This window comes from Ambystoma mexicanum, chromosome 14, assembly GCF_040938575.1.
Source record: "Ambystoma mexicanum isolate Mex_15411 chromosome 14, UKY_AmexF1_1, whole genome shotgun sequence".
Classification (NCBI taxonomy): Eukaryota; Metazoa; Chordata; class Amphibia; order Caudata; family Ambystomatidae; genus Ambystoma; species Ambystoma mexicanum.
Window position 1 is genome coordinate 459,954,769 of NC_090940.1, and position 72,089 is coordinate 460,026,857.

The following is a 72,089-nucleotide window of genomic DNA, read 5'->3' on the forward strand; positions in this document are numbered from 1 at the left end:
GCAAGGCAGAGGCGTGCGGGGCACCTCGGTGACAATAGTTCTGGACCGCAAAGATTGTGGAGACGGAGGCCCAGCAAGGGCGTCGAGTTGTTCGAGTCTTTGTGGTCTTCGGGTGGCGGGAAACCCACCGGCAGGTTTCTCCTCGGCGCGTTGGTCGTCCTTGAGTTGAGGGCCACTCTAAATTGGCAGCGAATGTTATACTGCAACGGGGGGTGGCACTCACCCCCCCACCTCAAATGGAGGGCCCCACCTCATGCAACCCTCCCTGGGGGCAGATATCTGCTCCTAGGAAGGGGCATCTGACCCCAGGGAGGGATGCATGAGGTGGGGCTCCCCTCTCTGACGCCAGGGAGGGATGCATGAGGTGGGGCCCACCATTTGGGGTGGGGGGGAGAGGGCCATCCCCCATTACAGTAGAACATTTGCCAGCAATGTAGGGTGCCCCTCAGCACCCCCTAAAAAGCAGCCTACAATTTTGTATTATTTTCTTTGTTTACCCAACTTCGCTTGGCGCAGATGGCCACATTAGTGTGCCAATCTGCCCCCAGGGTGCCCAAACCCTACTGCTCCATCTATTGGGGGGCCTGTCCCACCATTTGTGGTGGCCCTCTCCTCACCCACTCCGAACAGAGGGGGGGCACATCATGCAGTCCTTCCTAGGAGGCTCAGGGAGGGCTGCATGAGGTGTCTCCCCCAGCCATTTGGGGTGGGGGGAGATGGCCACCACAAAAGGTGGGGCAGGACCCCCAATAGATGGGGCAGTAGGGTTTTGCCACCCTGGGGCCAGATTGGCACACTAATGTGGCCATCTGCGCCAAGCGAAGTTGGGTAAACAAAAAAAAGAATACAAAATCGTAGGGTGCTTTTTAGGGGGGGGGCTGAGGGGCACCCTAAATTGGCAGCGAATGTTGTACTGCAATGGGGGGTGGCACTCTCCTCCCACCCCAAATGGAGGTCCCCACCTCATGCATCCCTCCCTGGCGTCAGATAGGGGAGGCCCTACCTCATGCATCCCTCCCTGGGGTCAGATGCCCCTTCCTAGGAGCAGATATCTGCCCCAGGGAGGGTTGCATGAGGTGTGGCCCTCCATTTGGGGTGGGGGGGGTGAGTGCCACCCCCTGTTGGAGTACAACATTCGCTGCCAATTTAGGGTGCTGCTCAGCCCCCCTAAAATGCAGCCTACGATTTTGGATTTTTTGTTTTTGTTTACCCAAGTTCGCTTGGCGCAGATGGCCACATTAGTGTGCCAATCTGCCCCCAGGGTGCCCAAACCCTACTGCCCCATCTATTGGGGGTCCTGCCTCACCTTTTGTGGTGGCCCTCTCCTCACTCACACCAAACGGAGGGGGGCACATCATGCAGTCCTTCCTAGGAGGCTCAGGGAGGGCTGCATGAGGTGTCCCCCCTCAGCCATTTAGGGGCACCCTAAATTGGCAGCGAATGTTGTACTGCAACGGGGGGTGGCACTCTCCCCCCCACCCCAAATGGAGGTCCCCACCTCATGCATCCCTCCCTGGCATCAGATAGGGGAGGCCCTGTAAAGACTGGTAGGGGGTGTCTGTACTTCCGCTCTCTATATGGTAGAGGAGAGGCACAGCGGACCCCAGCCAAGATTCTCTATGTGGTAGCAATGGACGAGCAATCAAGGCCTAGCTTCTCAGGAGGTGATGCGGGCTGGTTCTTAAGTACAGTGTAGTCCCCGAACCCCCACAAAGGAATGTCCACACACTGTATTACTGAAAACACAGTCTTTATATAATTAATATTCAAAGGTATGTACACGATCACAATAACGCACTTTGTACTTTGAAGTCAATAATGATAAATATGTACACGTCTAGAGTGGTACCACTAATGTTATCAAATCTCATTAAAGTGCATCAACTGTACGGTTAAAATGTCTCACAGATCAATAACGAGTAAACCAGCAATAGAGAGAGGAAGGAACGTAAGATGGTTGAAACAATAGGCAGAATGCTGGCTACGTTACCTAGGCACAGTTCTGTGTGGAGATCCCCCCCACCTGGGCAACCTGTAAATAAAGATATATAGCACAAGCCCAGTCCATAAAATGTTTGATAGTCTTACTACTTCCTATTAAGGTTTTACCCCCCTAATATACCTGGTGGAGTAGAGTTCTCCGACGATGCGCCGACCGATCCTTCTTGAGTGCCTCCCTTTCAGACGGGAGCCACGGATCGTCGAGAGGTGTTGGGGAACTTGGCGTTCGGTGTCAGGGAATCGATGGCCCTTCTTGAGTGCCCTCCCTTTAAGGCGGGAGTCACGGGTCGTCGAACGTCCGACGGTGAACAGGGTGAACTACGGCAAAGAAGTGGCAGCTTCGTTCCTAGCGGTGCTCGTCAACGACAGAGCGTTGGCGTCCTGCAAGGAAGAGGCGTGCGGGGCACCTCGGTGACGATAGTTCTGGACCGCAAAGAGATGATGAAGAACTGTGGCCCAGCAAGGGTGTCGAGTCGTCGGCATCTCTGTGGTCAGTAGGTGGCGGGAAACCCACCGGTGGATGCTCCTCGGCGCGTCGACGGTCAGGCCTTCTCCAGCGGGAGACAAGCGGATGACGATGCAGAGGAGAGCGTCCAATGATCAATGAAAGTTCTTAGGCAAACGGGAGCACGGCGGCTCCCGTCGGCGACGGCGGTCGTCGACAGTGGCGGACAACAGTCCAGGGGCTTCTCCTTGGAGTTCCGCAGCAGTCCCCGTATCGGGTCGGCAGCCTGTCGAAGGTCTGTCTACCAGGGAGCGTTGGCAAAGATCAGCTGTGCACAATGGTCCCTCGTAGCTCGGGAAGAGGGCGCCTTACCAGGTCCTCTCTGGGTCAGTCCTTGGAGGCGATGCAGCTTTCGGATTGTGAAGGAGAGCAACAGCAATTCTTCTCGTCCAGCAGGGCTTCAAGGTCAAGCTTCAGTTAATCCAGTTACTCGTCGTAGTGGACTTCAGCTTCTGAACACGATTCCTAGCAGTGAGAGGTCCCCAGATATACTGTTGATATCCCATTCATTCCGCTGGGTCACACTCAAGCATCCAATCACGACTATGGGCATTCATGCAGGCAGGCAGCCAATCAGGCACACGAGGTATTCAGGCCATCCACTTCTCTCCAGACACTCACAACAAGTTATGTGTATTGGGACAAGTACCAAGCCATTCAACACTCCAAGCTGCATTCATACTGGTTTCGGGCAGGGTTGGCTCAGTCATTCTGTCAACCACCAGATACTAGACACCCACAACACAGAATGCATATTCGTCACACACTCTATTCACCCAGGTCCCACCCACAGGAGGTACCCACAACATACATCACCGGGAAGGCTCCAGCTAGTCTGACCGGGCCTTCGCAACAACACCATATATGGCACTTACACCCAACAGCCAGTCAGGGGGAAGGGACAGAGTCTGGGCTTCCCAGGACTTTGGGAAAACAAGGTAATGGGTAATCGAAAGCAAGAGGCCACCGGGGCCATCTTGTTTTCCATCAGGAATCAACTGATCCCAATGGCAGGGCCGGGGTATCATAAAAATGGAGGATACTCCGCGCACCTGTCAAATTCAGCATGGAGCTGCCACCAGCCCATACCCTGCTCTGTGTGCCACCCACAGGTGCCCAAAAACATACACAAGGGGCACAGGGTTGTACCCCCAGCCATGGGTGCCATAAGGGTATCCCACAGGTCCATTCACCAAACCAAAAGAAAGAGAGCTGCACCGCCAGGAGTCCCACATGAACTCCTGCGCGGAAAACACGACAGAACACACGATGAAAAGCAGTAAAGGACAAGGATACGGAGGCCCTGTCCCTCTGATGCATTTTCAGCATCACAGTCGCCCCCCCCAGGATGAGATGGAGGGTGCCTAATCTCCCACGGGATAGACACCCTCATCCAGACGGTCAACATACCTTCTGGAAAGGCCATCTGCATTATCGTGACTCTTCCCTGGTCTGTGCTCTATGGTGAAGTCTAGCCCTTGCAGGCTAATGGACCACCTGAGCAGTTTCGGGTTCTCACCCTTCATCTGCATAAGCCACTTTAGGGGCTTATGATCTGTTTGGACCTTGAAGGTAGACCCCGTAAGGTAGGGCCTAAAACACCTAAGGCTCCAAACTATACTAAAACACTCCTTTTCAACAGTAGCCCACCTAAGTTCTCTACCCTTGAGTTGTCTACTGATGAATATGATAGGATGTTCTCTCCCTTTGTCATCTAACTGGGACAAGACAGCTCCAATTCCGGTGTCGCAGGCATCCGTCTGGACGATAAAGGGTCGGCTGTAATCGGGCGCACACAACACAGGTGCCCGACACAGACTTTCTTTCAAGCAATTAAAGACCCTCTGACAGTCTGCAGTCCAATTGACCTTCCTAGGCTCCTTGGGTGAAGTCAGAGCTGTCAGTGGTGCAGCTATGGTTCCATAGTCCGCCATGAAATTGCGATAGTACCCAGTGAGACCCAAAAAGGCTCTCACCTGGGTTTGAGTAGTGGGAGTCTCCCAGTCCTGTACATCCTGTACCTTACTGGGGAGAGGTTGGATTTGACCCCCTCCTACCTCATGACCAAGATACGTGACTTTCCCCTGAGCTATCTGGCACTTGGTGGCCTTGATAGTGAGGTTAGTCCTTTTTAAGGCCTGCAACACTCTACCCAGATGTGTCAAGTGCTCTTCCCAAGTGGCACTGTAGACGGCAATGTCGTCTAAATAAGCCACACAAAAGGCTTCCAGCCCACTGAGAGCATGATTGACCAATCTCTGGAAGGTGGCAGGGGCATTCTTTAACCCAAAAGGCATGACCCTAAAATGGTAGACTCCCTCTAGGGTGGAGAACGCCGTCTTTTCCTTGGCATGGTCCGTCAGAGCTATTTGCCAATAGCCTGAGGTGAGGTCAAAGGTGCTCACAAATTTGGCAGCACCTATGGTGTCTACGAGCTCATCAGCCCGGAGCAATGGGTGCGCGTCAGTTTTGGTGACGGCATTGACTCCTCGATAGTCCACACAGAACCTCCAATCCTTGGTACCGGCCTGGGAACTTGCCTTGGGGACAAGGACCACTGGACTGGACCAGGGACTGGTTGAGGGTTCAATAACACCCGGATCCAACATCTTGGCAACCTCAGCCTGGATGTGGTTCTTAACCGTATCTGACATTCGGTAGCTCCTGCTCTTGACAGGTACGCTGTCACCAGTGTCAATCTCGTGCTTACACCATGGTGTAAGGCCTGGCGTCAGCGAAAACAGAGAGGCATACTGCTGGAGCAAAGTCTTGCAGGCCCTCTGCTGCTCGGTTGTCAAATCTGGAGAGAGCTGCACTCCCTCCACTGAGCCATCCTGAGGGTTGCTATGCAGCAAATCAGGAAGGGGCTCACTCTCATCCTCTTCTTGTTCTGAAGCCAGCAAGAGACATGAGACTTCTGCTCGCCTGTGGAACGGCTTGAGCCTATTAACATGGAATACCTGAGGGGCTACCCCTGGGATTCCCATGTCAACCAGATAATTGACCTCGCCCATCTTGGAGACTATCCGGTAGGGCCCAGTCCATTTATCTTCCAATGCCCGAGGCTTGGTAGGCTCCATCACGAGGACCTCCTGTCCCGGAGTCCACTCCACTTGCGATGCTTTAAGGTCATGCCAGTATTTGTTCAATTCCTGGCTGGCCTTGAGATTCGCCGTTGCTTGTCCCATCATCTGTGTCATCCTCCGTCTGAGGCCTAACACATAGTCCCCCACTTGCTTGGCGGGACCGGGAGGGGTGGCTTCCAAGCCTTCTCTGATCAAGGCGAGGGGCCTCCTCACGGGATGTCCAAAGAGCAACTCAAAGGGGCTGAAACCAACACCCTCTTGAGGTACCTCTCTGTAAGCAAACAGCAGGCATGGCAAGAGGAGATCCCATTTCCTCCTTAGGGGCTCTTCCAAAGCACCTAGCATGCCCTTGAGAGTTTTATTAAATCTCTCATCCAGACCATTGGTCTGGTGGTGGTAAGAAGTGGAGAACTTGTAGGTTACCCCGCACTCTTTCCACATGGTTTTCATGTAACTAGACATGAAGTTGGATCCTCTGTCAGAGACAACCTCCTTGGGGAATCCAACGCGGGTGAAAATGCCCAGGAGGGCCCGGGCAACCACCTTGGCAGTAACAGTCCGAAGGGGTAAAGCCTCAGGGTACCTGGTGGCATGATCTACCAAAACCAGGATGAACCGATGTCCACCTGACGTGGGAGGGTCAAGGGGACCGACGATGTCGATGCCCACCCTCTCAAACGGTGTGCCAACCACTGGCAATGGCTGCAGTGGGGCAATGACACTGCCTCCAGTCTTGCCAGACAACTGACAAGTTGGGCAGGTCCTGCAGTCGGACTCCACTTCTACTCCCATCCGAGGCCAGTAGAAAGGGGCCGAGAGCCTCTGCTTAGTCTTCTTGGTAACAAGATGACCAGCCAAGGGCACCTCATGCGCCAACTGCAGTAGGAAGGTCCTGTAAACCTGGGGTACCACCAACCTCTTGAGGGCACCAGGTTCAGGCTTAGTGGGCTCACTAACAAGGAGCTCACCCTCCCAATAAATCCGGAAAGTCCTAGGCACTTTGCCTTGTGCCTGGGACAGGGCCTGTTTCCTCAGACCCTCGAGAGAGGGACACTCTCTCTGTCCTTTACAGAAGTCCTCCCGGGAGGGTCCCCCTTCAGCTAACAAGCATTGAAGATCGGGATGATCCTACGAGGTTGAGAACCTCTCCCATAGGAGAGTCTTCTGGCTCTTCTCTCACAGGAGTTGAGATGGGGTTTACCACTGGACCCAGCCCGCCCGGAGCATGGATCCCAATGGGTGCTGTAGGAACAGCAGGAAGAGAAGGGGCTCCCTCCACAGAGGTGGCCTTCTTGCTCTTCCTTCGTCGTGCCTTAGGCCGTGCCTTCGGCTCGGGTACCTGACTCACAGCCAGACCCGGTGTCACCTATGACCTAGTGACCGCAGCAGCAGTCATGGGAAGACCATCCGTGATCAATCCCAACTCGACTAGATTGTTACCTAACAGAATGTTAGCAGGGACGTTGTCCTGAACCAGGACAGGAAGCTTTGCTGTCTTGTCTCCAATTACGAGTGTGACTCGGGCTACAGGCGATAATTTGGGAGGCCCACCAGCTAATCTGGTGGTTCTCAGAGGAGCATCTACATAGTCCTCTGGCTTGAGCAGGGTCCTGTCCACCACTGTCATGCTTGCCCCAGTGTCTCTCAAACCAGTAGATGGCTGGCCATTCAGGAGAACACTTCTCAAAAATCTACGGGTGTTCTGTGGGATAGTCGCCAGTACTTATGCGTACTGGTCCCAGGCCCCAAGGGACACTAAGGAAATCTCTACGGGAGCACCAAAAGTGATCCCGGTAGAGGAGGGGAGGGCCGTGGCCTCCACCTCAGACATGGGGTAAGGGTAGTTCAGGCTGACAGCCTGTACTCCGAGTGCCTTACCTTTACACTTGGAGTCACCCCTTTTGTGATCCAGAGCCCCACAGTCCCAACAAGTGCCGGGAGTGTGGGGTGCGGTACTGGAACCACCGGGAGCCTGCTTTGCAGCAGGTGGACCACTACTCTTATTCCCACCCACAGATGACTTATCCCCACTAGATTTTTGGGTCTTAGGAGAGGAGGGTTTAGGTTTATTCAACTGTGACTGCTTTTGGGACTCCTCAGCTTTCTGAGAGGCCCCCTTTTCTTTGTCCTTGTCCTTCCCACTGGAGTCCTTAGAGGACACCCGGTGGGAGATCCACTTGTCAGCCAACCTAGCCAGCTTAAAGGTATCCAAAATGTTCTGGTCAGCAACATACTGACGCAGCTCAGGTGAACAGGCTTCAGAAAAATGCTCAAAAAACAACAGGTGGAACAATTCGACAAAAGTTTTCACCTTGTAACCGTCAATCCACCCCATCATATTCATGTGCGCAGCACTTACCCAGTCGACCCAAGACACATTCTCTCTTTTCTTAAAATCCCTGAACCTTTTAAGGTATTGGGTAGGTGTCTTGCCAAACTTGGCAATCAAAGCAGATTTCATACACTCATACTGACCCTGTTCTTCCACACTCAGCTTCAGAATACAGTCATATACAGTTTGAGGCACTCTGCTTAGCAAACACTTAGCCCAATCTCTTTTGTCAACATCATGAATTGCACAAGCCATTTCAAACGCTTCAATCCATTGGAGGATATCAGAACCCTCCGAAAACACACCAACCAAATCCTTCATAAATTTAGTTGCTGGGGACCTGACACTCTCACTGGGTTTCGCTGAAGTCTCCACTCAAGCTTTCTTTAGCTGGATTCTCTGACATTCAGTGTCCTTGTCTTTGAGTTCAAGATCCCTATTCTTGAGTTCAAGATCCCTATTCTTGTGCTCCACTTGTTGCGCCAGCTCCTCTTTCTTAAGCTCAGCATCTATTTCCAACTTGCGATATTCAAAGGCCAATTTCATCCTTAATAACTCAAGTTCCAAGGTATTGCTGGGGTTCGGAACAGAGGCAGCAGGAATGGCGGCATTCCCAGAAACAGATTCAGTAGAAACCACAGGGGCAGAGTCCTCATTGGTTGCATTCCCCCCCTCATCAAAAGATTCACCATCGGTCTGGTAGTCCACCAGGGCAGCTATCAACTCAGCCCTAGACTTATCCACAAAGTCTAATTCCCTGGCTTCACAAGCACTCTGGAGAGCCTCTAAGCTCATCCGAGTCAATTTACCATTTGCAATAGACTCCATTGCTTGTAATGCAGTTATTTTGTACACACCCAAACCTTAATCGAATAAAGTGCAGATATTTTGTAAGTGGCACGGTTATACACTGATTCTTAAAACCATAATCATCCCACCGCTGCCACCAGTGTAAATACTGGTAGGGGGTGTCTGTACTTCCGCTATCTATATGGTAGAGGAAAGGCACAGCGGACCACAGCCAAGATTCTCTATGTGGTAGCAATGGACGAGCAATCAAGGCCTAGCTTCTCAGGAGGTGATGCGGGCTGGTTCTTAAGTACAGTGTAGTCCCCGAACCCCCACAAAGGAATGTCCACACACTGTATTACTGAAAACACAGTCTTTATATAATTAATTAATATTTGGCTGTGACCACAGGATATGGTCCAGGTGCGAAGGATTTTTTTGGAAGAAAATTCTCCAAATACCCCAAAGTACGCCGACTGCTTGTGTCCTATACGAAGTAGGAATTTCCACCCTGAATGCAAGGATCACATGGAACAAGCTACTGCTCTTGAGGAGAACTTATGAAGAAGCAAACTTACCACCATTCAAAATCCTGATGGGAAATGAGACAGAGAAAAGAATATAGGCCCTAAGAGACTGGAAATATCAATGTTGTCAGATCCTAAAACAACTGGGGACAGATGAGCTAACACTATGGAACAATCCAGAGTATGTAAAAAGAAAATTGCTTGATCTCGACTGGATTAAAATTGGGGAGAGAAGAGCTTCTCAAAAATCCATGCTAAACCAGCCAGAAGCAGCAAAAAAACGGAATATACCCCAGAAATATCTGGTTCTATCTCCATGTAAGCGCCTTAGAAGATACTATTTGAAGTTCCCTCTGAACATCTTAGAAACAAAAGAAATTCTGAGGAACAGGCGTTTCATTCCAAGGGGAAATGTCCTATGCCGATTCTGTGGGAAGGAAGAAGAAAATCTAAAACATCTCATCCTAAATTGTTTTGAACTAAATGGTCAACGTGAAAATTGCCTGGGGAAGGTGAGGACAAACTACCAGACGCTTTCTGTAGAGGAATGGTGGAAACAACTACACTTGACTGAAAGCAACTCAGTGTGGATTGCGTTGACGAAATTCTTAGTGCAAATACAGAACTGTTTAGAAATGAGTCCAGTGGTCGCGAAAATAGAGTCCTATATGTATACAAGTGAGGAGAACAAATTTGCAGACGAGACCAGCAATTAAGAATAAAGAAAGGAGTGTCGCCAATGAGAACTAACATAAGACAGTATTTAAGAAGTTGACCAAAATAGTGCTAGAGAGGAAAATATGAAAAGACGAAATATGCATTGTTTTGTATGTGTTTTAATTAAAACGTTTTTCAAAAGTTTGTATAAACTAAATGAAAATAAAAAAAAATAATAATCATTAATATTCAAAGGTATGTACACGATCACAACAATGCACTTTGTACTTGGAAGTCAATAATGATAAATATATACACGTCTAGAGTGGTACCACTAATGTTATCAAATCTCATTAAAGTGTATCAACTGTACAGTTAAAATGTCACACAGATCAATAACGAGTAAACCAGCAATAGAGAGAGGAAGGAACGTAAGATGGTTGAAACAATAGGCAGAATGCTGTCCCCGTTACCTAGGCACAGTTCTGTGTGGAAATCCCTCCACATGGGCAACCTGTAAATAAAGATATATAGCACAAGCCCAGTCCATATAATGTTCGATAGTCTTACTTCTTCCTATTAAGGTTTTACCCCCCCAATGTACCTGGTGGAGTAGAGTTCTCCAACAATGCGCCGACCGATCCTTCTTGAGTGCCTCCCTTTCAGGCGGGAGCCACGGATCGTCGAGAGGTGTCAGGGAACTTGGCGTTCGGTGTCGGGGAATCGACGGCCCTTCTTGCGTGCCCTCCCTTTAAGGCGGGAGTCACGGGTCGTCGAACATCTGACGGTGAACAGGGTGAACTACGGCAAAGAAGTGGCAGCTTTGTTCCTAGCGGTGCTCGTCAACGACAGAGCGTTGGCGTCCTGCAAGGAAGAGGCGTGCGGGGCACCTCGGTGACGATAGTTCTGGACCGCAAAGAGATGATGAAGAACTGTTGCCCAGCAAGGGCGTCGAGTCGTCGGCGTCACTGCGGTCTGTTGTTGGCGGGAAACCCACCGGTGGATGCTCCTCGGCGCGTCGACGGTCAGGCCTTCTCCAGCGGGAGACAAGCGGATGACGATGCAGACGAGAGTGTCCGATGATCAATGAAAGTTCTTAGGCAAACGGGAGCACGGCGGCTCCGGTCGGTGACGGCGGTCATCGACAGTGGCGGACAACAGTCTGGGGGCTTCTCCTTGGAGTTCCGCAGCAGTCCGGGTCAGCGCCTGTCGAAGGTCTGTCTACCAGGGAGCGTTGGCAAAGATCAGCTGTGCACGATGGTCCCTCGTAGCTCGGGAAGAGGGCGCCTTACCAGGACCTCTCTGGGTCAGTCCTTGGAGGCACAGCAGCTTTCGGATTGTGAAGGAGAGCAACAGCAATTCTTCTTGTCCAGCAGGGCTTCAAGGTCAAGTGTCAGTTAATCCAGTTACTCGTCGTAGTGGACTTCAGCTTCTGAACACGATTCCTAGCAGTGAGAGGTCCCCAGATATACTGTTGATCTCCCATTCATTCCGCTGGGTCACACTCAAGCATCCAATCACGACTACGGCATTCATGCAGGCAGGCAGCCAATTAGGCACGCAAGGTATTCAGGCCATCCACTTCTCTCCAGACACTCACAACAAGTTATGTGTATTGGGACAAGTACCGAGCCATTCAACACTCCAAACTGCATTCATACCGGTTTCGGGCAGGGTTGTCTCAGTCATTGTGTCAAGCACCAGATACTAGACACCCACAACACAGAATGCATATTCGTCACACACTCTATTCACCCAGGTCCCACCCACAGGAGGTACCCACAACATACATCACCGGGAAGGCTCCAGCTAGTCTGACCGGGCCTTTGCAACAACACCATATATGGCACTTCCACCCAACAGCCAGTCAGGGGGAAGGGACAGAGTCAGGGCTTCCCAGGACTTTGGGAAAACAAGGTAATGGGTAATAGAAAGCAAGAGGCCACCGGGGCCATCTTGTTTTCCATCAGGAATCAACTGATCCCAATGGCAGGGCCGGGGTATCCCAAAATGGAGGATACTCCGCGCACCTGTCAAATTCAGCATGGAGCTGCCACCTGCTCTGTGGGCCACCCACCGGTGCCCAAAAACATACACTAGGGGCACAGGGTTGTACCCTCACCCATGGGTTCCATAAGGGTATCCCACAGGTCCGTTCACCAAACCAAAAGAAAGAGAGCTGCACCGCCAGGAGTCCCACATGAACTCCTGTGCGGAAAACACGACAGAACACACGATGAAAAGCAGTAAAGGACAAGGATACGGAGGCCCTGTCCCTCCGATGCATTTCCAGCATCACAGGCCCCACCTCATGCATCCCTCCCTGGGGTCAGATGCACCTTCCTATTAGCCGATATCTGCCCCCAGGGAGGGTTACAAGGGGTGCCCCTTTCTACTTTGGTTGGGGGGAGGGCCACCCCCCTTTGAATCAGTAAAAAATCCATGGTGGCTAGTGGCCCCTCACTCCCTCCCCAACCCCACCCCTACCCTCACCCCCTTTTCCCATCATTTTTTTTTTTTTTATATTCCCTGGGGGCAGATGATCAGCCATCTGCCCCCAGGGTTCATGTGCATGTGCCCCCATGCTTTGGGGGCTGGAGGGAGGAGAGGGCTGATTACTTGAAGCAGCCCCCCTCCCCCTCACGTCACAAACGTTTCCCTGGTGGTCCAGTGGTTGCTGGTTACGGATCAGCACTCTGCGCTGATCCGTGACCAGCAATGCTTCATATAAGTGATGTCCTTGGAAAGGGGAGAACCTCCCCTTTCCAGGGACACCACTTTTTCCTCTGTTCCTGGTGGCCCAGTGGGCCCCAGGGCCCCAAACCCCCTCCCACCTCCCCCATCCATCGAATTTTTATTTTTTATTTTTATTTTCACCCCTGGGGGCAGTGATCATCTGCCCCCAGGGGTCTCTGGCGATGTGGCCCCATGCTTTGGGGCCATGGGGGAAGGGGGACGCTTACCTAGTAAGCAGCCCTCCCTCCCCCCACGTCACAAACGGATCTCCATTTGATCCGGTGACATTGTTGCCCGCGGATCGCGCGCCCTGCGCCCGATCCGCGGGCAGCAATGCCACACAATGGGTATCGTTGTAAAGGGGAGAATCTCCCCTTTCCAACGATACCCGCCTCGATCTCCGGCTTGAAATACAGCCGGAGATCGAGGCAGAGAAATGTGAAGACTCACCTGGTATTTTCACTGCAGCAGTCCGAAATGGCTGTTGCAGTGAAAATTACTTTCGGTTTCACGCCGACGTGCTTTACGCACGCCGACGTGAAACTGAAGGTAATCCAGCCCCCTGGCAGTGAGGGGGGACCTCCCCCTCACATAGCCCAGGGGTTGGATTACAGTTTTGAGCGATCCCTGCTTTGGCGGGATCGCTCAAAATAAGGTGCTGAAAAGGACGAGCTATCTCATCCTTGGCACTGTGTATGCACTTCCAAGGATGCGATACCTCGCCCTTGGCACTTAAAGGGTTAAACATGTTCACTTTCTTTGCTGCACGCTACTGTTAGGCAGAATCACATGCAGTACCCTTTGGGAACACTACATGCAATTAAGACTACAAGTGTCAGTACAATTTCACCTTTGGTACAAACCTGCACTACACAGTTATGTGGTAGCAGTGGCTGAGCAGCCAGACTCATCTCAAGAGTTTAGTGAGCAGCAGAACAAGTTACACAAAGGACCAACAAATACAGTGGTTCAAACAAACACTTACTCAAGGTTTCCTGGTAAAAGAATAAACATTTATTTACACAGTCAGTTTCAAAACATTACACTAGCAAGAGCAGCTCAATATCATATACCTAATACACCACAAACACAACCAATAAGTAACTGAACACGTTCAGCTTGCCTGAAGTGGGAGCAAAATGGCACTTAAGATACTGTAAAAAGGTGTAAAAAGACAAGGTTATAAGAATCAATAGCACAAATACATTCATAGGCAGGGCAAAGGGTTTCGGTAAACTACAACCAGCAATTCAGTTCATAGGCCTGGGCCAAAGGCAATGGTTCAGAGTTTTTGTATAGGATAGCACAGTTCTGGTAGTAAACGGTTAAGTCTTTGCCACAGAGTTTATAAGAATTTGGCTAGGCGAAAAGTTAGACGAATGTTTAAGGAAGGACAAGACTTCGAAGTTGGGAAAGTGCCACGAACTTTCGCGATGGTCGAAAAGATTTCCTGACCGCGCTTGCACAGTACCTTTTAGATTGAAGAAGAGCTGTAGCTGATGCAGATTTTCCTGGCAGTTCGAGTAGATCTTGCTGTTCCTGAGCTTCAGTGGTGGGGACAAGAAGGAGGACATCGGGAGGTTCCTGCACTGCCCAGGGATGAGGCCACAAGCTTGGCAAAATGTTGGTTTAAGGTGTGAGTGCCTTGAAGTCCGCAAGCTGGTTTTCTTCCCCCTGGCTATCCGGTTTTCAACAGCACTCTGAAGAAAATGCAACCAGGTGGCTTGCGAGTTGGTTGTTCCTACCAAACTCAAGGGAAGAAGTTAACCTTGAAGGGCTTCTCTGTCGATGGAGTTTCAGGCAGTTCAGACCTGCAGCAGGGCTTCACCGGTCGTCCAGGAGTTGCAGCAGTCCTCTTCCTTTAGCTCGTCTTTGGTTCTTTCGTTCCAGTGGTCGACTCTGCTTTCCAAGTTCCAGAGACCTGCTTTTAAACAGTTTTCCCCCATTTATTCCAGCCTGGCTGTCACTCACACAGCAGGGTGGCTGTCCTTGCCGGACAGCCAGTTGGCCAATCACACCAGAGTGCATTCAGGTCTCCTAGGAGACTAAGCACAGGGAGTTTCGGGCACCTCCCTCACATCCTGTCCACCCCAGACACCTTGGCGCCAGAGGAGGGCTTCATCACTGAAGCCCCGCAAAGGTCAACGAACAAAGGGACCAAACCTGGTTTGGCGTGCAGAGACAAACACAAGAAGAACCTTTCCTAAAAGAAATGGTGAAAAAAGTCAACCGGAGTCTGTTTTTACAGATAGGTCTTGGGCGCCATATTGGAAAACATGGCTGACCCGATTTTTAGCTACCGCTGTTCATGGTCGGGGAAAAATCATGGTAGTTTGATCTAAACCACTGCCACCAGCCATTTAGAGTAGGAAAGGGTAACATTCAACTGTTACATGAGTGTTTTGACTCAGGGGAAACTAGGCAACCCCTTCAGCACTCTATAGGAAGATTGGGTTTGCTGGGTCTGTACATTTAAAGAGACTAGTAAAGTCAATTTAACTTTACATGCTCTGGGAGACAGAAGTCAGTCTCAGAGAAGGTATTTAAACCTTGGGAAGTCTGAAAGACATCCCTGTGCCACTGCACTGAAGGTGCTGTGTGACACACAGAAAAAGATGATGCCTATGGAATTGTCTTAAAACTCCATAGACAAAGAACACAAAAGTAAAACACATTGAAACTGAAACGTTCAAAGCCCCAAAATATAGCAAAAGAGCTGGAGGGATCTAAGGTAGAGGAAATTTAGCACAAGTGTGAGAAATCTCCCTAACAGCTACCATAATGTAAGACAACCCCTGAGCTCTTGGGCAGTGTAGATACTACCCGAGGTCCTTGAACAGTCGCACAGTCTGCGGAACTTGTGTTTATCAGCAGCGAACCTTGGCCGCACAAGCCTTGGCTACCCACCCACCCAACAATGGTAAAGAGCCTCCACACCAAAGACTCACGCTGGCAGCTGGTAGTGGGGACTTTCACTACCTCATCCTTTTCCTCTTCTTGTTCACGCTCCACATCACCATGCCTGTTCCCCTGCCCAGGCCTTCCAGAAGATTGTGGTGGGGGTGGTGCTGAAGAGCCAGCACACGCAGCAGCCATGGATGCATAATCTCAACCAGCAGCAACAGCAATGCAAATGACAGCCAAGTGCTCTGAGCAGCAATCTGGCAACAGCAATGCCAATCACAGCAACACAAATGACAGCCAAGTGCTCTAAGCAGCAATCCAGCAACAGCAATGCCAATCACAGCCAAGTGCTCTTTCCTGGAAATCCAAAAACAGAATGAGGAGCCGCACTGGGTTGGCCTTTTATAAGGCTGCTGGGTCGCGCTCTGACTGGTGGACAATGCACCCACGAGTCTGGCCACTGGTTGAAGTAGTGGGCCTCATTACGAATCAGGCGTTCAGGGGTTAACGGTGCCATAAACGGCGCCGACCCTTAACGCCTGATTCCGAGGTCCCTTAGCGCCATGGTGAGTTTAACGCCTGCTTTTTGCAGGCATGAAAATCCATGGCGCTAAGGGACCTTGGTGCTAATTACGCCACTGTAATTTACGGTGGCTTAATTAGCGCCTTCCCCACTCCCATTATGCCCTATGGGGCAAAAATGGGAATGGGGAAGGCTAAAATGGGAAATGGGGATTTACTGCCCCACTCACCTTGGAATGGGGCGGTAAATCCGCCATCCACCATGGTGTAAACATAGTTTACACCATGGTGGTAAGGGTACGACCCAGGCGGTAACTTACCGCCTGGGTCGTAATGAGGCCCTATGTCTAGAGAAGTGGACAGACAGGGTGTGTGGCAGCTGGGTTATTGGAATGCCCCAAGGATTGTGGCCACTGGACAGATTCTTGGGTGCATGATTGTATTATGGTGGTGTAATTGTGGCCAGCTACTAGAGCCAAAGGCCATGCACCCAGGACTTTGGCCACTGGTCGAAGTAATGTAATAGTATGTGTAGAGAGGTGTACATGGACGCAGGCGGTTTATGATAGGGGAGTGGAATGTGAATGGTTGCAAGTACTGCAATAGTATATATACAGAAGAGGACAGAGTGTGTGGCAGTTGGGTTATTGGAGTGCCCTGAGGGTTGTGGCCACAGGGCAGATTTTTGGGTGCATGGCTGTATTAAGCTGGTGTAATTGTAGGCAGTTACTAGATTTCGGGTGCATGCCCGGTAACCATGCACCCAGGAGTGTGGCCACTGTTTGAAGTTGTGTAATAGTATGTGTAGAGAAGTGGACAGGGTGTGTGGCAGCTGTGTTATTGGACTGCCCGGAGGATTGTGGGCACTGTACAAATTCTTGGGTGCATGGCTGTATTATGCTGGTGTAATTGTGGCCAGCTACTAGAGTCTTGGGTCTATGGCCAGAGGCCATGCACCCAAGAGTTTGGCCACTGGGTGAAGTAGTGTAATAGTATGTCTAGAGAAGTGTACAGGGACGCAGGCGGTTTACGGTAGGGGAGTGCAATGTGAATGGTTGCAAGTACCGCAATAGTATGTGTACAGAAGTGGACAGGGCCTCTGGTGGTTGGCTTATGTATGTGGGTTGTGGCCAGTGTGTAGAGTGATGGGTGCATGTCTGTATTATGCTTTGGTGATTGTGGCCTGCTCCTAGACTCTTGGGTGCATGGCCAGAGAGTCTGCCCTCTGGCTCCAAGTACTGTATAGTATGTGTACAGAAGTGGACAAGGTGTGCACCAGTTTGGTTACTGGAGTGCCCCGAGGATTGTGGCCATTGGGCATATTTTTGGGTGCATGGCTGTATTATGCTGGTGTAATTCTGGGCAGCTACTAGACTTTCGAGTGCATGGCAACAGGCCATGCACCCAAGAGTCTGGCCACTGGTTGAAGTAGTGTAATAGTATGTGTAGAGAAGTGTCGAGGGTCGCAAGGGGGTTAGGGTAGGGGAGTGGTATGTGAATGGTTGCAGGTTCTGTAATAGTATGTGTACAGAGGTGGACAGGGACTCTGGCGGTTGGCTTATTTGTGTGGGTTGTGGGCAGTTTGCAGATTGTTTAGTGCATGTCTGTATTATGTTGTGGTGATTGTGGGCAGCCACTAGACTCTTGGGTGCATGGCCAAAGGCCATGCACCCAAGTGTCTGACTACTGCATGCAAATATTGTAATAGTATGTGCAGAAAGTCAGGGTGTATGGCAGTTGCCTTATTGGACTGTGCTGAGATTCTTGGGTGTATGAGAGTCGGTCCAGTGGGTGCAAGTAATGTAATAGTATGTGGACTGAAGTGGATAGGGCCTCAGGCAACTGGCTTATGTGTGAGGGTTGTGGTTAGTGGGAATATTTGTGGGTGCATGGCCGTATTATGCTGCAGTGGTTGTGGTCAGGACCTAGACTCTCAGGTGCATGGCCGGATGCCGGACTCTCGGGTGCAAGGCCGCAGGCCGTAGGCCATACACCCAAGAGTCTAGGGCCTGGCCCCAATCACTGCAGCATAATACGGCCATGCACTCAAGAATGTGACACTGGCATATGGAGAAATTATAAATTATTATTATTTATATCGCGCTCATGCACAAGTGTTTCAGAGAACGACCAGGCAAACTGAGGGGAACAGGGGAGAACAAAAACAACGATCTTACTAGGCCCAGTGACATTGAGAACGCGCATGTGCACGGGAAAGGGGAAAGTGCATGGAAGGGGGGAGAAATGGAAAGTGAGGAACAGAGGAGGGACAGAATAAATAATAATAAGTAAAATAAATAAATAAATAAATAAGGCAATAAATAGTCGTAGTGCAGCCAGCACGTGGCAAGTGCTAGGTTAAGCAGATAGGGTGTATCTGATAAGTGCAGGAGAAAAGTGGGTAGGGGAGCTGTATGGGTACAGATACAGACCTCAGTGCAAGGGGTGGCTAGGAGGCAGTGCAGGAGGGTGGCAGAGTGAGCAGGTACCTGGTCCCGAAAGATAGAGGGTGGCCAGGTACACAGTGCCGAGAGAGAAAACAGATCAATAGGGGAGAAGAGGGGAAAAGGCAGAAGCAAAGAGGAAGGTCTTAAGGTGCTTCCGGAGATGGTTCTCCTCAGGTTTCAAGGTGGCAGGGATGCTGTTCCAAAGGGAAGCCCCAGCCGAAGACAGAGATCTATCCCCAGCTTGTTTCTTTCAAAAACGACTGACCCTGAGGGAGTTAGAAGTAGAGGAGCGAAGGGCTCGAGAGGGGAGGCATTTACAGAGGGATAGTGGAAGGTATTTTGGACCCAGGCCCCAGAAAGCATTATGGATAATGCAGAGGGTTTTAGATTTCATTCTTGCATCCACTTGGAGCCAATGAAGGGATTTCAGAGCTGGAGAGATACGATCCCAGGGCTTGAGGCCAAGGACAAGACTTGCAGTCCTGTTCTGGATTAGTTGTAAAGGGCGGAGAGTGTAGGCAGGTAGATTTAGAAAGAGGCTTTTACAGAAGTCCAACCTAGAGAGAACCAGAGCTTGGGAGACAGTGAGCTTCTGAGGGAAGGAGAGGAAAGGCAGAGTACCTCTGAGCAGGTGCAATAAGAAGTTTGACTTTTTAGAGACATCAGAGATGTGTGCGGAGAAGGAAAGTGAGGAGTCAAAGATGACCCTGAGGTTCTTAGCCTCGTAGGTCGAAGTAGGACCAGGGCCAAGGGAGGCCAGCCAGAGAGCGAGGGCAAAGGATGGTGAAGGTGTACCAATGAGGAGGATCTCAGTCTTGTTGGCATTTAAACAAAGATTGCTGGCGAAACACCAATTTTGAGTGGCGATTAGGCAATCAGAGATGAGGGAAGGAGAGGAGGTGGTGGAAGGAAGCCTGAAAATGTGTTGGATGTCGTCAGCATAGCACTGGAAATTTGAACAGAAAATGGAAATGCAGTAGGCGAGAATTTCCAGGTATTGGTTGAAAAGCCAGGGCGAGAAGTTAGACCCCTGGCGAACACCACTGGTAGAGAGGGAGATGGAAGATAGTAAGGACCCAAGTTGTACTTGGGAGGGTCGATCTGAGAGGAAAGAGGTCAGCCAGGCCAGAGCCTGATCGGTGATATCCAGGTTGTCACGGAGACGGGTGAGCAGGGTGGTATGGTTGACTGTGTGGAAAGCAGAGGAGAGATCAAGTAGGATGAGGACGGACAGAGGGAATGTTAGAGGCAAGATTGGAGAGCAGACCTTCACGGATGTTCAGGAGAGCAGTTTCTGGGCTTTTGGCAGCTCTGAATCTAGATTAGTGGTCATGGAGAGAACCAACAGAATCGGAATGAGGTTTAAGCTGAGAGATGGACAGCTTTTCCTGGAGTTCACCCAAAAAGGGAGTAATGGAAACTGGGCGATAGTTAGCCGAACAAGAAGGATCAGCTATGGGTTGCTTGAGGAGAGGATGCACAAGGGAGTGTTTCAGAGGGGAGGGGAAAGATCCAGAGGCAAAGGGGAGGTTGCAGAAATCGGCAAGGGCCAAAGCAAGGGTATTGATGTGGTCCTTAATGGTTTTAGAGGAACAGGGATGGACCTGTTTTAATGAAGCTTTCATAGTTCATAGATCGGACTTGTTTAGCGACCCCATCAGGGGAGAAAAGAGGAAAGGAGGAGAAAGAGGGTGGGGGTAGCTGAAGGAAGGTCAGCAAGCAGAGACGTAGAGAGGGGAGAGTAGGGGGAGCGAAGGAGAGGGAGGACAAGATGTCCTGGATTTTAGAGATAAAGTGAGAGGCAAGGTCATTGCAAAGAGCCTGTGAGGCGAGAGGAGGGGTGGAGACTGCAGCAGGGTTAGCCAGCTCCTTGCATATTTTAAAGAGTTTAGCCGAGTTGTTAGATGTCACAGAGACACAAACTTGAATGTGGACTCTCTTCTTGGTGCAGACAGAGAGTCAGTATTGCCTTTCGAGCGGGCAGCAGGCCTGTTTGTCAGAGGAAGAACAAGAAGCCCTCCATTTCCTCTCAAGGCATTCGAAAGAGGAGTAAGTCTGAGTGGGGATGATAGAGGTAGGAATCCACTCAGGGATGATCAGGGCTACACCCCTTCCAGGCTGGGTCTATCTCGGGGTGGAGAGGATCTTGTAGCCATCACGGAGAACAGTGTCAAAGCTCGTGACAGAGCTGGCCGTGAACCATGTCTCGGTAAGACCGAGGACATCAAGGTCATTGTGATGCTGGAAATGCATCGGAGGGACAGGGCCTCCGTATCCTTGTCCTTTACTGTTTTTATCGTGTGTTCTGTCATGTTTTCCGCGCAGGAGTTCAAGTGGGACTCCTGGCGGTGCAGCTCTCTTTCTTTTGGTTTGGTGAACGGACCCGTGGGATACCCTTATGGCACCCATGGGTGGGGGTACAACCCTGTGCCCCTAGTGTATGTTTCTGGGCACATGTGGGTGGCCCGCAGAGCAGGGTATGGGCTGGTGGCCGCTCCATGCTGAATTTGACAGGTGCGCGGAGTATCCTCCATTTTGGGATACCCCAGCCCTGCCATTGGGATCAGTTGATTCCTGATGGAAAACAAGATGGCCCCAGTGGCCTCTTGCTTTCGATTACCCATTACCTTGTTTTCCCAAAGTTCTGGGAAGCCCTGACTCTGTCCCTTCCCCCTGACTGGCTGTTGGGTGGAAATGCCATATATGGTGTTGTTGTGAAGGCCCGGGCAGACTAGCTGGAGCCTTCCCGGTGATGTATGTTGTGGGTACCTCCTGTGGGTGGGATCTGGGTGAATAGAGTATGTGACGAATATGCATTCTGTGTTGTGGATGTCTAGTATCTGGTGGTTGACACAATGACTGAGACAACCCTGCCCGAAACCGGTATGAATGCAGCTTGGAGTGTTGAATGGCTCGGTACTTGTCCCAATACACATAACTTGTTGTGAGTGTCTGGAGAGAAGTGAATGGCCTGAATACCTCGTGTGCCTGATTGGCTGCCTGCCTGCATGCATGCCCGTGGTCGTGATTCGATGCTTTAGTGTGACCCAGCGGAATGAATTGGAGATCAACAGTATATCTGGGGACCTCTCACTGCTAGGAATCGTGTTCAGAAGCTGAAGTCCACTACGACGAGTAACTGGAATAACTGACGCTTGAGCTTGAAGCCCTGCTGGATGAGAAGAATTGCTGTTGCTCTCCTTCACAATCTGAAAGCTGCTGTGCCTCCAAGGACTGACCCAGAGAGGACCTGGTAAGGCACCCTCTTCCCGAGCTACGAGGGACCATCGTGCACAGCTGATCTTTGCCAACGCTCCCTGGTAGACAGACCTTCGACAGGCTGCCGACCCGATACGGGGACTGCTGCAGAACTGCAAGGAGAAGCACTCAGACTGTTGTTCGCCACTGTCGACGACCGCCGTCACCGACCGGAGCCGCCGTGCTACCGTTTGCCTAAGAACTTCCATTGATCATCGGATGCTCTCGTCTGCATCGTCACACGGTTGTCTCGCGCTGGAGAAGGCCCGACCGTCGACGCTCCGAGGAGCATCCACGGTGGGTTTCCCGCCACCTAAAGACCACAGAGACGCCGACGACTTGACGCCCTTGCTGGGCCACAGTTCTTCATCATCTCTTTGCGGTCCAGAACTATCGTCATCGAGGTGCCCCGCACGCCTCTTCCTTGCAGGATGCCAACGCTCTGTCATCAACGAGCACCGCTAGGGACGAAGCTGTCGCTTCCCTGCCGTAGTTCAACCTGTTCACCATCGGACGTTCGACGACCCGTGACTCCTGCTTTAAAGGGAGGGCACTCAAGAGGGCACTCATATTGTGATCGTGTACATACCTTTGAATATTAATTATATAAAGACTGTGTTTTCAGTAATACAGTGTGTGGACATTCCTTTGTGGGGGTTCAGGGAATACACTGTACTTAAGAACCAGCCTGCATCACCTCCTGAGAAGCTAGGCCTTGATTGCTTGACCACGTACCAATAATAGAGAATCTTGGCTGGGGTCCTCTGTGCCTCTCCTCTACCATATAGAGAGCGGAAGTACAGACACCCCCTACCAGTCTTTACAGTCATGCTCTTCTAGGAACTGGCATATGGTAGAGGAGTGTTTAACAGCAGAGCGAGAGTTGAGAGTGGCAAGATGAAGACGGTGGACAGCCTTAAAGACCTTGCGGGGAGGGGTACAAATCAGAGGTATGCCCTGCGGAGGTGTGGAGGGAGCTAGAGGTGGGGCAGAGGGGGAATGAAAAGAAGGCAAGGTAGCCAAGGGAGGAGAGTAGGGGACAGCTGGAGAAGGAAGGAAGTTGATGAGGTGAGGGAACCGACTATCAACGAGGAGGAGATTGGCCTGAGGGCCTTGCACCATGACAGTGCCATTTAGGTAGACATTAATGATTACTCTGGAGGAGTCAAAGGAATCAATGAGGATTTCCCAGCGGATGCCACCTTTAATGGGAGAGGAGGAGACAGGACAGAGCTCAGAGATCATATGAGGGGTCTAGAGATTTGTCTTCAGCTGGGGCCAACCTCTGGAATAGCCTCCCTGCCACTCTAAAACTTAAGGAGAACCATCTCCAGTTCCGGAAGCACCTCAAGATCTTCTTCTTTGCTTCTGCCTTCGCTCCCCCTCCACCCTGCTGATCTGTTCTCTCTTGGCATCATGCACCTGGGCACCCTCTGTCCTCCGGGCCCAGATACATGCCCACCCTGCCATCCCTCCGCACTGCCTCCGGCCATCCCTTGCACTGGGGTCTGTATCTGTACCCATACAGTCCCCCCTTTTTCTTCCTGCACTTATCAGACCTACCCTATCTGCTGCCTTAAACCCAGCACTTGCCACTTGCTGGCTGCACTACCACTGTTTGTTACCTGTATTATTTATTTATTTATTATTATTTATCTGTTTCTCCTTTGCTCCTCACTTTCCCCTTCTCCCCCCTTCTCCCCCCTTCCAGGCACTTTTCTCCTCCCCCTCTCCCATGCACTTGCACGTTCTCAAATGTCACTGGGCCTAGTAAGATCGTTGTTTTGTTCTCCCCTGTTCCCTTCCCTTGCCTTGTCATGCTCTAAAACAGTTGTGTACACACCCAAAGTTGACTTTCAAAAACAGCCGCAAATTTGACTTTCAAAAACACACCCAAATTTGACTTTCAATAACACACCCAAATTTGACTTTCAAAAACACCCCCAAATTTGACTTTCAAAAACACACCCAAATTTGACTTTCAATAACACACCTAAATTTGACTTTCAAAAGCACACCCAAATTTGACTTTTAGAGGCAAATGCTAAGGCAGCATAGCTAAAAGAAATTAGGTATGAGTTAGAGGTGAGTGCTGAAACTAGGGCATTAAAGAGTGAAACAGGGAGACCAGTTGGAACAGGTAGAGGGGAGAGTGAAGGTCCATAAAAGGAAAAGAAAGGGTAAACAGAAGGAGAAAACTAACCCATTGTGAGGGAAGTAAGCGAGAGTCTTGGTAGTCCAGTTTCATAGTCGAGTGTGCTGGCAGCCCCAGGTAGGGTCAGGTTGCAGAAATATGTGTATAGAAATGCAATTAGCTGATTACAAAGAAGCATGACACCAAGATTCGTATACTCACTGTATACATTGTTGAGGCACTGTACACCTTTTTTGAACTCAGTGTACAATACTGTTGAAGTGCCACTTGCATATTTCAATATTGTGGCATGTGCAAGTGCAGGAGAAATCTTTGTTTCATGGTCTGTGATAAAAGAAAACATAACATAACATGGTAGGGTAGGTACTTGATAATGTGGTATTGCATTCCATTTTAGATATATTTCAGTACTTTGTGGACTTCATAATTAGCACTAGATGTACTAATCTTTAAACAAGTGAACTGTGCAATGTGCTCAGTTCCTGTGTTTGTTTGCATATTCATTGGGTCTGTGGGAAAATAAATCCATTCAGGATTAACAAAAAAAAACTTCTACATTCATTTGTTGTTATGTGGCACACTCTGTTTCATTGTTGTGTGCACTACTTACAGGAATGTTTAAGGTGCATATCTGTGTGGTGTTGCTGTTATAAACACTGTTGCAGTAGGAGGAATTGAAATGGTGTATGATGTTCCTTTTGGAAGTGGTGGTACTATGGTTGCAGTTAGATACCAGTTGGCATATTCTAACTGTTTATCTGTTTCCTTTATTTAGCGGTAAGTCTATGTTTGTGCGTTTGATTGATGTTGTTTTCTAAGTAGTATAGTATTGGAAACTAATATTGCAGGATTGTGGGGGCAGTTAGATACCTGTTGGCGTATTCTAACTGTTGGTAGTTTGAATGTTGTTGAGGGTAGGTTTGTAGGACTGTGATTGCTGAAGGTTGATTTTGGCCGTTTGCCTGCTGGAAGTAACATTGTAGTACTGCAGGTGCAGAAAGATACCACTTGGTGTGTTCTGGTTGTTTATACTTAATAAGTGTTGAAGGGTTTCCTCAGAAGAGCTTTCATTTTGCTGGTGGATTTGAAATTGTGTAGAACTGGGAAGTAATATTGCAGTATTGTGGTTGCAGTTACATACCAGTTGGCGTATTGTAACTGTTTACAGTTTCACAGTTTTCCAGGGTATGTGTTCAAGCACCTTCATTCTTGTTGGCAGTGTCCATTTTCAGTTGAGTATTGATTGCAGTGGTATGGGCATTGTTAGACAGCTGTTGCCTTATTCTAACAGTTGGTCATTTCACAGGTCATTGAGGACAGTTTGTAGACCCTCATACTCAGTACTTTTCTTTTTAAGTAATATGGTTGAAACAATATTAGTATGTACTTTCTACAGTTGTTTCTGTGACTATAATCATTGGGTAATTGGGGAAAAAACTCTATAGCAGCGCAACTGATGTCCTCATGGGCAGTTGGTGTATGCTAAGTTGTTCTAGTTTTACAGGGCGGTAGTTTATTTTTCGTTTGCAGTTACATATCTGTTGTTGAGTATTGGGCAGTAGGCTATGCTACCTTTGTAGATCAGCGAGTACATTTTGGTTTCAAGAGTATTAAGTAGGCATTTGCAAGATTTGCTGGTAATCTCTGCTTTAGAGTAATGGAAGTATCATTGCATTTAAACCACCCACATTTCTTTTTAATGTTTGCAGTATAGTGACCTGCACTGGTTGTGGCGCCCGCGTGGTAGATTATACCTACTGTTGTGAAGGTTTTCTTGCCAAGTGATACTTGTCTGTGTGTGAAGCTAGTAAGCGTGCAGTTGTTTTTGGTACCATCTGCCTTGTATCGTAAAAGCATTAATATTACGTATTGGCTATGTGATTGTATCTGTAAGGTGCAACGATTGTCTGAATTGCAAGTAGTACATAATTGGGGTAATTCATAGAATCCAGCGCGCAAGTGGTGCACGCGGCTGGCGCACAGTGTACGCGTGCGACAGTCTACGCCAGCCGCGTGCACTAAAATCCATTTCCGCGCACAGCGTATTCATGGATTTCAACATCCAAAACCAGCCGTGGGGCAGAGTGGCGCAGCGACCCTGCAGCAGCGCCAGTTACGCCCCCAACCCCTCCCTGCGCGCCATGCACAGCGCACAAATCCCGTACATGGCGCACAGGCCATTGGACCAGCACACAGCCCCCCAACCACGAAAACGCCTGTAAAACTCCCCGCGCCGCACCCCTCCGAATACATGTACACCCCGGCGCGGGGAGTTTCACATGCGATTGGCCCTGTGCAAGCGTGGTACGTGTATTACTGGGGTTCGCGGTGAGTTTCACACGCGATTGGCCCTGTGCGAGCGTGGTACGTGTATTTCGTGGGTGTGTGAGGAGTTTCACACGCGATTGGCCCTGTGCGAACAGGGTACGTGTATTACTGGGGTTTGCGGGGAGTTTCACACGTTATTTGCCCTGTGCAAGCGTGGTACGTGTATTTCGGGGTGCACGGGAAGTTTCACACGTGATTGGCCCTGTGTGAGTGTGGTACGTCTATTTCGGGGGTGAGCGGGAAGTTTCACACGCGATTGGCCCTGTGCGAGCATGGTACGTGTATTTTGGGGGTGCGCAGGAAGTATCACACGCCATTGGCCCTGTGCGAGCGGGGTACGTGTATTTCGGGGGTGCGCAGGAAGTTTCACACGCGATTGGCCCTGTGCGAGCAGTGTACGTGTATTTCGGGGGTGCGCGGGATGTTTCACACGCGATTGGCCCTGTGCGAGCGGGGTCCATGTATTTCAGGGGTGCGTGGAAAGTCTCACACGCGATTGGCCCTGTGCGAGCGGGGTACGTGTATTACTGGGGTGCGCGGGGAGTTTCACACGCGATAGGCCCTGTGCGAGTGGTGTACGTGTATTACTGGGGTTCGCGGGAAGTTTAACACGCGATTTTGCTGTCAGAGCGGGGTACGTGTATTTCGGGGGTGTCCGTGAAGTTTCAGATGCGATTTCGCTGTCATGGCGGGGTACGTGTATCCAGTGCGGTGCGCGGGGAGTCCCACACATGAATTGGCAGTGTGGGTCCTCCCAGGTGTCCCCTCTACCCCCTCCATGGCCCCTGCAGGCAGCCCACCCCACAGGGGACTACCCTGCACCCCTGGTCATGTCCCTCAGGCAGCCCATCCACCATGGGCATGCCCCCCAGCCAAGCAACATGTCACCTTGCAATATGATCACCAACTCATGTCTCCCAGTACCCCCACCCCCCAGCAGTGAGGGGCACCTGCCAGCAGGCCCCCACTCATGTCCCCCTGCACCCCCACCCCCCAGCAGTGAGGGGCACCTGCCAGCAGGCCCCCACTCATGTCCCCCTGCACCCCCACCCCCCAGCAGTGAGGGCCACCTGCCAGCAGGCCCCACTCATGTCCCCCTGCACCCCCACCCCCAGTAGTGAGGGGCACCTGCCCGCAGGCCCCCACTAATGTCCCACTCATGTCCCCCTGCACCCCCACCCCCAGTAGTGAGGGGCACCTGCCTGCAGGCCCCCACTCATGTCCCACTCATGTCCCCCTGCACCCCCACCCCCCAGCAGTGAGGGCTACCTGCCAGCAGGCCACCACTCATGTCCCCCTGCACCCCCACCCCCCAGCAGTGAGGGGCACCTGCCAGCTGGCCCCCACTCATGTCCCCCCCAACATGTCAACATGACCCACAATCATGGCCCTCATGGCCACCAAAATCCCACGGCACGCCACCCCTGCCCAAATAAACAACCAAACATAACATACACCCCACATTGAAATGCCCATTACATGAAACAACCCAAATGCATTTATGTACATCAACACATGTTCGTCACACACACAATGGGTGCCAGTGAATGTGAAAACCCACATCGTGACATGCATGAAACCAATGAGAGAATACCACACATTGAAGTACGGGAACAAATGTATTGAAAAAAAAATGTGGTGAAAGAAATTCAAAGACCAAACAATGTACATAAGGAAAACAATGCAGAATGTCACATAATGATAAAAAAAGGAAATCAGAATCCAAAATATATGAAATCAAAAATGTCTCCAAAGTCTCCTTCCAACAAAGCAAATCCAAACAGAAATGAAAAAGTAAAATCCATTGCTCCATGGAAAAATCAAAAAAAAAAATGCAGACAAATCCACACTCCAACTATTTAGAAGAAATCCTGGGTCCATGAGCCCAACTGTCCAAATTAAACCTACAAAAATACACTAACTAATGAAGAACTATATACAAAAATGTGGGGTATTGTCCAAGCGCCCCAAACAAAAATGAAAACCAAAATGAAACTAACACTAACTAACTAACTATTTACAATGGCAGCGGGCTAGTCCGACGGCTCGCTTTTTGATGTCCCGGGCTAGGGCATCATCGAACTCCCGCTCAGTGGCCTGGAGGCGGTCCTCTTCCATGGCCCCGAGGGTTCACAGGGATGATGACATGTTGACCTTCAACTCCCTGCGAATTGCCTCGAGGCACTCGGCCCGCCTCAGTGTCTCTGCATGGAGTTCTTCGCCCTGACCATTGTGAGCCATGCCTCTTCCGCCCGCTGCTGCTCCGCATCTATGGCGTGGCCCAACCACTGCCACACGGAAGACACTTGCAATCCTGGGTCCTCCTGCCCTCTGGCTGATGCCTGCCACTCCGATATTGAAGGCCCAGAGCCATCATTGCTCCTACCATGTTGCTGCTGCTGCTGTGCCTGCGCCCTGGCTCTTGCTGCCTACACGTCCTCCTCCGGCTGGGGTGCAGTTGTCGTGGTGGCCACCCCTGCCGGACTTCCGACTCCCGATTGTGGCAGGGATGTGTCCTCCACCAGCCTGGCCGCTGGGTCAGAGGCAGCTCCACAGGGTACCCAGGTGATACATGGGTGGGAAGATGGCATGGAGAACGAATGGCGCATAGGGGGTTCAGGTGAGGAGGGGGTCGCAAGAAGGTCCAGCACACGGAGGAATCCAGCACTGGTGACCTGTCCCAGTAGGTCAACGCGGTCAAAGAGGCATCCAAGATGATGTGCAGTGTCTTCACGAAAACACTGCAGGTCACCTCCCATGCCCCGTTGACGCAACGCTATCCCAGCCAGGACAGGCTCAACCCGGTCCCGGATAGCCACGTCTGCAGGGAGAGGAAGGCCAGTTGTTGTGCACCCATCCCCTCCCTGAAAACGGGTCTGGACGTAGGTATCCCTGCTGGTGCCGGATGATGCAGTCACAGGATCAGGGACAGGATTACACACAGGCACCTCCGCGGCGGCCTGTGCTGCCTCCTGTCGCTGCCCCTGCACTGCACCACTGGCACCAGTGGACTCCCCACCTCCAGACCCCGTGTGTGTCCCTTCCACAGCCTCCTCCTCCTCCAAACCCCCCACCAACCTGGATGACTCCATGACATCTTCGTCCGTCGGACCCTGTGGGGTCTCAGCTGCCCCTTCTGCTGCCGAGGAGTCCATCTCCAACCTGCGCCTCTTGGACCTACCCTCGGCAGCTGCGGCCTGGGACGTGGCACCAGACTCCTCACTCCCCGAAGAGATGACAATCTGGGAGGGGAGCCGGGCCTTGCGTCTCCGGCTGGTGGTGCGATCCCTGCCACTTTGCTCCACAGCACCCTCTCCGCCCTCTTCATCAGTTGACGCTGCAGACAGGGAGAGATAGAACACAGGCATCAGGGCACTGTACTATGGACTGATACACACATGACAGTTGCACATGAGTGGCAGTGTCAAACTTCAGACATGACATCACACTCCCTAACACACATGTAATTTCTACTCACACACATGAGCAATTCAACAGCAATATTGCACCAGGCAGCACCATCCATACACATACAACAGCATCAGCATCCGAAGGTGAGCCTGACGTCACATGAAACACGGGGAGCACACAACACATGCACACACACCAACACACTTACATGCATGTGTACATGTCCACCAACTGTCAGAGTGATGAGATCGCCATCCATGTCACATCTGGCATTCAGCCTTCTACATGTCAGTGCCACATGCATCCATGTTGCATCACAGTTGCACACTTGTCAAATACACACACATGCACATGTACACAGTGCAGATACATGCAGCTGGAACCAACATCCATGTGTGACTCCACAACCATGCCAACGTACATACACAGTAATTCAAACATGTGTGCTCCCACATCTGCATTTGGCCTGCATGCTTATCCACACATACACCATCCATGTGTCTGACACATGAGAGGACTCGCATGTGTCAGCCTCACGCCCCTGTACATACACATCATACATGGCCCTAGAGAAACACATGTGCAACCTGCACACTACTGGCACGCCACGCCACGCACAGCGTCCAACCAGTATGCATGTACACTTATCGCTCGACTCCAGACGGGTCTGTCTCTCAAGGACCTGGACGTGGATCGCTGGGCTTATGCGTTCCAGGACCCTCATATGGTGGTCGGACAGGTGGCCACGACGCTCCTTGGCATCCGCTGTCTTCAAGAGGCGCTGGGCCTTGTCGAGGGTCCTGGACCTGAAGTCCTCCCAGCATTTCTTGACATGTTTGATGTCGCGGGCTGCCACCCCCTCCTCGTTGATGGCAGTCACGATGTCCATCCAGATCCTGGTCCGTCCTGCATAGTCAACGTGCAAACTTCCAAAGAGGGCATCATACTGCCCCACGACTTGCTCCACCAGGACACCAACTTCCCTGGCACTGAAGCTGGTGGCCCTCTGCCTTTCTGGCTGGGGGTTGCCAGTGGTGCCAGATGGTGTTGTGCCCGACATGGCAACCCCAGAGGCAGGTGTGGGTGGGCAATTGGGTCCTGGGGCTGGGCTGTGGAGCGATGGTATCCCAGCCGGGAGTCTTCAGTTCCAGCAGGAGTGGTCACAGCAACTTCACCCCTGGCTGACATGCAGGCAGCAAATAGCAGGGCATGTGGGCAGCAGTCAGGCAGGCAGCAGCAGATGGCAGGTGGGAGCATGCTCGGGGCTCTTGGGGGCAGTAATTTGGCCTTCTGGGCAGGAGAGTGGTCTTCCGTGTGTTGTCGCGTGGCCAGCTTGATACGGAGTGATTTGGCACGTGAAAAAATTGCAAGTCAGCGTGTAATTCGAGGAAAGGGTATTAGCGCGTAAGCGCATCTGCGACGTTACACGCGCGGGTGTTTCCCTCGTGACGGGTGCATAGTGAATCAGCACGTGAATACACCGCACGCATGCGAATTCATTGGACCAAAGGCCCTTTAGCACGTGATCGCGTCTGTGACGTGACGTGCAAGGGCGTTTCCCTCAACACGGGTGCATGTTCATCGTACACGTGCAAAAACTGCACGTCTGAGTGTCAGCTCGTGTAATTGGAGGAAAGGGCCTTAGCGCGTACACGCGTAAGTGACGTTGTACGTGTGGGCCGGTTTAAAAGGTACGTGTAGGACGCCATTTACTTGTACATGCTTTTCGTGGAGAGCGAGTGGGTGAATTTTGTACTTCTTGTCGGTTCACATGCGATTACTTGACAGTGTTTCAAGTTAGTACTCCCTGTTACCTCTGACAGCGTTCAATTTTTTTGTTGGTCCTGTTTCCTCAAACAGCATTCACTTCTTCTTTTGTCCTGTTTCCTCAGACAGAGTACAATTCTTCTATTGGCAGGGGTGTTGCCAACGCGCACACACGCGTCTTTTTCACATTCTTTTTCCAGGCATACGGTGAGTCGCGCACGTATTTACCAACTGTGCTTGCCCCGTGTGTCGCGTACCCCTTCAGAGGTCATTGTAGGCTGCGTGTATTACGCGTACACTTATTTTTGTGTTTCTGGGTGCCACAGCGTAGTGCGGGTTCATTTTTCCACGCACGTGGTCTACGAGGGGTTGCGTGCATGTTCATTTTTGTTTTCGGGGTGCCTGTGCGTTGCGTGACTCGTCATCTTCCCCCAGGGGTCACAGACAGCCTTGCTAGAGCACTAGGGTACAAATTCCATCTAGTACCCTACCCCTTTCACCCCCAATTGCCCAGGGCAATAGTTTACTGCTACTCCCATTCGCAAAACAACATCAATGACATGGTTGGGAGGCGACCAAGCGGTAAGGGAGGCAAAGGTGGCCGACCTTCAAAAGGTGGGCATGGTGGGCGCAGTAGGGGACGTGGCCAGGATTTGCAGGGTGCCCCTAGACCCCCATGTGTGGAGGACCAATCGGGGACACCCATGCCCCACCCCTCCCATGGTTGTGGGAAATGTAGCTGACACCATCCCAGCTCAGCCCTTGTTGGAGCGGCCCATTGTGGCACCTGAACAGGCACAGGAAGACTCCCAGGCTGACTTCCAGGTCAGCAAGTCTAAGCCACGTGTGGTGGTGCAAGTTGGTGTCACCAGGCCACGTGGATCTGGGGCAGCAATGTCATCTGCTGCCCCAAGTAGGCAGGGTGGGGAAGCTGCAGGGGCAGCTGCAGCTCTATCCACCCCAGCTCTGAGTCTCCCAACTGGGACAGTGTCGGTCCATGTCCATCAAACCGACGTTGCCCTTGCCAACATCACCCTGCAGCCAATGCTTGCACCAGGACCTATGGTCATTATGCCTTCGCACACTCCTAGTACACAGTCCACTGGCGCTTCTGCCCCTACTGACCAGAGCGGCGTAAGCCACTCAGGATCTGCACCACCTTTGAAAAAGAAGAAGAAGGGTGCTCGGGCACTACAGGCTGAGACCCCAGACACGGCTATACACTCCGGCACGTCAAGGAAGCCTAGCTTTAATGACGCCGAACTTGATGCACTTGTGGCCTATGTGTTGGAACATAGCCGCGAAATGGTGGTGACTGCAGGGTGCAAGACCACACCTGGTCAACGTAGGGCACACTGGCAGACCATCACGGACCACATTAGTGCCCTTGGATTTGTGAGGCACACAGCTGATGATTGCTACAAGCGGTGGAATGACCTGAAATGCAGAGCAAAGAACAAGCTAGCCTCAAATCATGCCTCTACTCTGGTGACTGGCGGTGGGTCTCCACCAGAGGACAACCAACTCACTGAACATGAGTCTGTTGCTGGAACCTTCATCACAGAGGAACAGATCCAAGGTGTGGGAGACCTACCTGATTACGACGCATTGTCCGGTGAGTGCCCATGCATGTGTGTGTAATCCATGTGTATTTTGTTTGGGTGACAGGTTCTGATTGAGTGCCAGGTCAGGGTGTGTACTCCAGAGTGGTATGGGTCACCCATGTGCTTCCTCCAATACATTCACGTGCTTTGGAATTGGGTATGACAGTATGCCGTCTGCCCACAGCAGCCAATTAGCGCCACATTACTGCAGTTGCCCTTGAACTATCATCTTGCAACACCATTGTTCAGATTTTTTCAGTGTTCATTCAGGCTGATTGTTTCAATTCTCCCATTTTTGCTACGCATTTTTCAGCCCTAATGCCACATATGTGACATGATTCTGTCATTGATTACACCACAAATTGGGCCACATTTGTTACCTGGTTATGTGAATGATTAGACCATTCAGACCGATAAAGTATTGGCCTGCTCACATTTATTTTTAGTGCCTGTTTGCATGTGGAACATGATAGTTGTTTCCTGTCATGTTAAAGTGACCAACCATTGATGTGTACATCTGCCTACAATCACTGTATTATTGTACACTGGATGTGTTGCAGTGTGTGGCACATGAATATTTTGCCACACTATTTAGGATTTGTCATCTCATCATGTCCATCTCACATGGATGGGTGACAGTACTCATTCACTGACATATCGCTGTAGTTGTCTAATGTACCATGGCTATGCTACATGCCACCTGTGTGCTGGCATGTGTCATGTATGTGTATTGAACATGCCAATCACAGGCTAATGTGTGATGCCAGTGCTACCCACCATGCAGCAAGTGTGTTGCTTTTCAATCTTGGTGTCCTCAGTGTCTGCTTTCTGCCTCCCCTTCCAAATCATTGACAGTGCATGCATGCCAGAGTTATAGTCATGTGGGACATGTGTAAATCATGTACAGCATCTCTGTCTTGTCAGGCCTATGTGTGTGCTATGGTGCTCATGCCTGTTTCCATTTGTTGTATTTCATGTTTTTGCAGGTGATGACGCACTTGATGCTGGTGAGGTTGAGGAGATGATGCAGACCCAGGAGGGATCTCAGCCACGACAGGGCACCAGTGGATGACGTGGTGTGGTGGTGGGTGAAAACCCTTTGTTACTGCAGACCATACTGTCCAGGGGCGTCTCTGGGTGCACCTCCCCAGACCTCCATTCAGGTGCTGAATCGGATGATGAGACTTACGTGCTGTCACAGGTGAGTGCTTCTGGCAGGGATTCTGTTCTGTCCAACCCACCTGCACCAGGGGTAGGACCCTCTATAGGGATGTCAGTGTTGGTAGGTCCGCCTTTGGTGGTTACGGATGCAGGGTCACACTCCACAACATCTGATCCTGTTCCTGGGCCAGCAGATCAGAGGGGGAATGCAGTCCTGCAGCCTCAGGCAGTGCCAGCACAGCAAGGTGCAGATCGCCTTTCCCCAAACGGGTGTGGTGTCCGCCGACGCGGTGGCCGTGCACCACCAGGCAATACTGTATGGGAAAACTCCATGTACGGTATGGCAACCCAACAGGCAGCATCAGTTGACATGATGGCTCAGGCAATGGAGAGAGTGGCCACTTCCATTATCCCCCCTGAAAGGCAGATGGAGCAACAACAGCAGGCAACAGACTCCATTTGCCAATCACACAGGGAAGAAATGTTGGCGTCCAACAGGGACTGACGGGTAGCACTGGAGACTCTGCGCGAAGCCATATCAATAGAGTCACAGGGCCACAGGGAAGCCCTGAGGGTAGAACTCCATAACGTCAGGGAGACTCTGCTTGAACGTGAGGCTTCCCAAAATTTTAGGGCAGAACAGCAGCTGGAGCAGCTCACACGTTCGCTCTCAGCTGAGCTGCAGGCAACCCGTGAGGAGATCCGGGCATCACGCAAGACCATGTGTGCAGAAATGCAGGCAACCCATGAGGTGCTGCATGGGGATCTCCGCACTATCATCCTCCAGAATCAGACCTTCCAGATCCGCATGCTTGCTGCCATGGAGGACCATACCAGGGCTTTGCGTGGACTGCCTCCCATAGCACCACCACCTCTTGATGCAGCAGCAGAGGGTGAATAGACCGACAGCAGTTCTCCCACAATGGCATAGCCGTGCAGGCCATGAGCCCATGGAGGTATTTTTTTTTTGCAACATCCACGCAGGTGGGTGTTGGTGTGCACCCTGTCCTTGAACCTCCTGGGTGGCCTCCCCCCCTGACCCCCACATGGCCATTTTTTTTAATTTTGTAAAACATTTTTTACAGTGTGTTGCCTTGTGTGGCTCCCGTGGGCATCCACTGTGTATTCCGGCCGGGCACATGCAGGCTTGTCCTGAGTTTGGGTTAGATGCTTGGGTTTGTGACACACACACCCCTCCTGCTTCCCGTTTCCATGGGCTTGCAAAGGGTGTGACCAAGTGACAGTGACTTACACTGTGACATTGGGCTCCCATGAGCTGTGTGGGCCATCTGTAGTCAATACTGTGTGGACATCCCTAGTCGGTATTGTTGTTGCATTGAACACTGCATGGTGTATTGATATGTGCTTGTGCATCCATGTCTTCCTCAAAATTCGCAGGTACCTTCTTCATGTCTTCACAAGGCCGTCTCCTTTGCAGATGGAGTTCATGTTGTATGCAGTACACTGACACATTTGCGTGGCAGCAACACTCTACAGTTGGAAGGGGTCGATGTGATGGCTTATTCAGGTTGTAAAACTTGCACTACTTTGACTTTGTACTGTCATGTTTTTGCAATGTTTCATGCTGTGTTGCTGTATTGTGTTGGTGGTAAGTATTTGGTCATGTGTGCTGTTTGTTATTGATTACTGGGAGAATATTGTCTGTGGGCTGTTTCCATTTGGGACAGTGCACTTTGTGACACTTGTGTCAGGTCTTGTGCATTGCTTTGTTTGCTTTCACATTGCACGACATGCCATGGTGTGTTGGGTGGTGGAGATGGGTAGGGGTTGGGTGACATGGCGTTATTTTCATGTTGTATTTTGCTAGGTGGTAGTCATTCATTCTGCATGAATGTATGTCCTTTAATGACACAGCATTGGTTGTCTTTCGGTAGGTAGGGATGCACACAATGTAACACTTCCAGGTGACCAATCTCAGGCTGGGATGGTTGTGACATTTGACTGTCCCTTATGTCATGATCATTGATTGTCAGCTGGTATGTGCCAGGGCTGTGTGCACTCCACAGACTCCACAGGGGTGTGATTTTAGGTGAATCAATTAGCCACCATCTGCGTACGGGCTGCCTCACCACGTGCCCTTTCCCCTCCCATGCACAGCAGCCGTGCATGTGGTTGGGGATGTGGGGGCACCACCATGTCCACCGGCAGGCCCCGGCGTGTTGCAACATTGTTCAGGACACATGCTGCCACTATGATCCTGCACACTACTGGGGAAGCGTATAGCAGCTGGCCACCAGAATGGTCAAGCGAGTGAAAGCGTGACTTGAGCACTCCGAATGTGCGCTCCACTATGCCCCGGGTTGCAATATGGGCTGTGTTGTATCTTACCTCGGGTGGTGTGGTGGGGTTCCGAATTGGCGTCATCAATGTGGGTGCTCAGAGGGTAGGCACTGTCCCCTGGGGAGGTGATGATGGGTATCCATACTTGCCAACCCTCCCGATTTAGGCGGGAGACTCCCGATTTTTCACTGAAAAATATTGCTATTTTTCACGGTCTCCCACCTAAAATAACTATAGCCCCAATGCATTCCTATGGGGAAATGTGTGTTTCCCGATTTCCCTGTGGAAATCTCCCTCCCGGGTGCGTCTGAATATTGCCATGTATGGGTATCATTAGTGGGGTTGTGACATTACTCAGTATCTGACATGCATGCATGTGCAGTGGCATTTATACTCACCAAGCAGCCATGTATCGCCATGCCGCCCAGCTTCTAGGTCCCGGTTTAGGGTTGACATTCTGTATATGAAACTGTCATGGGTGGACCCTGGATAGTTGGCATATACTGAGGTGATGATTCCCTTGGTATCACATACCATCTGCACGTTGATGGAATCCCAGTGCTTGCGGTTTCTATAGATGTGCTCTGATATCCTGGGAGGACATAGAGCCACATGGGTGCAATCAATGGCACCTAGCACTTTGGGGAAGTGTGCCACCCCGAAAAAATCCTGGACAACAGCCTGCCTTTCTGCAGGTGTTCTGGGCAGGTATATGTGCCTGCGGACTGATGGCCGTGCAGTCATGATGGCCAAGACCTGGTGTAGGCAGCGTGACTGCGTGGCCTGTGACCCCCCACTATGGCACTTGTCCGCTGAAATGACCCAGTAGCCAAGAAGTGCAGTACATTGAGCACCTTTTCCAAGGGGCTCAGTGCTTGGGAGCACAGGGTGGGTGATGGTCATCCTCCCACTCACTCACCAGGTGGAGTATTATGTGAGGTGGAAACCTGTACCTCCCATACACCTGGTCATCAGGCATCCCAAAAAGGCTGGTCCTGGGTGTGAAACGTCTGGCCCTGACTATCCTCCTCCTCCTCCTGCGGTATCCCACGACCACTGCTGCGAGGAACGGTATATTCATCGTAGCGTCTGAGCTTGTTTGTTGTTTGCGCGTACTTTTATTCTGTGCGGGTCTGCGTACGCCTGCTTCCTGCTGGCGTACGTGTTTCCGGATTAGCGCGTCTTTTTTGACGCACGCATTAGCCCTGTTCGATTCCATGAATACGTGTTGTAGGCGCGCTGTGGGCGTTCTGCGCATTTGCCTCCTGTACTTCCCCCGTAACGCCCACGTTTTCACGCGTTGTTCCCCATTCCGCCTGTTACGCCCCGTGTTCTGCCTACTTTTGTTGTGTGCGCCACGCTATGTGCGCTTTCGCTGTGTGCATAGCGCACGCTGTTTGGTGAAATGTGCACCCGCGTGCGCCACGCAGGATTTCTGCGCACATCCATGGATTTACATGCGCACAGACTTCCATGAATCGATGTGCATGGGTTTTGCTGTGATTTTCGCACTTGCGCTGCGATTCGCACGCTTGCGCAGAATTTTCAGCGCACATTAATTCCATGAATAGACCTGAATATAGGTTTACATTTTGTACTAGCTGTTGAAATGGAATCGATTCACTGTTAGGTATAGATATATACACAAAGGGCTAGTTAGGGACTTGTTCCTGCTCCACAGGACTGCAGAGAGTGCATGTATGTTTCCAATGTTTCCACATGTATGAAATCTGGTTCATTTATAGGTATGTTTTTGCTTTCCAATACTTGCAGTATGTACATTAGAAATTCTTGTGGATCTTCCTGTGTGTTTATAGTAAATCTCACCATTGCTGCACAGTAGTCCAATTCCTGCCTTATTCCTGAGACACTGTAAATGGTGTCAGGATTGTTTGTTGCATTCCTATGAAGGAGTAGCATTTGCAAACACAACTTGTCTGCACTGATTAAGTAAATGTTTTCAACAATTGGTGGCAATTGGAAAAGGACATTGATTGCAACATTTGCATAGCAATTTCCACCAGTTGTGTTGGAAAATTTGAATGGACCAGATAGTTCTGTGTCCGAGTCATTTGATGGAAGTCCACATGTTTGTTTTGAAGAGGTACTTCTCTTTCTTTCTGCAGTTGTGTATGCATTTACCTTTTCATTGCATACTTCTATGGTTGTGGTAATTGATGGAGTAGCAGCTGCTTTCAATTTCTTTGGTCGTACTGTTGGGAGGTCACGTATAACTTGTGTTAGGTCTAGTTTCCTTTTACAAAGTTTGCTTTTTTGAGGAACAGGGTACATTTTGAGATGGGGTGTGCAGAGGGCACGTAGTCTGTTGTACTTTACAATGCAAGGAATGTCAGCTTTGACTTTGGTTGCATGAAAATTAAATTGATTATAAATAGTCCTTCAAGTGTATGTAGGCATGAAAGTGCTACTTAACTCATGCCTTCTTTAAAGACTGTGGTGCCAATGTCAATCAATACTTGATCTAGGGTTAGACCTTGTGATTTATGAATAGTGATGCCCTATGCTAAAGACAGAGAAAACTGTTCTCTGCGTACATACATGTCTTTGAAAAGAAGGAATCGGGCTATTGAGTGTCCTATCCTTTTAACTTCTGAAAGTTTGCCAAAGTGGATGTTGACAAAATGAATGTTGTTATCACTTGGGTATGTCTGGAAGCCAACAACTGTGCCAAGTGCTCCATTAACTAAACCTTGCTCCACGTCAAGGTTACTCATCAGCATTACTCTACAGTTTAAACACAATCTTAACATTTTCTCCAAACCAGCTGTGTTGGAGATAGAATTTTCTAAGCTATTTAATCGTGCTGTGGCTTGTTGACACAAAGGTACTGTCATACCGTGCATGTCTAGTTTGTGTCTGGAGTAAATTTGTACTATTGGTTGTATTTCTTTTTTCAACATTGTTTCATTGAATTGTACACAGCTTGCTAGGGTTGACATTAAGGACATACATTTTACATTTCTTTGTGCTAATTGTTCCATCCAAAGGAAGGTGACACCTTGCACTCCTGGTGTATTTAGACATTAGATGATGTGATAATTCAAGGTTAGAATAAGAAGTAAATGCAATTCAAGGTGTGGGGGAGAAGAAAAACAACCCTGGCATATGGGTTGTGTGTTAGATTGCAGCAAGTTAATGTTCCCAATTAGAGAACTCCCATCCCCTGCACACTATTTATGGCCTAATAAGCCAAATGATTTCAGAATCTATCTTTAACATTTCAGGTTTTTTTTAGAAGGAAGTAGTCAGCATAATTCTTATACACCACACTATGTAAGAAATGCATACATGAAAATATTATAATAAGTTAAGCTTGCAAACAAGGGATTAGACTTTTAAACAAAGATTTATTGATCCATAAAAGGAGGTTGCCCAACACGTTTCGAGGTTAATTTTCTTCTTCAGCGGCTGATTAATTTAGTCAGACTTTAAATCTGTTTAAAAAACAATCAGACATAAATTTCAATTAGATTATATACTTTTTTGAGTAATCTGTGCAGAATTATGTAACAATCATATAGGATTCAACAAAGAACAAATATCAAATAATAACAATCCATAATTAAACTGTTTTATATGCTCAAAACAAAGAGTTCATCTTAATATGCAGATTACAGTGTTGCACTGCTATGTCCAAATTTTTGAAGGAATAGAAAGATAGTTTCCGCTATAACCTCTCAATTGATATCGCAATCATTGCGTGGAAATGTCATAATAAATGAAAAAAATTGAATATTCACATATAAGGATGTTCTCTGTGGGGATTCACTGATCTGTACTGGTAAAAACAATGGAACACATGTCCGTAGAGTTTTAAAATCTGAGTTTGAGGCATTAACATTGTTGCTCTTACCCTGTCAATTTTTCTGGTCAGAAGATAATGACTCTCTCTCATACTGTAATTGGACTTATTTCATGTGTGTCCATATCCAAAAAATGAAGCACGTATCTATAAATATGGTAAAAAAGAGGTAACCAGGTATTAAAGGGATGTTACTCTGTCACTGGTGAAAGAATTTATAATTTTGAAAAGATCAAAAGAATCGTACTGTCAACAGTATTCCAATGCTGGCCGGTGTGGAAAATCTGATTTTTTCAGAATGGTGTTTTAGGAGAATGGAGGGCACTTAGAGATGCTGGTTAGCTCATCCTTGTTAGCTCTAAATAATAAGGAAACTTATTGGATATTAAGATCCTAATACCTGAAAATAATGCAATAAAAATGTTTGGAGTCAGCCTTAGTACTTGGGGTCAATTACCCAAGCGGATGGCGCTTCTTTTGTACTGGCGGGTTGTTTCAGTGAATACGTTCAACAGGCACACAACATGCCAAGGATTGCCCAAACGTGACAGTGGTTGGTTTTTCCTTGTTGTCTCTAAATAATAAGGAGACATTTAGATATCGGGCCGCTAATACCTGAAATTAATGCAATATAACTTTACAAGTAAGCCTTTGTACTTACTTGGGGAAAAAAGAAGTTGTCAATCACCCAAGTGGATGAGGCTTCTGTAGTACTGGCGGGTTATATAAGTGAGCATGTTCAATAAGCACACAAGATGCCAGGAATTGTCCCAAGCCTGATGTTGTTTGTGTAATTAAAGATCCTTATAAAGAAGGGGAGTAGTCATTATAAATTCCAAAGAAAGATCTCTAGAGATTATTGAGGTCTCATAGTAGCTACTTACTTGTGGGTCCAGCGAGGATGTGCGTGCATCATCATGAACACAGAGAGGATTTGGTCAATGAAAAGAAATGGCTGACTAAATATGCTGTGTTTGATTATGACGTCATCACGTTCTTGCCGTGAGTGACATCATGTTTGTAAACAAAGGCGTTACGTGTTCATGACGCTTTACAGAGTCTGAGATTGGTTGGGAACGAATTAAGTTCCACAATGATCTGATTGTGAAGTATACGCATACTGGAGACTGTTGTAAATCCAGAAATGTTCTGTCTATATAGAATAAAATTAGTTAAATAAAAAAAATGTTTTAAATTTGTTGCTGTGTACGTCAGCATACAACATGTACATAGGGCAACTAGCCTCATATGTAAATGACCAAGGGTTTGGCTAGTTAATTATAGGATACAGCTGTGACAATGTTTGGAGGTAGTTATCTACCTAGAGCTTTTATATATAAAGAGCAGTATGTTAATAGAAGGTCCTAATCGCACTTCTTGCCGCAGACCAATAGTCTGCACTGTTAGTAACAGAGGCCGTAAAGGTCGTAAAAGTATTACGTATGGTATATTCAGGGGTTTTCACATGTATTCCGGATTTCCTATAGGAGGTAATGATCCACGTATTAATTTGGTATTACCAGGAGGTTACTCAAAAATTGTACATTATGTCTATAGGAACAAAAAATATGTACCTCATATGTATGATCTGTCTCATAGGGGGAGTTCACAATCTGTTAACTATTGCAATAATTACTGAGTATGGAGCATACCCTCAAGGTATAATTTGTCTTGTAAGGGGAGTTCACAATCTGTTCACCATAACAATCATTACTGAGTGCGAAGCATACCCTCAGGGTATGTTTTGGTAAGGCAACAAATAGTGTGTCACATCATGTGGTTATCTATCATTTGTGTGAGAATCACAATCTTTATGGTACAATTTCCATATGCAATGATTGATGGACAAAATGCATTTAGATGAAGATTAAACCTTAAGGAATAGGTTGTCCCATTGGTGTTAAACATCTGTAGTGGCAATAGTGTTCAAAATAAAGTCTGTCTCATGAAAATGAATTCACAATCTGAAAGGTATAAGGTTATACTGGTGAGTTGTCAATATGTAACAAGCAGATACCCTGGACTCAATGTATGGTTTATATTTACCAAGGGGATGTTAGAAGTTGTCAATTATTAGATAAATTTACCTAAATAACACTCCTCATTTAGTCCATGGGGTGTTACTGCATCAAGTTTATGTATCCAATAGAGTTCTCTCCGGGCCGATCTCCTCATCTTGGTAGCAGATGGATCACTTCTAAAATTACCCATCTTAGTTGGGTGATGTTGTGTCCATTTTCCTTGAAGTGTCTAAACACTGGGGATTTGTTGTTAAATGTTCTGATGTTGGACTTCTGTTCCGTCCACCGCTCCTTTGCTTTCCGGATGGTCTTTCCAACATAGTATTTGCAGCGTGGTCATCTGAGTGCATATACCTCATTCTTGCTTTCACATGTGGAGAAATCTTTTAGGAGCACCTTTTTCCACTAGTGGGGTGTCTAATGTGATCACCTTTGATGATATTTGCAAAATGTTGACAATTCAGGCACGGGTGTGTGCCATTTTTTTGTTTCCTCAATGTAGTTTGGTTAGGTCTTTTTGTTTTCTCCGCTCTGATGAGGCTGTCCTTAAAATGTTTTCCTCTTTTGTATGCCAGAATGGGGGGGTTCTGGGAACAATGTATGTGGGCTTGGGTCTGATTTTATGAGCTCCAGTTTTTGTTGATAATCCCTTTTATCTGGTAACTTTGAATTGAAAATTTTAAAGTGTGAATTAGTCTTGAGGTCTCCTTTTTTGCCTGTTCTTCCAAAAGATTGGTGCGTGTGAGGGGTTCTGTTCGTTTAACAGCTTTGTCCAATATTTCCCCTGGAAAACCTCTCTTCATAAATCTTTGTTTCATGTTGTCATATTCGTCTTGAAGGCGTGTAGTATCTGAAGTGATTCTTTTAAGACGTAGCATTTGACTAAAGGGTAAATTGGCCTTAAGATGTACTTAAGATGCAGGTGTCAAAAGGTTTCAATGTGGGTTGGATTTTTACAGAAACGATGCAAGTTCTCTACCTGGCTGATGATTCTACGTTTAGCGAGAACATCATTTGTTTGCCAAATGTTAAACCTTAATCGTAGGAAGTCTGATCTATGCGTGACCGAAGGAGACTTAAACATGTAAGATTCAGGGACACTAAATCTTTTATGTTGGAACGGATTCTCCCTAAAGTCTCGATAGGACTGACACTTTGATCTGGTCTTGATCCAGTCCCACTGGAACAATTTGGTCTTGGCTCTGGTTGGATTCTGTATCAAGACCAGAAGCGTAACATCTGCGTCCGCCAATACCTGAATCACCAGAGATCGCCATCTTCTTATAATCAAATCTTGTGATGAAAATATGTATTTCGACAACATCCTATTACCATAGAAGATTGAGAAGCTAGAAGACACTTCCTGAACCACGCTACCATTTGCCATAGATACCGTGCATGTAAAGAAATCAGGCCCAATTTGTTTTCTAATCCAAGCTATGGGAACACAACAAGGGAAATGCAACATTTGTCTCCAAAATTTGCCCTCCAACTTTAACCATTCGTTTTCAGGTATAATGGGCTTAGTTTCAGAGGCATGCAGAAGTACTGGTGTCACTTTTTGCAAGTAGTACGTAATTGGCGGTACCATTGAGAACTTTCCTTATTTCGCCTCAATGACCAGGGCTTGAGAAACAGACATAGCTAACTTGTTCTTTAAAGTCTGCAAGCAGACATCAGCATCACTGTGATCAGCAATAACAATTCCCAAATAGGTGTACTGGTGAACACACTCCAATTCAGTACCTTGCAAAAACCATCTACTTTTTTTTCTTTTGCCTCTTGTGTTGTTGTTACATATCATGACTTTGGTTTTATCAAGGTTTATACTCAGGAGGTTTCCTTGCACATCTGTTGACAGGGCATTCAATAATCTTTGTAACCCCTGGGGTGTCTTAGACATTAACACCAAGTAATCTGCATAGAGGAGAGCTGTAATAGGCTTGGATGCCAGTTTTGGAGCATCAGCAAGAATGTTCTGAAAAGCTTCACCAATATCAGAGATTAAAAAATTTAAGAGAGCTGAGGCAAGGATATAACCCTGCCTCAGCCCCCGATATGTGCAAATTGAGGATGAGTAATTTCCTTCTACGGACAATCTGACCTGTATACTAGTGTCAGTATGGAGATCTCTAACAGCAACAATATAAGTCAGACATCCAGCACGAAGCAGTTTCTGGAGCAGAAGCTCTTGAGAGACTGAATCGAAAGCAGCGTGTAGATCTACAAACACAAAATACAGTGACTGCTTTAATAGGGCAAAATGAGAGATGATAGATGTGATTGTAAATAGATTGATGGATGTAGCCATACCTGCAATGAAACCAGTCTGGTAAGGGTCACGTTTAGAGTAACCGGTGGCCCATTCGTTGAAATCTTTCAATATGAAACGTGTGAAAATCTTCCCTGGTGCATCCAGAAGTGTAATCGGCCTGTAGTTGGAAGGACATGACCGATCGCCCCCTTTAAAGATTGATACAATCATTGAACGAGACGAGAGACCGGGATGACATTAGACTTTAGAATCTGGAGGAAGATATTATGTAGAATTTTATCCCACAGCTGCGGGTGCTGTTTAAACATCAATTTACTCAGCCAATCGGGTCAGGGGGCCCTAGAGCTGCTTGATTTTGTGATGTAATACATAACATCTTCCTGCGACAGTTGCAGCTCACCATAAGTAGCTTTCTCACAGGTGGTTTGGAGGACAAGTGGAGACGGACGTGCATATATCTTTGAGCAATATATGATCCAATCATTCTCATCAACTCCATTAATTTGAACAGGCATTTGACGGGAATGATTGGCCACATTAATCAGTGACCAAATATGCAATGTGTTCTTGGTAATGATTGTTTTCAACATCGCCTCACCATCACACTGATACAAATAGGCTCGATGAGATCTGAGCCAATTTCTATACTTGCATTTTAGTGAGTTGATAGTCTTAGCTTTTTCAACAGTTGGCAACAGGCAAGCTAGCCTTTTTTTGCCGGCGCAATGAAGCTTTTTGATTTTGTACTTCAGGATCGTATTCATGTTTGGGCTTAAAATAAGAGTGCGTTGATGTGCTGGAGTGAAGTTTGTACAGCTGTAGAAACGCTGTGTATGGTTCCCCTACCCACATGTCATTCAAAGTGACTCTCGTGATGTTATCATTGAGTTGAGCTAATGAGTGCTTAGAATTGCGTTACTGCATTGTTTACAGTCATGCAAGGAACAGTGCACTTACTAGCAATATTCAAGACTGGAAACTCATGGGACCATTGCAATGCTAACAATTCGTGATCACTATATGTCTGCCTGATCACCTTAAATTCTTCGGCATTATTAAAAGTATGTTTGTCCACATATATGTAATCGATAATAGATTCGCTCAGAGCTCTCTGCCATGTGCTCTGAGGCGGAATTTCCCCAGAGAGAGAACTGTTACACATCACCAATTCCCGTTCGTCCATGAGAGATTGCCACCTGATCTGTGAGTTTTTTTTTTGTCTCTCTACGAAAAATCAAACATGACCAGTTCAGGTCACCAACCAAGATAGTGTTTGTAATCTCACATGTGTGCAGCACATTATTTAAAAGTTGTTCTAGGTCTGCAACATTTTTTGCATCTGTTATTGCCACAGGATTGCAGTATTTATTAAATCAATGCAAATGCACCCCCTGAATATGTGATGTTGACCATTTGTAAATATAGGTTTGGGGCAGCAGAGGGACAAATCCGTAAACCCTTATTGTTTTTAACTGTGACCAACAACACTGATGACGGTCGACCTCTAGAGGCTATTTTAGCAGGATGAAGAATTATCCCAAACAGGGTGTTCAGTTAACCACGTTTCCTGCATAGCTATGATGTTGAAAGATAATAGAGAACTCACACTTTTGCCAAACAGATGAGAAGATCCACGTGTATTCCACCTAGCGAGTGAAACAAAATTATGTTGGGTGGTCAAGGGTAGTTATGATTTATGTTTGTGTGCAAAAATTAGATGCCCATGATTTTCAGTGTGAGCCACACTACGAAAGTGAGTGCTATTGTAAGTGTTGCATGATTTAGTTGGCTGGCCACAAACAGAATTGTTTGAAAAAACTCTGGGTGTGGTCAGGATTAAAAACAGTAGGATCCTGAGCTAACACGAACCCCAGATCAAACAACTCCATTCTGGCCTGCCAAATTACATTTCTTACAAGATTTGACGATAGCCACAGCCTGACCACTCTCAAGTCATCATCATTCAGGAATTCCACCTGCTCGATGTGTGTGGAAGTGACGTCTTGCAGGCTTCCAATGTCCTCAAAGATGGCCAAAACACGTGTTCGGCTTAGATCATATGCAACATGGGGGACAGGACGACACTTCAGAACAAGACGATGGTATTTGTTTAATATATGTGTTTGTTTAGATGGTTGCTAATGCGAGGTGTTACTCGTGATCGCAGGAATGGGATGACTGATCATCGGGTCTGTTTGTAAATGGCAGTGTATCTCTACAATCTAAAGATCGTGTCATGGTTCCAGCAACCACGTTTACATCTCTTTGGCCAAACAGTGGAGCAGAACTCTGATTTGAGACTATGGCACTACATTCAGTTGGGTCAACTTCAAATAATCCTCAATTGATTTAGCAATTTCCACTCGAATGTCAGGTGGAGAGCTGTTACTCTCAACTGATTAGTACAATTAGAAACACCCAAGCTTGTAGCTGGGGCAACCGGTTTCAGCTTGGAAGTTAGAGAGGGAGCAAATGGAAATTGTGAACCGCTACAGGCATAAGTTACACCATGGCCACTGTTTGGTTTCAGAGAAATCTGAGTTGAAGTGGCTAGAACCACACACAAATTATTCAACTTTAGATAGTTCTCTATAGATTTATTAATTTCAGCTCTAACATCCATCAGGACATTGCTGCATTGCTTCTGCTCTTTGCTAGAAAATTCTGCAGAGCTCTCAGTTATGTCAATTGATTTTTGTGGCAACGAGAGGCAGCAAAGGATCAGTAGATTCCTGTGAACCTTCTTCTTGGGAGGCAGCTATGGCTGACACCAAATCATCTAAAAAGAGGATAATCATTGGCAGAACTTGGCTTTGAGCGAGAAGCATCACTCTTCTACCTCACGATAATTTTGTGCTTGTTGGTTACTGCATGACCTGAGCTTGGGAGCGATTTCTTGGATGCCAAATGTCTTACAAATTGCTTTGCACTAGCTCTTGAACGAAGCAGCACTCTTTTTTGGTTCTTTGTTTTTTTCCCTGCAGTGGGTTTTTGTTGCTCATTAATTTTAGCATTGGTGTCAAAAATATTATATGTGGTAGGAGGCTGAGGAGCCGGTCCTTTCGTCAGGTCGATAGTAGTTTGTGTCGATATGGCATGAGAAGGAGGTAGAATTCAATCAACATTCTTTTCCTCCCTAGGCCGTATTATTGCAGAAAAGATGGGCAAAACACTCTGCTCGATCACGACCTTAAGTGACCATGTTTTGTCTAGATCATGTACAACATGTGGAGGCGCATCACTTGAACCTAACCTTTCACCAGATTGCAATACACATTTTATCATGGATACACTATGCCTTTCTAATTTGTTAATCCAGCACACAATTTGATCTATTTGCTTTGATTGCTGCGAGATTTTAGCATCCAATGTTTCAAACTATTTAGTCAAGGAGACAATCGTCTTGTGCATAGCATTTAGTGTGATCTCCAACAAAGGATTTTGAGGTCTGGGGGTTAGGCATCATGGGACGGATGTGGGGTAAACAAAAGGAGGAATGTATTCTGCGAGGTGTAGGTCTGGAAAAAGATAATGAAACATAAAGGCAGTCATGAATTGGTTGTTTCAAACAAACTTGGGGAATGGTAAAGACTGTTAGAATGAATACTAGCATCAATATTGATGGGTGAAAGAGGCAGAGGCACTACCTGGGATATGTTTGCATCAGGCTGACTTGTGATGCCAGGTAGAGGTTGACCAGGGACATACACCAATTCTTCATTTAATTCTACAGTGTTTACATCAGATGGTATTGGAGCATTAGGCAAAGATATAGGTGACTAATCTATCAATGGCTGGCCCTGATTCATTTGATTATCAACTTGCAAAACAATATGTGATAAAAGCGGGCGCTCATTGACGACCAACATGATTTGAGTGTCCGTGATAGATGTATTAGAAGGACAACCATTTCAAGTTTTTAATTCAGATGACTTGCTGTAAACTTGAGACTCCAGGGTCTTGGCACCTCACTTAAGCAAAGAACACTGTCACTTTCAGAACGAGGATGACAAAAGTCCTGAATATCTTCCGCAGAATTCGTCCTTTCGTGATTAATGCCAAGTTGACCAATTAGTTTCTGCCTAGAAGCAGTTGTAGGTGATGGTTTCATTGGAGTAGATTTTAAGAATACTGATGCACGTGATACCACCACGCAATCCGGCATACCTGTTGTCAAAGTATAAGGAATACCTCTCATAAAAAACACGGAGTAAAAGTTCGCCCTTCATAACACAGGAATAATTTGTGCTAATGTACAAAAGGAGGTCGACCGCTCACCCGACTGCTCAAAGAGCACGCTCCGCAGTCACAGTCAGTGAGCAATGCGCCTCCAAGGCTCACCAGCAGCCAATAATCCCCGACTGCTCAAAGCGCACGCTCCGCAGTCGCAGTTGGTGGAATGGCAAGCGTACAGTGGGTGTCAGTAGTTAGTCAAGCGCGTTCAAGGCTCACAAGCAGCTGATGACCACTGGATGCTCAAAGAGGCATCTCTGCAGCCGCAACCGGTGGCATAATGAGCATGCAAGACACGCTATGAGCTAATCCTCCGCAGAGGCCTATCAAAAGGATATGTAACAGCCTCAGAATGGCCTTGCAAGGTGGTAGCACGAGTCACTAAATGGGTGTGAGAAGAAAAAAGTTCACGAACACCTATGTTCTTAAATCATAAAAGTTGCTAGTTGGCTGAGAAACACGAGTATTGGCGCTGGCACAGTTGGATGCAGTTAAAGGCAGTAAACGTGTGCAATGTAAATATCAGTCATACTGGCGAAGCAGATTTTCAGATGGCAATAAAGCGCTACACGCCAACCACCAAACACAAAACACACTGCCAGCATACCACGCAGCACTCCGTGCATGCACAGTGTTTTTGAAGCAACTTTTCCTTGTTGAAGGTTGGAAACAGAAAGAAGACTTCTTGTATGGCAGCACAATCAGGAAAAACAGGAGAGATTGCAAGCAGGACCTCCTTCCACTAGTCCACAAAACACACTGCCAGCACACCGCGCATGCACAGTGTTTTTGAAGCACATTTTCCCTGTTGAAGGTTGGAAACAGAAAGAGGACTTCTTCGATGGCAGCACAATCAAGAAAAACAGGAGAGATTGCAAGCAGGACCTCCTTCCACTAGTCCACAAAACACATTGCCAGCACACCGCGCATGTGCAGTGTTTTTGAAGCAATTTTTCCTCGTTGAAGGTTGGAAACAGAAAGAGGACTTATTGTATGGCAGCACAATCAGGAAAAACAGGAGAGATTGCAAGCAGGACCTCCTTCCACTAGTCCACAAAACACACTTCCAGCACACCGCACAGCGCTCTGCGCATGCGCAGTGTTTTTGAAGCAAATTTTCCTCATTGAAGGTTGGAAACAGAAGGGGGCTTCTTGTATGGCAGCACAATCAGGAAAAACAGGTGAGATTGCAAGCAGGACCTCCTTCCACTAGTCCACAAAACACACTGGGCCTCATTACGACCCTGGCGGAGTGGGTTTACGCCAGCGTTATTCGCGGCGGACCCGTCCGCCCTACTACGAGTTCCCGTAGCGCCATGGAGCGTTTTCCGCCTGGTTTTTACGGGCGGAGAAATCCATGGCGTTACGGGACCTTGTTGTTAATTACGCCACCGTATTTTACGGTGGCGCAATTAACGCCTTCCCCACTCCCATTATACCCTATGGGGCAAAAATGGGAATGGGGAAGGGTAAAATGGGGAATGGGGATTTACCGCCCCGCCAAGGTCGGAATGGGGCGGTAAATCCGCCAACCCCCATGGCGCTATCGGCAGCTTTCCGCCGTGCTCCATGGTGCATATTGCGCCACGATTTCCGCCAGGGTCGTAATGAGGGCCACTGCCAGCACACTGCACCAGAGATTTACATTTCCTATGCTGCCAAGTGTGTTACTGCAAAGTTTGTGTCCTAAAGTTTTAAAAATAGGTTCACCTTTCACTGGTGTTAATTTGTAGACGATCTCTGAAAACAATAATGTGTTTTCCTCCAAAGAGTTCTTCGTAGTCCGTTTTGAGGACCTCTTGCAATCTGAGGTGAATCAAAGTCAACATTAGGTTGGAGACCATGCTCACCTCATCTATTAGGAGCATTTTCATTTGTTTCAAAACTCTGCGTGGCTCCATAGCAGCTTCTGCTGAAAGTTAGTAGTAGTCCAATTTGTTTTGGTGTTCTACTGAAAGGAGTAGCAATCAGTGTAAAGTAACACAACCTATGTTGTAGGCAGCTAAACCTGTGGGGGCAGTTACAACAGCTCAAAGCTTGTTTGCCAATTGTTGGAGGAACTTGCTGATGGTTTTTTTAAAGAATGTTTTGCCTGAACCAGCTTGACAACTTACATACAGGAGTACAGGTTTAAAGTTTGAATTTTTTTTTTAAATTGTCTTAGAGTTTTCCAAAAACATTATACATACGAAGAAAACAGCATTAAGAGTACAATGTAAAACTCAACCTTTCTCTCCCTTTCCCCGAACAAAACCGCATTAGTTTTATATCATCCACCCTACCCACCCTTCCTTTCCCTTCCCCTCCCACTGTGGAACAGAGTCTTCTCCCGCATTTATTAGTGTTCATTGACCTTAGGGCCATGGTGTGTGGTCCTGTTGGTCCTTTGATGACAGTCAGTAGTTAGGGCCGCTTTGAGGCAGAGTCCTTTATTTATTGTGGGTCTGCATGGTTGAGAGTCCTCAAAAAAGTATCATGGGATTGCCAGAGCATGATCAACAGGCTAGCGTAGTTTGAGTCCTTGTCTTCCCACATTATAATCTCCTAAGTGTTAGTCATATTTTTATTCAATAATTCTCCCCATAGAAGATCATACTGGGCAGACCTTCCATGAAGAGCTGCGGTTACCCTTTCCAGTATAACAAGATTGGTGGCCACATTCATCCATTCTTTTTTCCCATTACTTTAATTCCCTTCCATTGCATCACAAGGCAAGCCTGTGCCGCTAGTAGGAGTGATGCTGCCACCCGTCACTCTTATATACTCTCCCTCAGATTCCTCTATCCTGAATAGTATGAGGAGCAGTGCAGTAGTACGTTGGATCCCATCCAGTTCACTGATCCACCCCAAGACCTCGTCCCAGAATACCTTAATACTGGGGCACCCCCACCACATATGCCTGTAATCCGCTCTCTCACCACACTGGTGCCAGCATAGGGGACTAGTTGACTTAAGCATCTTGGATAATCTATGTGCATCATATTGCCACTTGTTTAGGAGCTTGATAGCATGTAATTTGTACTGGCTCGCAATCGACGTTTGTGAGGCCCCTTTACAGATTTTCCCCCACAGGTCGGGGTCTATTTCAGATCCGAGATCCCTTTCCCATTTGAGTCTCAGAGTCTTAGTTGTCCCCTTCCTAGCATCTATCAGAGCCCTGTACATGGCAGGGATTATGCCCTTCGACTCCGTCCTCCTATCTCAGAGCTCCTCAAAGGGGGTAAGGTCCCTCTGGATCTTCTCCTTCCACTTGTCTCTCATGAAGATTCCTTTGATCTGGAGGAGGGAAAGACCGGTAGGGGACCCGTTCCTAGCGCCTCCTCCAGTTCTGTGATTGTGACAAAAGTGCCGCCCTTCCATAGTTGCCACACTCTCTCCAGACCTGCTTCAAACCAAGGTTGACATATTTTGTGACTAGGGATGTCTTCTTGGACCCTAGGGGCCCAGATGTGACTTAAGGGAGAGGGCCAAGGCATGATCCCCCGCATGTCAACCCCTTCACGCCAAATTTACCATATGGTACCCAGTATTGAATGGTCTCTAATCCTACGTGTGAGCTTGTTTCTTGGGACCCATAGCCATTATGCCACCGTGGCTGGGGACAGACTGACGTTGTCCAGATCAATCCATTGAAGTCCTTTCTGCCCCCTGAGGTGTGGGATAAGAAGCCTCAACTGCGCCACCTTGTAATATTTCGGAAGATCTGGAAGGCCTACCCCACCGCTGTCTTTGGGCAGTGTTAGAACCTCATATGATACTCGTGCCTTCTTTCCCTGCCACAGAAACTTCATGATAGACCTCTTTACTTCATGAAAGAAAGATTTCGGAAGATGAATCGGGAGCATTTGAAACGGGTACAAGAATCTGGGGAGGCATACCATCTTCACCGCATTAAGTCTCCCAAGCCATGATATTGAGAGTTTCTCCCATTTCTCTAGATCAGCTCGAATGCTTGAGAGAAGAGAGAGAAAGCTAAGCCCTGTAGACCAAAGGGCTGTGGACTATACTGTTTGCTGTGGCGAGTGACTCTTATCCAGGAGGAAGAGGGAATTGAAGAGGTGCGTGTGCCTGTACCTTTAATAACTGACCCAGGAGTCAGGTCACCTGACCTAGGTCATCTGGTACATAAGGCCGCCTCCAGCGCCCTTGCGGCGCTAAGCCCTGAGGACCAAAGGGCTGTGGACTATACTGTTTGCTGTGGCGAGTGACTCTTATCCAGGAGGAAGAGGGAATTGAAGAGGTGCGTGTGCCTGTACCTTTAACAACTGACCCAGGAGTCAGGTCACCTGACCTAGGTCATCTGGTACATAAGGCCGCCTCCAGCGCCCTTGCGGCGCTAAGCCCTGAGGACCAAAGGGCTGTGGACTATACTGTTTGCTGTGGCGAGTGACTCTTATCCAGGAGTAAGAAGGAATTGAAGAGGTGCGTGTGCCTGTACCTTTAACAACTGACCCAGGAGTCAGGTCACCTGACCTAGGTCATCTGGTACATAAGGCCGCCTCCAGCGCCCTTGCGGCGCTAAGCCCTGAGGACCAAAGGGCTGTGGACTATACTGTTTGCTGTTTGGCGAGTGGCGCAGGGCGCCGGGTCACTGTAAGTTGGCCTGATGGATCTAGTTACACCAGCCTTGAGGACGAGAGCCCAAGTCAAACGCTTGGCAACATATGAGGACCACCCTGTCAAGCGGGCCCGCCAACAACAGGTGAGCCAATACTATTCATGTGGCTCATTATCAGAAACTTGTGAGGATACGACAGCTGTGCTCGTTGAAGAGGTTTTTGAAGACTCCCCGGGCGAGACATTACTAGCCAATGAGCTTCTACACTCATCTACTTTCTCCGCTTCCTTATCTCCGCCCCCGCCTCCTAATCTTACCCAACCCGCTGAGTTCACGACTCGGATGGGCATCGTTGATCACACGACGGGTAATGAGTTGATGGATAACATACTGGGTGATGCGCTTGCCCCTCCGTCCACCGCGGCGGACCCACGGGTGCTGCCTGGAGATGGTGAGAGGAGCGCGGGCTTCGCGGGTTCGCCGCGGGAGGGTCCCGTGGTGGACCGGGCGTCTTCCACGGTGGCGCCGACTCCGGCCACGAGTGATGATGCAGGTGGGCGTGGCGGCATTGTGACCGATGCGGCCGCGAGTGATGACGGCACAGACGCGGAGGCTCGGCAGCGTCAGCTGGACTTGGAAGAGGCATGTCTGGATAGCAGACTGACCGTCCTTGCTGACACGGTAGATCCTCCATCCGCGGTCTTTCGTGACTCACGGAAAGTTGGCATGACTAAAGTGATGAAAGTAACCAAAGCATGTACGAAGTCTGAGAGACAGAATGACGCAACCACGCACTTGCACTCGCATGGCACGCCACAAGCTGGTCAAGGTGTGGTCATGAATGCTCCATCAACATCTCAAACTGTTCCTGCTACCTCCTTAGATACAATGGATCCCTATTTGCCATTACTAGCACCAAACATATTACTACAAAGTGAATGTAGCCTAGGTGCGGTAAGTGATAATGTAAATTGTAACGATAGAAGGAACTCGTTGGAGGTGGTTTCTGCGGTCTTGCAAAATCTGATCGATTTAAATAAATCACGTTCATGCAATCTGTCGGTGATGGCTACCCCAGATCCAAATGTGACACAAAAATTTTCCCAGAGTAGTCAATGTAGAACCATGACCATTGACAATAGAGATTTATGGAGAGCTGGTAACTATAAAAAATTAAGAATTGGATCCTCTGAGGAGTCAGCTCAATCATCAGAGGAAAAGGTGGTTCACTCCCAGAAAAGATTGCCCTGTCATTCTACTGAAGGTCATGAGGTTGAGAGACAACATCAAACACATCAATCACAGTTAAGTCTAAACTCAAATAGCGATAAGCCAGCCGAGCCAATGTCAAGAGATTCATCGTTTGTGGCGCGTCCATTCCCAAAAATAAGAGAACGCGTTCGGCTCTCACGATCTGCACGCGATGCGCAGCACATTTCTGGTGGCGGATCTGTAGCCCCGTGTGTACATGTACCATCGAATGACCTACTAATGGCCCTGACATCCGCGATGGCAATCTCCCTGACACCTTTTACTAAATTGTATGAAACATTCAACGAAAATGTGAAGGATGTTACAACACTGCTGGCTCTCGTGAACTCAAAACTCGTTCACCTAGAGTTAATGCACAGAGGCCAGGTGTCAAAACAAGAGGAGATAAACCAAAATATACTGGCAGGAATGGAAGCAGCTAATGAAGCCAAACGGAATGACATGATCGATAAAAAACTGTTTGCGGAGGTTGCAAAAGAAGCGTTGGCGCTCTTCCATAAACCAAACAAACACCTAAAAGGAGAGGAGATGGGCAGAGCAAGTAACATGGCTCACGTGGACATGAATGAGCAGTCGACTCTTCTCTCACTTCCATTCACTATTGCAACGTCCACAGAGCATATCGGTCAGCAAACGCCATTATCCCATAGGAAAGATCAGTCCCCTCAAACCAACTTGAACCCGACAAGCCGGCAAATGGAATCAATTGGCTTGCCAAAAAGTTCAACTAACGATGCCGCTTTTCATGAGGCACCTGGTGAAGAAAATTCGAAGAACATCAGTGAAGAATCTGAAATAGGCGAAGACCAGCTATGCTCACTGGAATGCTCGTTCCATTCAGCATTCATGCAAACTAAAAATATATCAAACCCTGCCTTGCATGACGGTCAACAAGCATCTGGCTCGCTATTTATACAACAGGCGGTGGCTGATGATTCATGCCTGTATGAAGCGGCTGTTGACACGTCAAAGCCTGCAGGCCTATTCCCCATTTTTGGAGGTACATTGGTAGAAGCCCAAAATAAAAACACTGGGGAAGTAAGAAAAAAAAATCCCTCTCAAGCGAAAAAAGAAAAGAACATGCCTGCTCGTAAGAAGTCGAAACAAAAGGGAGCCCGAAAATTTCTTCGCAACATCAACATGTTCCAACTGGTCGACAAAGCGATCACATCTAGTCTAAAATTAGCAGACACAATCAAGGTGAATAAACAAGTTGAGGTCGACTTGACAGGAACCATCACGCCACGATCCGAGGCTCTACAAGACGAATTCGAGCTGGACGATCAGGAGCTACTGGAATTATCAGTTTACGAGGATCCGATTCAAGAGGTCCCTGTGGTAATACCTCTTGTCGTGCCGGGTGATCAGAAAGCAGTCACGTTGCCTTCAAACTCAGGAAGGATTTGTGAGTTCAGAATGCCAGTAGTAGGCATTGCTAATTCTCACGACCAGTTGCCGGGAAAGCAACAAGCTCCACCTAATATCTCAACATCGGAGTCCCGTGACAGGGTATGTGTGATAGCCTTACCGGTAGGAGAGGCTGTAGAGGGGGAGCAAGGGCCTAAGAGCCCGGAGTTTGTCACCTTACAAGAAAAACGAGAGCGGCTGGCGAGAAGCGCGGCAACAATGAGTCAAAACGTTGGTGGCACAGGTGTGCCTCCCGTGATAAGGATAAACGCCGTAAAAGGAATAAGTGAGCTGGCCGCTGCACTGGTGGTTGATGATTTTCCCAGATCACGGAAAACCGAGTACCTGCAGCCTGAGGTGAAGGAGATCAAACTTAAATACAGGAACGGACACGACTCAGCCCAACCGGTAGGGTTAAGCCCCGTAATTAAATTGATGCTGGGGAGGTTGGAATGTGGTGAAAAATTAATTTTGAATCGATCAAATGTGCTAAGGCTGCTTCATCATGTGCCAAGGCTACGATCCCTGTGCTCTAAAGATCTGCGTATTATTGAATTTCCGGAGGAGATACGCACGGATAAGGTGATCCTACATATAAATTCCAACATAATCGCAAATGTAATTTTGGAATCTGTTGAGGAGCTATTGTCTCTAGGTTTCGAAACTTATAAATTATCGGATCCTGTAAGGTGCAAAAAAGTAGTGATGAAAGACGGAACCGCCCAAGCTCAGTTAACACAAAAAGGTAATTTAGGGGTCAAAGAAAGCTTAAATAGAGCTGAATCCAGAGAACAAATCCAGCAGGAGCAACTTGTCGTGAACGAGCCGGCGTCTAAAGAGGGGTCATCAGTTTCTGCGCGAAGAAGTGTAAGCGCAGGCAATAAAGAAGAGATTGCGAGAACAAGTCCAATGGCGAAAATTAAAATCACCATAAACAACGGTGGCTCTGCAGACATGACTACTCCGACAATGGTAAATAGTCCATCGGACATAGATACGACGCAGGACTGGAAGTGGTTGGCCTCGGCGTTGAACGTTAATACTCGCAGCTAATGCCTAAAGGCCAGCGCGGTGCACTTATGTTCTTTTGCCTCATGGAACACGCGAGGGTTCATACATCTGCTAAAAAATGATTGGCTGCATGATTTACAATTGATTTGCCTGCAAGAAACGTGGTTGTGTGAAACGCCAGTGTCTTCTGAATTTGAGTGTGCGCTGAACCCCGCTATCAAAGCCGAAAAGGGACGCCCTATATCTGGTCTCTTAACGATGATCAAACGATCTTCAGGTTACCGGTTATTAAATTCCGCCAACGTTACGCCTTATATTCAAGTTTGTGAGATTGGCAAAAGCAACGCAACACGACAAGTGGGGGAGGCGATCCATATAATTAATCTATATTGGAACCATTACCGGACTGGAGCATACTCGTTCATCGACCAGGTGACATTAATAATTGACAATTTACTGGAGTCAAACAAAGGGGGTTGCTTGTTAGTTTGTGGCGACTTAAATGTTGATATTTGCAAGCCACAGAATGCAATTAAGAGACAACTCGCGAATACCTGGGTAGAAGAACTGAATGTAAGAGGTCTATCAATGCTAAACGGATGTACACAAGGAGACATTCCAGCTCAGCCTACGTGGCGGCGTGAATGTCAATTTTCGATCATCGACTATATTTTTGCTTCAGATATCATGCAGGCGCGGGCAAAATCCTTGAAAATCCGTACCATGAGCAACAGCGACCACGATTTGTTGGAATTAACATTCCGTGACTCAAAAGAGGAACAAAACCAAAAATGGAAATCAAAAGTGCTGGTGGAATCAAATCGACTCCGGGTGCGACTGGACGAAAGTGACGTGGCCAACATATGCGCTCAATTCAGATCAACTCCCGAGGAGATTGAATACGCGTCCATTCTGTCTCAATTCAAAGCTAAAAACATCGGGATGAAAAACTGGTCTTTCCAGAAGAAACATCGCTTCGACCTGTTGGTGATGCAGCGCAAAAGACTGATGAGGGCGGAAATCCGGAAAAACAAGCAAGGGCCAGTCCATGAAATAACAGCAAAAAATCAGATAACCAAACAATCCTACAAAAACTGGATAAAAAGTCACAAATGCATATTGCTTCAGCAAGACGCAGAGGCAATGTTGAAGATCCTAATCACTAAGAACAGTAGAGAGTTCTGGCGAACTATTAATCAAATGGAAACACAGCAAGAGGCTTTGCAAGTAAGTCTGATATCTGAATCTGAGTGGGTGCAGCATTTTTCTGCTTTATACCACAAACAGTTAGTTCCTACTACTTCAAGACTTAATTCAGTACCATGGGATTTATACTTTGCGAAGGATGAGATTCGAGAGGCAATCATGAGAGCTAAAAATTCCAGAGCACCAGGCCCTGATGGCCTGTCGAATTTCATGATTAAACAGTGCCCTGATCTCTGGACTGATTTTTGTTTCGACCTATTTGGAAGAATTAATACACAAAAACAAGTGCCAAATTCATGGAAAACTGGGATTATATAACCCATATTCAAAAAAGGAGATAGATTATCACCAAAAAACTATCGACCTGTGGCGCTGCTGGATGTCTTGGGTAAGATTTATGCATCGTTGCTGAAAACCAAATTGCTCAACTGGGCTATAACAGCAAAGAGAGTTGACGAAAGACAAGCCGGATTCGTAAAATCGGTCGGATGCTCATTGAACCTGGTGGTCCTAAACCTACTGAAGATGCAAGCCCTCCGCTCAAACACGAAGGTGTACCTAGCTTTCGTTGATTTCTCTAGCGCCTTCGACATGATTGATCGTGAGAAGCTGTGGCAGAAAATGGAGGAGTGGGGTTGTCCAGTGGGTCTATTAGCGGCGATTAAAGAGCTTCATACTGATACCTCCATTACAATTCGCCTAGATCAATCAGGCTCCTTGTCGGCACAAATTAAGACACATAAGGGTGTCAAACAGGGATGTCCGTTGGCAGCAGCAATTTTTAGCCTCTTCATTTCTGATATTGGCGAGGCTATCTATTCCGTGAGAGCGTTTCCACCTAAACTCAATTCTTCACGGATAAGTTGGCTGCTGTATGCCGACGATTTAGTAATCTTAGACGCAACCCCGATTGGCCTTCAACGGAAACTAGACGCAGTACAAAGTTATGTAAGCTCGAACAATCTCAAGATCAACGCAGCAAAGACGGAAATACTGGTGTTTGGGAACTCAAGAACGACTCAAACTGCAAATGCGACAAAGTACGTGTGGAAACTAGATCAAGTACAGCTAAAGGTTTCAAAAAGAGTGAAGTACCTAGGCATGATACTGAATTCTAGTATCTGTGATGAGCCCTGGGTAGTAGAATCCAAGAGGAAAGGTGGCCAGCTAGCTTGTCAGGGTCTAGTGATACACAGAAAGTTTGGGCGTTTTTCGATGTACCCCCTGCGTAACTTTTATGAACAGAAAGCGGTACCTATCCTGATTTACAGTGCGGAAAATGCGTTTGGATGCTCGTCAAAGCATTGGGCATCCTTGGAGCACATGTTCTGGATGAAACCGTTAAGTCTACCGATTGGGGTATCGACTGCTTGTATAAGATACGAACTGGCATTAATATCATTGCATGCTCGAGTCAGCTGGAATCAACTAACCTTATTTCGGAAATCCAGAATAGAGGAAGGAATCTTGCAATTCAAGATATTACACCAGGCCTCAGTAAAAGGGTGTGACATTCTATCTCAGTGGGTGAAACGTTGTGAAGATCTGTTGGCACTATATAACATCAGTATCGAAATTCTTCTAGCAAATCCAACGGCAGCAAAGGAGAAGCTCTGGCGTGCCGACTGGATTTCCACATGTAGTGAGCGAAAGTCGGCTAGCGCCATGAAAGACTCTCCGGTCGAAGCAAGAGCCTTCAACGTGCCTCAAAAGTATTTGAATTGCTCTCTAACCTCGAAAGCAAGAAGACTGTTTATGTTATTCCGGTTAAATGCCTTCAAAACAAAGGAGAGGACCAGTCATTGGCCATGTAATGTAGGTGCTAATTCCACCTGTCGCCTTTGTGAAAAAGATCTGGAGTCACTTAAACATCTTGTGCTTTTCTGTCCAGCACTATAAAACATAAGATCAATTCATATGAGCCAGTGGTATAATGTCCATCAGTCCATATGTGCGGAGGAATCATGGCAGATAATGTGTAATGGTTTGGATATGAAATTAATATTGCCTCTGACTTCCTTCTTGGCAGTAATTGAAGAGAGACTAAATGCTCTTGACAGGCTGTGAGCTAAAGAGGTTGTGTAAAGCCATGTTTGACTCAGTGACCTTAGGTGTTATCTGAGTATGCTGGCATAAGAGGTCACTAGAAGTAAACAGGATAATGTTGGAATCATGATTTCGTTTAAAGGTTGTGTTAAATGTTTGTCTTATGTGTTTGTCGTAATATTTTAAAGGTTTGATCTAAAAACCAATAAAATAAAAAAAAAAAAAAAAAAAGAAGAGAGAGAAAGATGGCATCACATAGTATGTCTAGGTCTCTTGTTAGGTTTATCCCCAAGTAGCGAAGGGTGTCCCCGCCAATCGTTAGACACACGGTGCAAACCTCCCAGTCTCCACCTGGTCGGATTTCTGGAGCGGGAATAAAATTGACTTGCCCATATTAATCTTAAAACCAGCTAATGCCCCATATTGTTCAATCATATGGATCGCCCTAGGTATAGATGTTAGAGGGTTTTTTATGTGTAACAGCAGGTCGTCGGCAAATAGGGTGACTTTATATTCCCTCCGCTCACTTTTAATCCCTCGACCAGTGGATCTTCTCTAAGTCGCTGAGCAAGGGGTTCAAGGGAGAGGGCAAACAATATCACCAAGAGAGGGCAGCCCTGTCGTGTTCCTCTGCCCAGATCTAACCATCAGGCATAGTCCCTGTTAACCATTACTGATGCCTTGGGGGAAGTGTAGGCCGCCTTTACACCTCTTCTAAACCTAGTGCCCGTCTGACTTTGCCTAGGACCACCTCCAAGAAACCCCATTCCAACTTGTCAAAGGCCTTTTCCGCATCAACTGAGAGGAGGAAAGGGTCTGCGAATCATGAATCAGATGTAACTTCTCCATTATGAACCCGACTTGGTCCGAGTGTATCAGCAAGGCATATATGTTTCGAGCCTCGCTGCAAGTACCCTTGTGTAGATCTTGGCATCAATGTTTAGTAGTGATATGGGGCGGTAAAACCCACATTATTTGGAGTCCCTGCCCTCTTTGGGGATCACAGTGATGAGCACTTGTGAGAAAGAGACAGGGGCTATTCCCGTCTCGAGGATATCATTGAACAGCTCGACCATGAAGGAGAGGAGGGGGGTGAGGAAAGACTTATAAAACCCGGCTGTGTAACTGTCCTCCCTGGGGCCTTCCCCTGCGACAGCCTCTTCACCGCTCTTTTGATTTCGCGTCAACCTCTTTGGTCTCCTCGTGGGATAGTTTGGGCATGTGCACGGTCTCTATGTATTCATCTATTTCCGGCCGTACTTTCCCAGTTTCAGATTTATATAGGGTGTCATAGAATTTTGCAAATACCTCCGGAACTCCCTCTGTCCCTAAGTTTTGGGCACCCTCTCTTTCCTCAATGGACACAACCAATCTCTCAGCACGCTGTCCCTGCAGTCTGGCGGCCAACAATGCGTCTGCTTTATCGCTTTCCCCGTACAACTTCTGTTTGAGAAGTTGTAGCTTCCGGACTATCTGGCCCTCCTCCAAAGTGCCAAGTTCTTCCCACTTACGTTTGGCTTCCTGGACATTGCTTTCCCTATCATCCGTGGCGTTTCAGGCCGCCAAATCTCGGTGGGTTATCTCCTTCCTCAAACTATTTTCTATCAGCCCCTCTCCCTCTTTTATCTGGCACCTTCTCTGATCAAGATTTCTCGCCATGTTGCTTTTCCCACCTCCCATACCGTCGCATTTGAGATTTCTCCTGGATTGTTCGTTTTGAAACATTCACTTATTTCCCCCTCCATCTCCGTCTGGAAGACCGGTCCCTCCACAGTGACTCATTGCATTTCCACTTTGATCCCTTGAGCGGGAGAACTCCCCATTCTAAATCTACCGTAACCATATCATAATCGGACCATGTGATCGTGAGATCACTGAGCGCATTGCCATCTCCCATAGGCCACCCGTGATGTACATGTAGTTGATCCTAGTGAATGTCCGATGAGGTGTCGAATAAAAGGCGAACCCTTTGTCGCTCTGGTGGAAACCTCGCCATGCATCCTTAAGTCCGTCTAGCATTTCTAAAACCTCCACTCGACCCCCATCTAGCGGGTCTCTTGTTTCAGGGTTCCCAACCTGCCTGTCAAGTTGAATGTGTGCCCATAGGTTTAAATCTCCTCCCAATATTACATGTCAGGAGGCCTCCAGCATTATTTTCGGAATTGTCTTCTTCAGAAAGCTGGCTTGACCCGTATTAGGGGAGGACACTATTGCCAATGTGAGTGTGACTTTCTCTATAGTGGGCACTATCATAAGAGCCCTGCCCACACCTTATCAGACCTCTTCTGACTAGTATCCCAACTCCTGCCTTCCTCAGGGGGCCTGACCCCCAGTGTTCCACCCCTAATCGCGTACCCAAAATCCTACGTTCCTCTCCCTGTGCATATTTAGTTTCTTGTAGAAATACCACGTCGAGACTCACTCTTTGAAACTCTATGGCCACAAGAGACCTTTTTGTAGCCAAGTTCAACCCCTTAACATTTAGGGTTCCCACCTTGAGGATGCTGTCCCTTTGAGAGATTACATCTCCCGCCATTTCCTCCTTAGGATGTCTACTGAGCTCCTATTAAGCCCCAGTGACCAAGCCCACTATCCAGCACACACATCACCATTCATAGTTTGTCTATCGTTGTGTCGTCATCCATCCTGATTCTGCTCATTTTCTTGAGTGTCCAAGAGTTCAGCTACGCATCTCTTTGGGGTTTGATAGGTAATCGGGGGGCAACGCCCCTGGGCCCTCTTTTGTCCACTCCTTCCAGGCACTTCTCCCGCACAGCCGGGACTCCGGAGCGTTAAAGAGGTGAAAGAAACAAGTCTCCAATCCAGATGGGCAGGTTCAGGGGCCTACGTCACTGGCCGGGTCGCCAGATTCTAAAGCAGGAGGCCTGGAGTAGGTTAGCACATAGCACAGGCTGTAATGTATTACTCCGTGCCCTGGGGGTGGTACTCTTTCAAGCAGGCCTTTCACAGTTTGTTGTGGCAGGCCTCACTATGTCGTGCGTTAGCTTCAGGGTGCATGTACCGTGATGCACGTATCATGAGAGTAAATGTTTTTCAGGATTCCGGGGAGCGGAGGTAGCACAAGTCATGTTCAGAGTGCAGCCTGAGAGGAGGGAGTCATATCACCTAGCCCTGCTCCCGGCCAAGTGAGGCTCACCTGTAGATCGGGGCGGTGGGATGGTGTGTCTTGTTCCAACTGGCTCCGGCGCTGATCCTACTCCTAGTGCGATGCACCGTTTGTCTCCACGTTGAGGCGGGCCAAACTCTCTACTTGGATCACAATCTGTGGACCAGCTGATTAGTAACTTCTCTCCGGAAGAAAGAAGGGCAGAGGGAGCTACTGCCTTGGGCCTTCGCAGGTACTAGAGTGGGGGCACACGTTACTGCCAGGTCTCTTTGCTTCCTGGCCTGGGCTTGTCGCAGGCCCAGCGGCCGTCTGCTCCTCCTCTTTTCCCTCCCACGGGAAGTGAGATGTTCCTTTCGTTAATGCGATGGGAGCTCTTCAGCTTGTTTGTCTGCATATACTGGGCCGATTTAGCTCAATCTTAGGACTGGTGATGCCACGAGAGTTCCCACATCTAGCTATTCGGTTTTCTCCGCTGGGGGGGTCCAGGTGGGGACTCAAACCACTTTCCTGGACCTCTCGGTTGAAGAGCTATGCAGAGGCAGCCAGCTTCCTGCACCCCCTGGTGGCCGTAGTTTTATAGTTTCAACAGGTAAAAGTTTTAGTTTCGTGCTGCACACCATGTTCAATTACTTTAGTTACTTCTAGGAAAATGTTATGCTGCTCATTATTGAGTTGTGATTACAGTACAGCAAATTTTTCTTCAGATTGCTCATACTAACACATGGTGTTTTCTACATCAGTCATGACTAATTCTGCATCATTTACTATGAGTGTGTCTCCAAGTGGTTCTTGGCTTCCTGTAAGAGAAGGTTGACTGCTCTCAGGAGTGTCTACATTTAGTTGTGCTTGAAGTTCTTCTTCTTGTTGGCATTCATTGTCCAACATGTTTTTGTACTGTGCAAAGTTTACATCTCTTATAGAGCTTTCACTTGCATTGAAAGTATCTTCATAGGAGTCAACAGTGTTCAATAAATCTTCTTTTCTCCAGGGTTTAAAAAGTTGCAGTAGGAACATATAGTAAAGTTCTTTATGTTGAGGAGTTTTTAATGATAGCTTCATATGAGTAATGAGGCTGTGTTTGGTAAGTTTAACCAGGCTGCCCTCACAACTTTCAACTATGTATTTTCTTTTTTTCCCATCTGGTTTAACATTATTTTGTATGATAAGTGTTGGGCTATGTGGTATAGAGACATGGTTTCCAAAGTAGTATTCCTGTCTGGGTAGTATGTGTCCAATAAATTGTTTTTCAAAATGTCCTGGCTGTTGGGATCGTTTTTTGGCTATTGTTTCTATGTCTTGGTATGATTTGAGAACTCTTTTTCTGGATGCAGCTGGACCCAGGCTTAGCCAGACTATGTTTTCAGATTTCCCATACAAGGCTGTGCCAGTTAAACTGTCTGCAGCTTCGTAGCAGCCACATTCTCTGAGAGAGCATTTGTATGCCAAAGCTGTATCATTTTTGTGACAGTGTTTTGTCAGATGATATGTCATCCCAGATGTCTTTCAGCTCTGTTTTCTCAGCTTTGGTTAAATAGTCTATGACATATCGTGCAACTGCAGTGGAATTATCTGCAATGTACTGCAAATCTATGTTTGCATTCCACAGGAGGGCAATGATTGCATTGTAATCATTCTTTTTTATAACAATTGTATTGGTTTTTACAACAAACAATCAACATTCAACAAAACCAGCAGTACTTATCATAATACTTTAGCATCATGTACATATCGTTAGGTATCTACTGCTTACCCTTTACCCTCCCCCCAACTCGGGCTTACTCCACTTCACATTCTGCTTCTCTTTCCTCCGGGGGAGCCTCCCCTTCCGTATTCTCAAAGGTTTCCTGATCGCTTAAGCAGTCCTGGGTGGACCCATACAATGTGTCCACTAAGTGTTTCCAGGCCGTCAGGGTTCCTGCTTCCTCCTCCCCTACCCTACTGACCGCTTCATGCCATACTGCCGTTTCGGCGTTGGTCCATTTCTGGAGGTCACTCCACCAAACTTCTACCTTCGGTATGTTGCATGCTTTTCACCCCATGGCAATTCTGCGCTTGGCAAGTATATATGCCAAGTCCTTAAGCTTGCTCACATGTTTAAGTTGGTGCGGTCTAGGGAACCCCCTACCATGCATGCCCATACTGATTCAACATTTAGCTTAATCTCTTTCTCATTAAGTAGGTGAGCTACTTCTCCCCAGAACTTCCCAATTTCTGGACATGCCCAAATCATGTGTGTCATCCCTGTGTTTTCTTCACCGCTTTTGGGGCATGTTTGTCGTTCAGCGTTCTTAAACCGAGCTATCCTGTGGGGGTCATGTATGCCCTGTGGGTTACATATAACTGTTTTTGTTGTAGCCTTGCATTCCTAGACAATTTTTATGGTACCCTTGAGCCCGCTCCCATAGCCCATCAATCATGAGTTCCCCGTCTTCCTCTTCCCAATCTTGTCTTAATTGGCCACTTCCTTTCCCACCGTGGACATCAGCAGCTCATAGATTCGAGAAACCTCGTGGACATTAGCAGCTCATAGATTCGAGAAACCTCATGCCCTCCCTCTGCTATATCATATATCGTCTCTATGGCCATGTCAGGTTCATCTTCCAGTATTATTTCAGACCATGTCTCTCTGATCCGCCGTACCATTCTGGTATAATTAATATACTGCCTTGCGTGCAATCCCATTTGCTCCACCAGCACCCCGAATTCCTTTACTTTCCCTTCCTGCCATATGTCTCCCACTGTTGCGATCCCCACCAGTCCCCAGTGCCTACAAATCGTCTTCCTCAGTTGCCCGTCTCCTCTGGTCAATGCCACTAGCGGCACTTGCGGAGAACACTGGGTTGGGTTCTCCATGACCTGACAAGCTTTGTGCCATATCTTCCATCCCAATTCCAACATCCCCGGGCGCCCTTTTAGCTCAAGTTTGGGCAGCCATTTCACTTCCTTCAGAAAAAACAGGACACACTCCGATCTCAACAGTCTGATATTGAGTCTTCTGTTAAGCATTTGGCCACGTATTGCAGTTGACTGGCCAGATAATAAATCTCAAAATTAGGCAGTTTTATACCCCATTTATCATACGTGTTCTGTAGCTTCAAAGGGCAATTCTGTTCCTAGTTCCATGCCAAATAAAGCCCCTCCATATGCTCTGGAGTTTGTCAAAGAAACGCTTTGGTATCATATATGGTATGTTCCCAAAAAAATGCAGTAGCGTAGGCAATACAACCATCTTCAACAGCGCCCCTCTCCCCATCATGGCAAGCAGAGCTTAGTCCAGAACCTCATGCTATTTTCAATGTTCACTACCGCTTTCTCAGTGTTGTGTTTATATTCTGCTTTCACCATGTGCTAAATGTCAATCCCCAGGTATCTGAATGTGCTAGTCTCCCACGGTATTTGTAAGTTTGGCAGTTGTTCCTGCGGGACCCCTATGTACCTCCTTAGGGGGAATATGCATGATTTCTTAGGATTAACTGCAATGCCAGAGAGCCACGCAAATCGCTCCATTGCTTCTAGAATGTATTGATGATTTTCCTCAGGGTATCTCAAGTATAGTAACATGTCATCTGCGTAAATTAAGTGTGGTCCTCCTTTTGTGTAAATCCTGACTTCCTCGTATTGTTGTCTCAAGTATATCGCCAGGGGTTCCAATGCTAGGATGTAAAGCATCTGGGTCCAAGGGCATCCCTGTCTGGTGCCCCTACTTAGTTGCCACCTCTTCGAGATGATCGCTCCCATTTTAACTCTGCCTAGCGGGGAACTGTATAGTAATTTCACCCACTTAAGGTACCCGGATCCCATCCCATATTCTCTTAGAGCTGCTATCAGCCAAGGCCATTTGACAGAGTCAAAGGCCTTCACTGCATCTAGTGATATAATTGCAATCTCGCTCGAGTCTCCTGTTGTGTGCTCTATGACCCGGTGAAGTCGGCTGAGGTTATCTGATATGCTTCTGCACGGGACATATCCTGACTGATCAGGGTGTATTAATCTGCTTATGACTCGTCTCATTCTATTTGCCAGCACAGCCATAAGTATCTTGCTGTCCTGGTTCAGCATCGACAACGGTCTGTACGACCCGCAGTCCGTGCTTGATTTGTTGGGTTTGGGGAGTGGGATAATGATCGCCTCTCTCAGGGATTCTGGTAATGTACCTGTTTCAAATGCTTCATTTAACATCGCGAGCAGCGAGGGGAGCACTTCTTTCCTATACATTTTGTAAAACTCACTGGGGAGTCCATCCACTCCCGGGGTCTTGCTGGTGGGTAGTTGCTCAACCACCGCTTCTAATTCTTCCAATGTAATTGGGGCATCTAGGTCCTCTCGCTCTTCAGCACTTATTTTTGACAGGCCAATATCCTCTAATGTTTCCATTATCTTGCTACTTTCACCCCCTCCCACGTCCCCGTACAATCGTTTATAGAATTCAAGGAACTCACCGTTCACGCTCTCTTGGGTATCCAATATTTGCCCACTCTCCCCCATTACTGCTCTGATCGTTGGTCTGGGGGTCTCACTTTTATACAACCATGCTAGCAATCTCCCCGGCTTGTCTCCCCCCGCATGTTGTCTCTCTATGTATTTCTTATAGTTTAGATTGCACAATCTCTCCCAGTGCCCTGCGCTTTCCTGCTGCAAATGGTTTATGGTTTCAGCATCCTCCCGGGAGTTACCTCCTTTACCCAAAACTGTCTCTAGTTTCGCCTCTGCCTTCTGCAGTTCCCTTAGTATGCCTCCCTACAGCCATTTGGATTTGGCTATAGCTGATCCCCTAATCACCACCTTAAATGCTTCCCATAGTGTGCCGGCCGATTCAACACTCCCAGTGTTATTTTCAAAGTATTCTATAATTTCTTCTCTCAAGTCCTCCCTGAACACTGTGTCTTTCAGTGCTTCAGCTCTGAGTTGAAACGTTGGGATCCTAGCCCTTGGAGGCAGATATTGCCATGTTAAGACCAATGGCAAGTGGTCCGAGAGGACCCTCGCTTTGTACTTTGATCGCACTATTTCCGCCGTCATCTCCTGTGAGGCAAACATATAGTCTATCCGTGTGCACAAGTTCTGTGGGGCAGAGGAATGCGAATACTGTCTATCGTGTGGGTGATGAAACCTCCACATATCTTCTAGCCGGAGGTCTATCAGCAGGGTATTTAGGGTTTTGGCAGAGGGGGTGGGTTTGTCTGATTTTCTATCTGACCTGTCTACCCTTCGGTCTAATGTGCAGTTAAAGTCGCCTCCCCATATCACCGCACCGCCCAGGTATGGGCTCATTTTGCTATATAGGGTCTTGAAATAAGCCACTGTGTCTTGATTCGGGGCATATGTATTGATAATGCATATTTCTCTATTTTCTATTAATCCCCTTATTGTCACCATCCTTTCATCCGCCTTCACTGTGGTCTGTAACAGTTGGAAAGGGACATGTGGTGCCACCCAAGTGATCAACCCTCTGGCATAAGGTGAGTATGTTGCACCTATGATGGTTCCCTTCCATTTCCTCTGTATCACCTCTTGTTTCTCTTTCGTGAGATGTGTCTCCTGTATTAGGGCTATATCTATTTTCTGCCTTCTTAAGTACATCATAATCTTATTCCTCTTCAGGTAACTGTTGAGGCCCCTGACATTTTCTGCCTTCTTAAGTACATCATAATCTTATTCCTCTTCAGGTAACTGTTGAGGCTCGGAGGAGCCTGAGAAACTCGGAAAGAAAAACCGCAGCGTTTTCCAACACAACCGCATTGTTTCTGCCTGAATCTGCTTTCCCATTTGGGGTTCTCGGGCTCCCGGGGAGCCCGAGAGCCCCAAATGGGAAAGCAGATTCAGGCAGAAACAACGCGGCATTGCGGAAAACAACCGCATTGTTTCTGCCTGAATCTGCTTTCCCATTTGGGGCTCTCGGGCTCCCCAAGGGGAGCCCGAGAGCCCCAAATGGGAAAGCAGATTTAGGCAGACACAACGCAGCATTTATCATTTCCCATTTGGGTCTCTCAGGCTCCCCACGGGGAGCCCGAGAGCCCCAAATGGGAAATCAGCTGTAGGTAGAAACACTATGCGGCATGTAAACATAACCGCGTTGTGTTTCTGTCTGCTGTGGCTATCACTTTGGGTCTCCGGTGCTCCCCTGGGAGCACCGGGGACCCAAAGTGATAGCCACAGCAGGCAGAAACACACGCGGTTGTGTTGGAAAACGCTGCAGTTTTTCTTTCCAAGTTTCTCAGGCTCCTCCGAGCCGGAGGAGCCTGAGAAACTTGGAAAGAAAAACCGCAGCGTTTTCCAACACAATAACGTTGTATTTATGTTTGCGGTCGCTTCAAAAGCGACCGCAAACATAAATACGTTTTTAAAGCTGCAGTTTTATTTCTAAGTTTTCCGGGCTCCTCCAGCCCAGAAAACTTAGAAAAAAAAACGCAGCTAGTGCTTATTTTTTAAAAAAAAATAAATAGCACTTACCGAGATTCAGCTGCAGCTTTCCTGCTCTGGTCTCCGGTCCCCGTCCTCCGCCTACAGCACTAATGAAGGGAAAGCCACCCAGCGGTAGCTTTTGTTTACTACAGCTGGCTGGCTTTTCCTTCATTAGTGCCGCAAAAGCAAAAGCCAGCACAGGAGGGCCTCCATTTCACAAAATGTATGCGCCCATGTGCTTGCTTTTGCGAATTTTGAGCTTGAATAGCTAACAATTTTACATAGGAAGTTTTAAAAAGGAGAATGCTAGTATTTTCTTTTATGTTGCCTATCTATTTTTTAAATAACATTTTTTACTAGACCATCCCTTTAAATGCTCATTTTCGTTTCTGGAGTCCTCTGCCCTCTATCCTGCATTGTAATCATTGATGTACTTTGATGCTTCTGTTCTTTTTATGCAGAATGTGTTCTTAAGTGATTTGCCTTTCACACTGTGTCTAACAGAAAACATGAAGCTGTTTACTTGTCCTTTTGCTGAAACTGGTCTAGGCAAACCAAAGCAGCATTTAGTGTAGTATTTGCCTTTGTTTTTATATTTGCGCCTTCAGTACTTGCCACACTTGTGTCTTTAAAACGGCAAAATTGTGCATGTAGGTCACTATGTGTGTTTTCTGAAGGGATTTCGCAAGTGACATATTTGTGAATGAACTGCAAAACAGTGGCATCACTATCTTGCCCAAATTTAGGAGCATCTTTAATCCACAAAAGCATGTGGATGTGTGGTGCTCCTCTGGATTGATATTCTTTCCTCCAAAAGAAGTGTTGCACTTCTCCGAGCGGAGGAATTGTTTTATTACAGATGAAGTGCAGCATGGCAATAAAGCGATGATGGAAGTACATTGACACATTTACAGGGTCAAGAGAGCAAAGTTCTCCTGGTGTTTTAATGTCTATCCCAGCTTTGTCTTTGTTTATGCATAGGAAATCGTGCAAGTCTTCCCATGCATACTCTGTACAACTTAAAGTGACAAACCATGTGGGTGCGCCAAGGTCACGTAGTATACACTGTACATCTGTGTGACATAGGAAACCAGTATTCATTGGTACCACGCATGTTTGCCAAGAGATTTGTAATAATTGACTGTAAAACTTAATCTTTTTCTTGCACCTTTTGAAGTAGCTGCGTAGCAGACATGTTTAAAAAATGTGAACCTGTTTTTAATGTGTACACAACTCCGTAACATAGAGTTGCTAGTTCACTTTCAAAGTGGAGATGGGACATGTATTCAATGTTTGTCTGAATCTGGGGTCTTCAGAATACATTCATAAAGAGCATTATTCTGATGCTGTCATTTGTGTGAATCTTTCATCGTATCTTTCACCTTTTCCAGTAGGAAAGAGTAGAGGAAAGGCTTGTGCTTATACACTTTTTTCCAATATTCTGAGTGGAGATCTTTTGGCTTGCCGCATTTGATATGTTTCTAGTGCATCGTCTATGGTGTCTTTGGAGTGCATTGGGTGAATTGTATATTCGTCTTAAATATTGGAGGCTGTAGTAGGATCTAGATGTTCAAATTGGCCAGTTGATGAGAAATCCTGAATTATTTCTGTGGTTTCTTTCAGGGTTTTCTTCAATTTTAATTTCTTTGTAGTCTTCATTGTTCTCTTTGAGATAATGCAGGGCTTCTCTAACTTTAAGTCTACTAGTTGCTGCCACATTTGGTTGTCTTTTGTCGGTACACCATTCACTAAGATAATCAAAGATTGATCTATTGGTTATTGCACTCCCAGAGTGTCTACAATTTTTTTAAGATCTAATGGCAAATAAACTACTTTGCCACAAATGCCTTTCAGTAATTCGGAAGGAGGCAAGTTGGCTGTTTTCGGCTGAAGGCGTATTATTGCTTGAAATGACTGCACTTTTTGGATTATAATGCTCTCATACAAATTAAGCTGTTGGAGTGGTTTTGGAAGTAGGAATAGTTCCAAGGTATTATTGATAGCCTGTGAAGGCATTTGGTGATTGTCAAGTTTTCCAGTGCAGTATGTGCAAGGTATTGAGGGGTTAGTAATGTCGTATTTGTTTTCTGCTATGAGATAGAGAGCTAATTGGAACCATTGGGATTCGTCATTGTCTTCTACTTTGTATGTTATATCTATAGTTTTGGTGCTCTTTGTATAAAAAGATCTGCGACAACACACACATACTTGGTTTCG